Raw genomic sequence first — 72089 nt, forward strand, 5'->3', positions numbered from 1 at the left:
CACTGACCATCACAGAGTTATAGAAGATGCAAAGGATGTCACTAGTCACAATACCTGATTGTAGCCTGCTAAGTGAAAAGGGTCTGCTCTGCCCTTTCTTATATAGTTCATCTGTGTTATGAGTCCAGCCAAACCTGTCATTGATGAAGGAGAGAATTAAGAAACAACTGAATGCCATTAAGAATAATGCTGCACATCCTCTCTCTGACACACTAACACTGACGACTTTCAGCCAAAGAGTCATTCAGTAGAAATTTGCCAGGAAACTCTACTGGGACTCCTTTAGGCCAACAGCAATATGGCTGCATAATGCCTCACTGGGACTGGCACTGCCAAGTCTGAAGTTTTCTTTTCCAGTGCCTTCCTTATTAGTAATTCTGGTGGGTGTTCAGACCATATTGTGTGTGTGTGTGTGTCTGTGTGTGTTTATATTATCTATCTATCTATCTATCTATCTATCTATTAATAGAATTGATGAACTTCTGTAAAAAGCCAAATTTTCCCCTCCAGACAAATAAAGTTCTCTCTGTCTAGATCTGTGTCTGTGTTGCATGTTGATTAGAGCATGAATATGCAAGTAAGAATTTCACTGTAGTCTGTACAAATGATAAAAAAAACCCTATAAAACTACAATTCCTCCTCCTATTGAACCCAAATTCAGCTATTATGGACAGACTGGCAAAGTGGCAATATTTCTCTAAAGATACTATTTTTTGATTAATTAATGCACTAATACAGCACATAAATACACTGTGATTATTGTGCATACAGTAAGTACAGTGTCGTGAACTTTGATTTTACTGTCTTATATTCTGTCTGTTTGCACTGTGTTCTGCGTGGAGGCTGGAATATTTGATTTTTCTCTTGAAGACAGGTAAAGTTCATATACCGTATCTGTGTATCTACCTTAACAATACTTTTCAAATCTATATATATATATATATATATAAATAAAGAACTCTAGGGGGTGTGGAAGCCATCCAATTCAACGCACAGACGCTAGAGGCACACTTATAAAACAAAAGATACTTTGATTTTCTTCACCAGGTGGGAACCGTCTTCCCCGTTTCCCACAGGCACAACTCAGTCCCACAAGCACAAAAGCACACAATACTTACAATTCTTCTTCTCTTTTACTACTCTTTGGCAAGCTTCATCCATCTTCCATTCAACTCTGGCTCACCGTGTACTGTGCACTGGTCCCTTATACAGTATAAGGCACCCGGAAGAACCACCAACATGGGCTCAAGTACATCTGCAGCGCCCCCTGGGGCGCCCCCAGATCCCAACAGGGCTTATTGGACTCCATCTCCCAAGAAGCCCTGCAGGAGTCCGAGGTATATCTGCCACCCTGGGGGCGGCCATCTTGTGTTTCGGGGGTGGTACTGTTCTGTCCACACTGGCTCCCCCAGTCCTTCCATAGCAGAGGTGTCCTGGCCGGGCATCTAAGACAATAAATATAACACTCGCACACAACGATCAACAATAACATTAAAACCACCTGCCTAATTTTTGTAGACCCTCCTAGTGCTGCCAAAACAGGCACAAGACCTCTAAATGTCTCCTGTGGTATCTGGCACCAAGACATTAGCAACAGATCCTTTAAGTCCTGTAACTTGTGAGGTGGGGCCTCCAAATATCAGACTTGTTTTTCCAGCGCAACCCACAAATGCTCGAAGAGATTGAGATCTGTGGAATTTGGAGGCTGGGTCAACACCTTCAACTCTTTTATCATTTTCCTCAAACCATTTCATTTTTGAAGTATGGCAGGGCACATTATCCTGCTGTAAGGTGCCACTGCCATCAGGGAATACAATTTTCATGAAGGAGGGTATGTGCTCTGCAACACTCTTTAAGCAAGTGGTACTGTATAAAAGTAAAACCCACATGAATGCGTGGACCCAAGGTTCGTCAGCAGAACATTATGCAGAGAATCATGGTGCCTCTGCCGGCTTGCCTTCTTCCCATAGTGCATCCTGCTGTCAATTGTTTCCTAGGTTAACAATGTGCATGCACCCAGCCAACCCCATAATCTAAAATGAAATTCATTAGACCAGGCCACCTTCTTCCATTGCTCCACGGTCCAGTTCTGATGATCATGTGCCCACTGTAGGCGCTTTGATGATGGACACTCTGACCAGTATGTGGCTACACAGCAAGCTGCAATGAACTGTGGATTCTGACATCTTTCTCTCATGGCCAGCATTAATTGTGCTACAGTAGCTCTTCTCTGGGATCGGATCAGACGGGCTAGCTTTGCTCCTCACGCACATCGGTGAGCCTTGAGTGCTCATGACCCTGATTCCAGTTCACAGGTTGTCCTTCCATGGACCACTTTTGGTAGGTACTAACCACTACATTACATGAACACCCTACCAGACCTGTCGTTTTGGAGATGCTCTGACACAGTGAACTAGCCATCACAATTTGGCCCTTGGCAAAGTTGCTAGGATCCTTATGCTTGTCCATTTTTCCTGCTTCCAACACATCACCTTCAAGAACTGAATATATGTCACCTCAAGACAGATGGCATTGTAACCAGATAATTCATGTTATTCAACTTTCAATGGTTTTAATGTTGTGGCTGGTCGGTGGATATGGAAAGTGTGGACCCTTATATACTGTATTCTTCACGTGTTCATGAAACACTGGCAGTTTTGCTACGTTCAGATTGTCAGATGCTCTGGCCACATTCCTTGTTGTATTTGTTTTCATGGATATTTTCATATACAGCATGTCCACAGTATCCTCCTTTGGAGCCACACATATATTACAGTGCCTATCTACCATTCCTGCCATAATGCATATTTCCTGTATGATATCATTATATATTTTTTTAGTTTGACAAGTGGCAAGGTGATATAGTCCTCAGACTTGCTGTTCTGCATTCCCCTTGGTTTAAATCCTACTGCGCTTTCTCAGTATGACGTCTGCATATTTTTCACTCCTTATCTGTTTTACTGGCTACTCCAGGTTTGTCTCCCATCACAAACATGTGCAGATTGGATCTGAAGAGTCTGTGTAACTTGGAGCGGGTGTGTCCATGGAGTGTACCCTGTGAAGACGGGCCAGCGCTCATTCTACGAGTCTCTCCTGACATGAGCTGAAACAAAGACAGGAGGTTCAGTAAAGGAATCTGTGAATCGACTTTTCACATGATCCCTTGTTACAGACCACTTAGTGGAAAGCCGATGTCAGACAGACTACTATGTACTGCATGTGTACAGACACGCGTAACTACGACATATTGACTTTAGTAAAAGTCGCTGCTGTCTCCTTGAAGATCTCACCCGGCTACTTTCGCATTTCCTTTGAAACTTCTTAACTGGTCGCACCGGTTTGGTAACAAATGGTGAAGGAAGTTGTGGAGCGAAAGGGTATTCTCTGCGCCGACCTCCGCCCCTTTTAACTGTTTTGGCTCCGCGAAGCTCAGTTGAAATCCTTCACGACGTCGTCTCCACCGGCTCTCCGCATATCGGACGCCGCCGAGAAATGGAAGCATTTTTGAGGCGCTACCTGCCCTGCCTGGTGAAGTTATGGGACTGGTTATGGCCCCCTCCAGTTAACAACCAAAACATTAGCGTTCCTGACCGTCGCCGGTTGGAAATCTCCGTCCTTCACAGTCCACCTGCGGCGGTCCTGCAGGCGCAGCCTAGCCCGATGTACACAGCGCTCTACGACTTCCAAGCGAGAACGGAGGACGAAATGAGCATAACACAAGGAGAAACGCTCGAAGTGATCGACACGATGGGGGACTTTGTACGGGCTAAGAAGTTGTACGGATCCACAGAGTCGGGACTGGTACCCGCCAACTACGTGACTTTGATTATCGACGAGTTCGCCGAAAACCCGTAAGTCCACATTCGTCGCTGTCATTTGATGCTCCCAGGTATGCCAGTTCGCGTAACACCGCTGAGCAGAAACGAAACTTGCACTGGAGACGGAGCACACATGACCTGCTTCTGAGGTGGCAGCTGACGCACAGTTGGCCGCCTGGCTGCACCACCCAGAGCTTCATTCATTTCTTAATTGTGCACATTAGTTTCTATTTTGTAAACACTACAGACTTTAATTTATTGTTATTGATTCTTTTCGTGGTTGACAATTCTGAATTGATTTGCACTTGGCTGGCATCCAGTTCAGATTTGGTTACTTTCTTGATTGAAATAGACATAGATTGTCGATGCGGAATACAATAATGCAGTTTTAGAAAACTCACAGATAAATTAAATTTAACATACATAATTAAAGAGACACAGGTTCAAGCGCTCTGTTTTTTAATTTTCGACCCTCCAGAGTTAATAACTACTATGTGAGTAAAGCTGCTAGGTTAGGTTTCGCTCCCCCTAACTGGGTTAAGTGGGCATGAAAATGGCTGCATTTAATTTGCAGGGTCAACAACGTTGAAGTAGCTGGCAACTCTGAGTGGAACAATGTGTTCCTTTATCTGTATGTGAGCGAGTTTCTCTCCAGGTTCTTGGGATTTTCTCTCATATCACAAAACAAAAGCTCATGTTAGTTTTATTGCCATTACTCTAAACTAGCTTTGGCATTATAGAGCATGTGTGATTGTGGCCAGTATTGGACTGGTGCCCAGTTCAGGGCTGGTTTCTGCCTTGTGCCAAACAGGCGCAGACAGGCCTAAATTGAATTAAGCTCTTCATGAAATGGATGGATTTATTTCAGGGTTTAAAAATAAAAAAATCACCAGTGGTCTCCCCTATACTTTCTCGTATACTCAGATATGGGGATGGATATTTGAGGAGTAAACCACAAGACAATGATTATATTATGTACATTAAAGAACCATCAACAACAAATCAAATTAATAATATATTGACTAATTATTATAAAAGTAAAGTTGAATAAATCAGACTCTGCAGCTCCATGATTAAAAGGTAAAGTACCACTTCCAGTTAGTGGAACTAGCCCAACAGTTGATAGAAATCTGCGTTTTGTACTTAATACTTGTATGCAAAATTTGGTTGACCTAGGAGAAAACGTTCTCAAGTTAACGTGTTTGCGTACACGCATACAGACATAATTCCAAAAATTGTATTTTCGGACTCAGAGAGGTGTAATTGAAATTGAATTTTTAGGAGGATTCCAATACTTTCCCTATACTTTGTATATGAGAAAGTCAGGGAGGTCTAAAACGTCGAGATTCATCAAAATCTCGATATCGAATTTTTGGATGATTACAATACTTTCCCTGTACTTTGTATACGAGAAAGTAAAAATATGAGGTGTAATGCAATTTTTAATAACTCCCAGAGAACAATTGTCAAGAGCGTCAACACATTTTGTGAATTTAGGATTTGTTTTGGATATGTCTAGCTCCACCGACTTTTTGTGACTGCCTGATGTAAGTGGAATATTTTCAGGGTTGGACATCTCATCTGCTGAAACTGAAGCTGCTATGGGAGTCTGGTTCACTTAGTATTCAAACAAATGAGACTCAGTTTCTTGTGTCCATTACTAAAATATGACATCTTGGTAATCATCCATCCATCATCCAACCCGCTATATCCTAACTACAGGGTCGCGGGGGTCTGCTGGAGCCAATCCCAGCCAACACAGGGCACAAGGCAGGAAACAAACCCCGGGCAGAGCGCCAGCCCACCGCAGTCTTAGTAATCAGTAGGTACTTATTTGGCTTTGTAGCTCCTATTCACTGGGCCTTGATGCTTCTGCAAGATTCATTTTGGAATGGGAAATTAAATCCCAGCTCAAACCCTACCTCCTCTTCTTTTGTGTTCTAAACCCGCTATATCTGTACCCGTTAAAGTCCTCCCGTATGTTGCTCACTTACTTTCGCTGGTTTTACTGTGCTGCTTATCATTTTTGCTTAGTAGGGCTGTCTCAGTGGTCTAGGGAGCTGTTTGTCTGGAGTTTGCACATTCTTCAGTTGTCTGTGTGCGTTTTTCTCTTGATTCTCTTGTTTTTTCCTCCCACATCCCAAACATGTTCGTAATGACCTAAGTGGAAGCTTTAAATTGGCCTGGTGTAGGCATGCTATGTATATGAGTTTGCCCTAAGCCGACCCTTGATTGGGATTTATAATGCATCTGAATTATATTGCACCGCACTTTATCATCCAGCTTTGAAGTACTTGTGCACTTTGTAAAGCGTCTTGTGAAATGTGCCTTGTAAAATGATGAATAAATAATTAGCTGCTGTCTGCCATTAGGCAGGTAGTGTCTGTGTAGTGATCTTCTGAATAAAAATGTTTGTGCTTGTGGGTAAAAGCCAATTAATCTGCATATTAGGGTGCCCTTTTTTTGTTCACAGGCCTAGAGGATCAATGTGATCGGACTCATTTAGTAAATCTATCTTTCACACTCCGCTGAGCTGTGCTTGCTGTTGTGCAAAAGGCTGACTTTGGTAGAAACCTATTGCCTGAGTCTATAGTGCTTTTTTTCAAAAAACGCTTTTAGGACATATTTCATGTAGCTATCATTGTGACAGAAATGGATTTCAATAGACACATACTCAGTCCAATTGGTAGAATGAAGGCCAAAGCTACATTTACAGTATCATATTTAATAATTCCTAAAATGAAGCATTTATACAGTTCATGTATTAGTTTAGTTTACACCCCTCCAATGTCTCTGGCAGTACTACATCCCTGTGTCCTGTATGTGACTATAGTGTACTGTTGTTTTATTAATAAACTACTCATATTAATCCTGAAGGTTGTCAATATAGTAATGTCTAAAATTTGGACAGCTAAGTAAAGGACTTACTGTAGACATGTTGTAGTACAATTGGTTTCTGAGGTGATGTTTTACTCGATTTTGTGTTTAAAAACATTGATTGATTTGTGATTGCAGATTTAGCCCTGAGAGGCTACGCCACTGTTTCTCGCTTTTAATTTCTTCCATTTTCATCCAAGGCCAAATCTTCCTTCGATTTTTCTTCATCCTCTTCATCTATTCCTACTTCAATGTGGGTTCAAAGTGCTTGATCAACCTTCTCCATACAGCTCAGGCCTGCACCTCCTCACCAGCCAAGTCCTTTGCCTTCAGATCTTCTTTTCCTTTAGCCGCACACCTCTACTTTGGCCTCTCTCACATTGTCTTCCTCTGTAGTTCCATTACTATTACTCTTTTGCCCACTTATTCATCGTCTCTCCTCATCACATGTCCATACCACCATACCACATACCTTCTTTTCTGTACTTTCTTAGATATCTCTCCTAGTTTTGTCATACCTCTGATTGTCACATTTCTTATTTTGTCCTTTTTTGTAACTCCACATATCCATCTCAACTGTCTCATTTCTGCCACATCCAGCTTCTCAAACCTGTGCGTCCTTAACTGCTTATGTCTCAGCTTCTTAAAAAAGCATTCTTCCACTAGTTTGTGTTTTTGATTAATTACTTGTCCATCCCTCCAGTCATCCATTTTTTTAACCTGTGTTGTTGACACAATATTCTCACTTGGACATGTGGGAACAGAATTTTATTGTATTAATGCAGTACTGTCCTAGTGCATACTACTCACATGGCTTAAAAAAGATGCATAATTTAAATATTTTAGAATTAGACATATATAAACGAAAGACCTGTGTGTGTGTATCGAGCAGTCCGCTCTGCTTAAGTTCAACCACAGCCAACAGATGGCCCATGCACGCAGTTTTAAATTTTGTTGGCACTTGCATGCAAGTCACTACAAAAGACTTGTGTGCAGCAAACACCACCGCCTAACAACAACATTATTGTGCTAATGACACAGATGAAGGACCACAGTGTCGAAAGGAAGCAAATCATGGCAGCACAGGGTAAGGCTTGAAGTTTTTACTGAAAACATTGTCTGTCTGGAGGTATTTTATCGAGACAAAGATTAATATGACTCATATGCCAGCAATAGATATGGTATCGCCAGTGTCTTCTTACAAAAAACAGTGTGGCACATAGCAGTTTGATGCCCTTGTTTCAATTAAGTATTAGTACAGAATGAGTAGGTGAGTACAGTGGAAATATTTTTTTCAGTGTTTGCTGGCACAGTGCTGCCCAATGAACGCCTGGCTGCACAGTGGTCATCGCTGGTACGGGACAGCCCAGAGTTTGGTGTTTGAGTTGTGCATAGTCTGTGTTTACTTTCAGAGTTTGTATGGCTTGTCCTTTTTTACAGATTCAAATTTTGAGGTGCTGCTGTTTCAGTTTAGGCAGTTTATATCCAATGTATATTTTTTCTGGGCAACAATCTATATTGCTGTATTTTGTCAGATGATGATGATGTTAGAGTGTATCACGATGATTTGATGTAAATTGAGACAGACCAGGCACTGGCATTCCATAGTTTGATTGATTATTAATTTATTTTTTTGTGATGCACATGGTGCAGAGACTTGAATATCTTGCATTAGCAAATATAGGAACAGATATTATTAATTAGGCAAATTTATATATGCAGACTCCTCCATCATTAACATTAAGGAGAATTCTGTTTTGGCCCCTTTAAATTTTTAAGCCTGAAATGCCACTGCAGTCATTCAGGTGCTATCGGATTAGGAGTTAGACCATTATCTGTACTACAAATCTGCAGTCCCTGTCTCGCACTCCAAAAACATTCCTGCTGCTAGAACTCTGTTACTTCAGCTCTGTCTACTATTGATGCACCATGTTCACTGCAGACCTACAAAGCAGCAAAACAGATTTTCTTTTCTTAATAAAGGGCATATGTGAATAAATATGTATAGTAGTACTACAACTGATGTGATAAATAATATCATAAGCTGCTCTTTGATCATATCCTTTTATTGCTTCTTCATAGAATTCCAGCATGTTGGTAAAACACGCCGACTGTTCAGTAAAACCTCTGTTTTTGTCATGTGGTGCTCAATCTCTCTTAATAATTCCTTCCATTAATTTACCTGTGACACATGTTAAGCTTATTGGCCTTTTTTTCTTTGGATCTGTTTGATCACCATTTTTATTTAGTGGGATAATATTTGCCATTTTTCAGTCCTTCGGAATTTCCCAGTGTGTAGTGACTTTCTAAAAATATGTGTCAAGGATTTATATATGTACAAAAATTATATCGTCACATAGTATTTTTTACTGAAAAGCTATCCTTAAAATTTTTAAAACCATCTGTAATGTATTCTAGGATTGCACAAGAACATTAGATTAGATAAGATAAACTTTATTAATCCCATTGGGGAAATTCTGATGCATATAACAGCAGAAACATAAAAAACAAGGATACAGACACACAGGACAGATAATACAGCCAGCCCAGAGTTTTGAGTTTTTAATACAGTCAATTAGTAAATATAACGGGTGGCGCAGTGGTAGCGCTGCTGCCTCGCAGTTAGGAGACCCGGGTTCACTTCCCTGGTCCTCCCTGCGTGGAGTTTGCATGTTCTCCCTGTTCGCGGGGTTTCACTCCTGTTTCCTCCCACGATCCACAGACATGAGGTGGATTGGCAATTCTAAATTGGCCTTAGTGTGCTTGGTGTGTGGGTGTGTTTGTGTGTGTCCTGCGGTGGGTTGGCACCCTGCCCAGGATTGGTTCCTGCCTTGTGCCCTGTGTTGGCTGGGATTGGCTCCAGCAGACCCCCGTGACCCTATTCGGTTCAGCGGGTTAGAAAATGGATGGATGGAATTAGTAAATAAATAAATAGATAGACAGACAGATAGATAGATAGAAATAAACTTAACACGTACATTGAGTATATTGGGTGGAAGCACTGAATTGCACAACAGCTGTTCTCACCAAGAAATCTGATATGAAAAACTTTTGTTATTAATTCAGGTAAATTATTAACACAATCATATCATGAACGTCAGTTCTTTTCTTTTGCTAATCTCTGAGTTTTACTTGTTCAAGGTACACATATAGTACTGGGCTATAGCTTAATAACCCCCTGTTAGCAGTCAATTTAATACAAATCTATTTGCCCAAGCACCAGTTTCATCACACTCAACTATTGTTCTTATTGTGGGTTTTGAGAGAACAATTCAAACTAGAATTGGAAACAATTAATACTTTATATTTGAGATTAATTTTTACTTGTCATAAAAGTTAATGGAGAGCATTTCAATTTTGGTAGCTGAGTTGAATGCTCTGACTGTTCCCCTGTACATTTTATCCATTAAATGGTGCATGAAGGTCGAGAAGTGCCCAAAAACTGAAAACATGTTGATTGATTTAGTTGTGAAGATTACATTTCCAATTAAATTATTGGAATGTCCAGTCTTTTCCCTGGGACATAAAATCCATGAAAACTGTTTAGGTTTTAATTGGATTCATTTTTGAGTGATAATGATAGACTGATTTAATATATAAAGGCTTGTTATGAAGCAAATAAGCCTTATCAAAAGCCCCCCACAAAACTATACAGATTGTTCTGGTGGCCTGAAGGGCAAGCTGCAGAAAATTAAGAGAAGTGCTGCACACAAAATAAGAGGTGTTGGTGGTGTTTGTAAAATATGACGGGTACTTATGTGACATGTGCAGAATCATACAGATGGCAGCATTAAGAGGCACTGTGCAAAACTGGAGGGGTGACAACATTAACAGGTGGCACATGCAAAGTCTGAGTTCAGTGTAGAGAAAAGTTAGGTGTTACCGTAATTCAAAACAAAAGAAGAATGCTAATTGGTGGGAAGAACTGTCAGTCAGGTCTGAGTGTACGTTAGACAGTAGTGGTGTACAGACCTGAAATGTTAATTCTTTTTTATTTGAAATGAGTAACACATTGAAAATATCTTGCCTTAATGCTAGAAGTATTAAAAATTAAAGAAGTAAGTTGGAATTGTATGAAGCACAGCATAATTTATTATTATAGCAATAACAGAAACCTGTCTAAATAACAAAGATTTGGGTGAGTATAATATAGAGGGTTGTACATTTTTAGGAAAGACAAACACAACAGAAAAGGAGCTGGGATTTCTGTTTTTGTTAAATAGAATTTAAATGCAAGTCCTCTTCAGTTGAACGATTTGCCCCATCTTAGTGAGGACGTGTGGCTTCATCTGGAAACCATTGGGAAAAGGGGCCTCATTTTAGGAGTGTGTTATAGACCGTTCAATGTAGACAGTTACTTCAATGCACATCTTTTTGGTAATATTAAAAAGGCAAGTTTACAGGGGATATTATAGGCTTGAGGGACTCTAACTACCCGAATATTAACTGAAATATCCTTGCAAATAGCAGAGCAAAAGTTCAGGAGTTTTTAGACGTAATCAGTAACTGTTTTTTAAAACAGTATGTTAAAGCACCAACACAGGGTGAAGCCTGTCTGGATTTAGTATCAAAGTGGAGCATATGATATTATTTATCTAGACTTTCCGAAAGCATTTGGTAAGGTGACACATGAGAGGTTGGGCATCAAACAAAAAAAATTAGGAATTTAGGGTGTTGTGGGTAGATGGGTGCAAAACTGGCAGACACAAGAAGCAGAGAGTTATGGTGCAAAGGACCTTATCAGGATTGGCTGATATTAAGAGTGCTGTTCCACAGGGGCCGGTTCTAAGGCTGATCCTTTTTTTAATAAATATAAATAATTTGGTTAGGAATATAAGTAACAAGCTGGTTAAGTTTGCAGATGATGCCAAGCAAATTGGATTGCCAGATAATCTGGAATCGGTTGAATTCCATTACAAAAGAACTTGGACAGCATACAGGCTTGTGCTGATTTGTGGCAGGCGAAATTTAATGTAAGTAAATGTAAAGTATTACACGTAGGAAGTAAAAATGTTAGGTCTGAATACACAATTGGGGGTCTGAAAATCGAATTTACATCTTATGAGAAGAATTTAGGAGTTACAGTGGACTCAATACGATCAACTGCCAGGCAGTGTTTAGAAGCCATTAAGAACTGTAACAGAAGGTTAGGTTAAATAGCACGATGTATAGAGTACAGGTCCAAAGAGTTTATGTTCAAGCTTTATAACACACTGAAGATGCCTCATCTAGAGTACTACAGTATATACAGTTTAGGTCTCCAGGCTACAAAGAGGACATAGAGGCAGTAGAAAAAGTCCAGAGAAAAGTAACTAGGCTGATTCCAGGGCTACAGGGAATGAGTTATGAGGAAAGATTAAAAGAGCTGAGCCTGTACAGTTTAAGCAAGAGGAGATTAAGAGGAGACATGATTAAAATGTTTAAAATTATGAAGGGAATTAGTACAGTTGATCAAGACTGTTATTTTAAAATGAGTTCATCAGAAACACAGCGGCACAGTTGGAAACTTGTTAAGGATAAATTTCTCACAAATATTATGGAAGGTTTCTTCACACAGAGAACCATAGACACGTGGAATAAGTTACCAAGTAGTGTGGTTGACAGTAAGATTTTAGGGACTTTTTAAACTAGACTTGATTTTATTTTACAAGAGTTAAGTGGATAGTAATGGCAAGCTTTGTTTGCACTGAATAGCCTTTTCTCATCTACATTGCCCTAATGTTCTAATGTAGATACAAATTTTATATTTAATTATACATAGTTATTGGAGCATCCATCAGTATACAAGAATACCACTTTCAAATTTGATTTCAGCTCTGATGCTGATGTTCTAGTTTAATAAAAGTAAATTATAAAATGAATCCAGTTTTTCAATGCATGCAAATACACTGGGGGCTTTGTGTATGTAACAGTTACAATTCCCCTTCCACTGTTGAACTATCAAGATAATTAAATTAATGTAAATGTCGGTATGCGTGTCTGTACACATTCCTCTGTTGTTAGGTTGGGGAGGAGCCAAAGTAAGGCATAAACAAGCCTTGGACTGAATGCCACAACATATACTTAACTTTATTTATTTATTTCTGCTAATTTAAAGTCAATAAACATGTCTTTAAGAACAGTGTGGCTCTCAGGTGTTTTAGGAAATTGGAACACATTTGTGTGAACGTACACATACTGTATTAATAATGCTGCTTGCAAAATGGCAATGTTCCTACTGGTCTTACTTGTTGACAGATTTACTTCTTCAGTCATCTCGCATACAAAGAGTATTTATGTGTTTGTAAAATCTAGCAGAAAATAAATTGAATTTTAGTTGTGGTAGCGTTATAACATTTTCATAACAGGTCTTAACATTTGTCAGAGAGTGGACAGTTCAAAGCAGACAATTCCAGTGTACTTAACACACAAATACTATCTTTTCAAATGAGGGTTATATGTGAGGTGACAGAACAACTAAATCTGTAGATGAAGTAGGACTGGATAAGTGGCAAGGGTGTGGAGGATGGTTGGCTTTTGGGGTTAGTCAACATGGGTACATCTATGTGATAGCATTCGGTCTGTGGATGTTTTTTTGCATCCTGGTTGCTGCTTAGCCTCAGAAAATAAATTAATGAACGGAAAGCTATAACCACGTTAATGTTCATTTACCTTGGTTACTGTACGTCTCTCTTGCTGTACATGTGTGAAAGGTAACAGAAGAATGTGATTTTTAGGTTTTCTCTTGTCAAACTCGAACTATAGCATCAGAGCTGAAATCAGACTTGCAAAAGGTATTCTCCAGTGTTCACATATACTCTGACAACTATATATAATTCAGTTCTAAAATTCATATCTACTTTTTTCATACACTCAACTTTGATTTTGCACACACCACCTGTTAATGCTGCCATCCTTATGATTCTGCACATGCCTCATTTTAGTGTAGACACCCCGCATATTTAGCACAACTCACCTTTTTTTTTGCGTGCCACTTGTTTAAATATTTTCCAACGTAGATTTTACTAGTAAAAACTTCAGAAGACATCATTTGCTCCCTATAAAGTAAAAATTTGTAATCTGCGGTGGGCTGGTGCCCTGCCTGGGGTTTGTTTCCTGCCTTGCGCCCTGTGTAGGCTGGGATTGGCTCCAGCAGACCCCCGTGTCCTTGTAGTTAGGATATAGCGGGTTGGATAATGGATGGATGGAAAAATATGTAATAAATATAAACTAACACAACATAAATGCTGCTGAGCAGCAAATTGACTTCTCTTCTAATCCTCTTGCTCTTTTGCCATTGGACTTTGCAGCTATTTAGTAATAGGAACGCCTAGGCTGTTTTATACTTTTCAAAAATTTATATTAAAAAGTTTTGACTTGGATCAACATCAGGCATCATGTCGTTTTTTAGGGGGATGCACAAACCCTGCTTCTTCGTGCCGGTCCTAAGCTCAGTTAAATGGGGAGGGTTATGTCAGGAAGGGCATCCAGTGTAAAATTTTCCCAAACCAATGTGCAAACAATAATGCAGATTTCTATACCAGTCGAGACCCGGGTTAACAATGGCCGCCACCAGTACTGTTGGCCAACAAGGTGCTGATGGAAATTGGGCTACTGTTGGCTGAAGAAGGCGTGTCCAGCGGCAAGTGGAGAAGAGGAATGTAAAGAGAGTGGAAGTGAGGGTAGGTACTTTGAATGTTGGTAGTATGACTGGTAAATGGCTAGAGAGAAAGAAGGAAGGTTGATATATTATGCATACAAGAGACCAGATGGAATGGGAGTAAGATCAGATGTATCAAAGGCGGGTTCAAATTGTTCTACTATGGTGTGGATGGGAGGAGAAATGGGGTAGAAGTTATCCTGAAGGAGCAGTATGTCAAGAGTGTTTTGGAGGTGAAAAGAGTGTCAGACAGAGTGATGATTATGAAGCTGGAAATTGAAGGTGTGATGATGAATGTTGGTGCAACTAATTTCTCAAATTAGTTGGATAAAGTGGTGGAGAGTGTACGCAAGAGAGAGAGAGTGGTGATTGGAGCAGATTTCAATGCACATATTGGCGACAGGAACGCTGGAAATGAGGAGGTGATGGGTAAATATGGTGTGAAGGAGAGGAACGCAGAAAGTCAAATGGTAGTGGATTTTAAGAAAAAGATAGACATAGCCGTGGTGAATATGTATTTTAAGAAGAGGGAGGAACACAGGGTGATGTACAAGAGTGGAGGAAGATACACACAAGTAGGTTATATCCTATACAGGAGGGTCATTCTGAAGAAGATTGGAGACTGCAAAGTGCTGGCAGGGAAAAGCATAGTTAAGCAGCATAGGATGATGGTCTGTAGTATGACATTTGATATCAAGAAAAGGAGGAGGGTGAGGGCAGAGCCAGAGATCAAATGGTGGACACTGAAAAAGGAAAACTGTAAGGTTGAGTTCAGGGAGGAGGTAAGACAGGCACTGGGTTGCAGTGAAGAGGCAGGCTGCTGAGTAACTACAGCAGAATTAGTAAGGTATTTTAGCTAGAAGGGCGCTTGGTGTGACATCTGGACAAAGGAAGGAGGATAAGGAAACCTGGTTGTGGAATAGGGAAGTACAGCAGAGTATTCAGAGGAAGAGGTTGTTGAAGAATGAATGAGAGAGTCAAGGAGAAGCAGAAAGTAGACAGAAGTATAAGGAGATCAGGCATAAAGTGAAGAGGGAGTGGCGAAGGCTAAAGAAAAGGCGTATGATGAGTTGTATGACAGGTTGGACACTAAGGAGGAAGAAAAGGACAAATACAGATTGGACAGACAGAGGGACCAAGCTTTGAAAGATGTGCAGCAGATTAGGGTAATGAAAGATAAAGATAGAAATGTACTTGCAAGCGAGGAGAGTGTGTTGATCAGTTGGAAAGAGTACTTTGAGAAGCTGATGAATGAAGAGAATGAGAGAGAGAGAAGGTTGGATAATGGGGAGATTGTGAATTGGGAAGTGCAGTGGATTAGCAAGGAGGAAGTAAGGACAGCAATGAAGAGGATGAAGAATGGAAAGGCCGTCGGTCCAAATGATATTCCTGTGGAAGCATAGAGGTGTTTAAGAGAGATGGCAGTGGAATTTTTGACCAGATTGTTTAATGCAATCTTGGAAAGTGTGAGGATGCCTGAGGAGTGGAAAAGAAGTGTACTGGTACTGATTTTTAAGAATAAGGGGGATATGTAGAACTGTAGTAACTACAGAGGACCAAAATTGATGAGCCACAGCATGAAGTTATGATGGGAAAGAGTTGTGGAAGCTAGGATAAGAAGGGATGTGAGGATTAGCGAGCAGCAGTATGGTTTCATACTGGGAAAGAACACTACAGATGCAATGTTTGCTCTGAGGGCATTGATGGAGAAGTATAGAGAAGGCCAGAAGGACCTACAGTAGTGTACATTGTTTCTTTTTGGACTTCAAGAAAGCATATGACAGGGTGCCTAGAGAGGAGTTGTGGTACTGTATGAGGGAGTCGGGAGTGGCAGAGAAGTTTGTAAGATTGGTACAGGATTATGTATGAGAAAGTGTGACTGTATTTCAACATGGCATGCTGACTGTACAGCAGCAGACAGGAAAGCTCTGCAGAGGGACATTCCAGGCAGAGAAAATTTTTGGCTGCTCTCTGCCTTCCCTGAAAGAAGTGCCCAATGTCTCTGCAGATCCATGAAAATCATGAAAGATCCTTCACATCATGGCCACTCACTGTTCACACTGCTGCCCTATGGCAGGCAGTACAAGAGCATTATAAGTAGAACAAAAAGATTTGTGGATAGTTTTTATTCTTTGGCCATCAGAATTTAATATTTTTGAAACTCATTTAAAAAAAATTGATCATTACTTTAACACTAGAATTACCAGAGCCTATGAAAAAACACGTAAATCCGTCCCACCTTAAATCGCTTCTTAAAATCTTTCACAGCTCTCCACCAGCGTCTTTTGTCATCTAAATGTGCTGATAAAATCAGGCTGCAAGCAGCCAGCTATTCCATCCCCCCACCGACTTAGAACGTCCACAAACTTCTCCCAGCTCATGTCTTGATTGATTTTCTGGGAGTGAAGTGGAGTTTTAGAGTGGAAATAATAGATCGTTGTTTGGAACACACGCATTTCATGTCTGTTCCGTTTTTACAGTAATCTGTGTAAACACGTTGTTAAAACAAACGTTTTTTATATTCTAGTAGTAGATGACAAAATGTAGGCATAAACTATATAATGTATGAAGCCTGAAGTCCAAGTATCAAAGAAATACTTTCACAAAAGCTACAACTCTAACACAACAATTGCGCTTTTATTCAAAAATATAACTGCAGAAACAAAAAGCCGCCTTAACATGCGACATTGACACCTGTTTATTATGACTGCCGCTGTGGTGCAATAGAATCAGTTCTCGCCTTGCAACCAAAAGTCAAAGTTAAGGACACAGTGTCCTCTGCTAATAATGGCACAAGAAAATTGAAGTTGTGTTTATTCAGGAATCCAGGATGTTGGCTAAAAATGTGTTCATAGCCACTTCTGTGTTGGCTAGCTCTAGGAAGTGCAGAGTGGTTGTTCTTCTCAAGTACAACTTGCAGTCTAAACACTTGTGACAGGTTCAGACCATGCCAGGAGATTCTGTTATGTGCTAATGGAGATGGGTGGTAGGAAAATAGCTCTCTTCTGCATTTATTCACCAACCACATATCAATCATTGTTTCTTTCATTTACAACTAGCCAAGGTTATTATTGGTATATATGTGTATGTCTTTGAATTCATTATTACATGTAATGCCAGATCCTCTTTCCCAGTGAAGTCCCAGTCCCTCACTCTCCTTGCTTAGTGGGCAGGTTTGTAAAAGATTCAAAACCACATGAGTTTTTTCAGATTTTATTTTTTTATTTATTTTTTTTTTATTTTTTATTAATTTTATTACAATCCATACAAAGCAATCAAGTTTTTACAAAAAGAAAAATTAAGTTAAGAACAGATCGATCCCCACCCTGAGAGAGAGAGCAAGCCAAATAACGTTAAATTTAAGGCTTGTAAACATACCTAATTAAATAAAAATTCTCTGTGCTTTATGAACTTATTTTAAAATATTACTGATTAGATCCTGCCATGTTTTGAAAAAGTCTGTACAGATCCTCTAACTGAGTATTTGATTTTTCCAATTTCAAATAATATAACACATCAGTTTCCCACTGACTTAAAAGAGGAGAGTTTGGGTTCTTCCAGTTTATCAGAATAAGTCTGCGTGCCAACAGTGTAGTGAATGCAATCACAATTTGTTTGTCTTTCTCCACTTTAAACCCCTCTGGAAGAACCCCAAACACAGCTGTTAATGGGTTAGGAGGGATTGTGAGTCCAAGGCTGTCTGAGAGGTAATTAAAATTTTTTGTCCAGAATAATGTTAATTTGGTGCAGGCCCAGAACATGTGACCTAGTGAGGCTGGGACTTGGTTGCAACGTTCGCAGGTTGGATCATGCCCTGGAAACATTTTGGAGAGTTTTAGTCGAGACAGATGTGCTCGATATATAATTTTGAGTTGTATAATTGTATGCTTTGCATATGGAGCTTGAGTGAATTCTCTGCATTGCTACTTTCCACTCCTTTTCTGATATATTAATTGAGAGATCATTTTCCCAGTGTCCTCTTGGATCTTTGAAAGGAAGGGATTGTAAAAGGATTTTATATATTGTAGAGATGGAGTCTAACTCCTTGAAATTGAGCAATATTTTTTCCAGCATGGATGAGGGTGCAAGATGAGGAAAATCTGGAAGGTTCTGTTTAACAAAGTTCCTGATTTGAAGATAGTGAAAGAAATGTGTAGCTGGAATGTTAAATTTGGAATGTAATTGTTCATAGGATGCAAAGACGTTGTCTATATAAAGATCTCTAAGCAAGTTAATTCCAAATTTTTCCAGATATTAAAACTGCATATGTTTGTGAAGGTTGAAAGAGGTGGTTCTCTTGCAGAGGTGCCACAGATAGAAGCTTCTCCGTCTTAAAATGCTTTCTACATTGGTTCCAGATTCTAAGTGAGTGGAGCACAATTGGGTTATTAGTGTATTGCCGATAGCGTGTGTTTATTGGAGCACAGAGCAAGGAATACAAAGAAGTACTGCAGGATTTTACTTCTATTGCGGTCCAAGCCTGTGTATGTTCTTCTATTTGTGTCCAGGTTCTTATCGCCTGTATATTTGCTGCCCAGTAATAAAACTGGAAGTTAGGTAGAGCCATGCCACCTTCTGCCTTTTGTCTTTGTAGGGTCGCTCTTTTGATGCGTGGATGTTTTGAATTCCAAATAAATGAGGTTATTGTTGAATCTAATTGCTTAAAGAATGATTTATTAATGTATATTGGGATGTTTTGAAATAAAAAGGAGCTTAGGAAGAATATTCATCTTAACAGTGTTAATTCTTCCAGCTAGTGTGAGATGAAGGGTTGACCATCTATGCAAGTCTTGTTTAATTTTTTCCATGCAGACGAAATTTTGTTGATAAAGAGCTTTATGTTTACTTGTGATGTTTACCCGAGGTATTTAAACTGTTCTGCAATGATAAAAGGTAGGGTGTCTAATCTAATATTATATGCTTGAGAATTCACTGGAAAGAGTACACTTTTATTCAGATTAATTCTGAGACCAGAGATCTTTTGAAATTCTGTGAGTGCTGCTAAGACTGCAGGCACAGAATTTTCTGGGTCCGATATATACAGTACCATGTCATCTGCATATAATGAGATTTTCTGTTCCAGTCCTTCTCTGCTAATTCCCTTTATCTGATCAGTATTTCGACAATGTATTGCCAGTGGTTCAATGGCAATGCAAACAGCAGTGGTGACAAGGGCATCCTTGTCTAGTGCCACGTTCTAGTTTAAAGTAGTCTGAGCAAATGTTATTGATGCAAACTGAAGCTTCTGGGTTAGTATACAGTAATTTAATCCATGCACAAATGTTCGGGCCAAACCCAAACTTCTCCAATGTAGTAAAAAGGTATTTCCATTCAATCATGTCGAATGCTTTTTCTGCATCCAATGATAATAATATTTCTGGGGTGTTTGATTTAGTTGGTGAGTATATTACATTAAACAGGCGTCGAAGATTTGAAGATAAGTGTCGGCCCCTAATAAATCCAGTTTGGTCTTGTGATATTACAAGGGGAGCACTTTCTCCATCCTTCTAGCTATGATTTTAGAGAGTATTTTAACGTCATTATTCAGAAGTGAAATTGGTCTGTATGATGCACATTGTAATAAGTCCTTATTTTGTTTTGGAAAGACAGTGATTAGTGCTTGGCGAAAGGTTTGTGGAAGAGATTGGTTATCTCTGGCTTCTGTAAATGTTGCTAATAGGAGGGAGCTAGCTGAGCGGAGAATTTCTTGTAAAACTCTGCAGGGTAGCCATCAGGGCCTGCTGCTTTTTCACCTTGGCGTGACTTTATAGCATCTAGTAATTCTGATAATGCCAGAGGTTTATCAAGTTCCTCCACACTAAAGCGTCTATTTGTGGTATCTGTAATGTATCCAGAAATGCATTAGATTGTATTGTCTTCTTTAAACTCAGTAGTATATAGGGATTTATAGTAGTCTCTGAAAGTGTGCATTATATTTTTGTGTTCGATGATTTTATCTCCATTCGTGTTAGTAATTACGAGATTGCATTGCACTTCTTGCTTGTGAATTTGTTGAGCTAAAAGCTTATTAGCTTTCTCTCCATGTTCATAGTAATGATGTCTGGATTTGTAAATTAGTTGTTCAGTTTCTTTAGTTGTCAAGAGGTTTAATTCTGAATGTAGAGCCTGCCTCCTCCTATGTAGAGTCTCGCTTGGTAGTCTGGCATGTTCTTCATCTATTTTAGTAATTTCGCTTTTTATCTCTGCTACTTTCTTGGCTTGGATTTATTTCTGTGGGAAAGATATGAGATAATCTGTCCTCTTAAGAAGGCCTTAAGAGTTTCCCAGAGTATTCCTGCAGAGATCTCAGGGATGTATTTGTCTCTAGAAAGAATTTGATTTGTTTGGATATAAATTCAGTACAATTCTCGTCAGCTAATAGAAGCGGGTTGAGGCCATCTGCGGGTGAGTGTATGGGGCTTAGTAATTTTAGCTCCAAGATCATAGGTGCATGGTCAGAAATAACAATAGCATCGTATTTACAAGATTTAATCTTAGGCAAGAAGTTATTGTCTATAAAGAAGTAATCAATCCTTGAGTAGCAATGATGTACTGGTGAGTAGAAAGAATATGTTCTTGAATTTGGGTTTAAAAACCTCCAGGGATCTGATAAGTTGTGATCAGTTATAAACTTTGTAATTATCTTTGCAGTGTTAGATCTGTTCCCCTGTGGAGGAAGTCCTATCTAAAGGTGGATTTAAAACACAATTAAAGTCCCCAGCCATTATAACTTTATGAGTGTTCAGATTGGGAATGGATGCAAATAAATTTTGTATAAATTCCTTATCATCAACATTAGGTGCATAAACATTTATCAAAATCATTTTACAGTTAGATAAGTCTCCCATGACCATTACATATCTCCCTTCAGGATCCAATACTACATCTGATGCTACAAATGGTACTGTTCTATGTATGAGAATTCCCACACCTCTAGTTTTCTTTGTAAAACTAGAATGGAACATTTGGCCAGTCCAGTCTTTTTGCAGCCGGAACTGATCCTTGCTTAGTAAGTGGGTTTCCTGTAAAAATACTATTTTAGCATTTAGACCTGTTAGGTGAGAGTACTTTCTTTCTCTTTAATTCGTGATTCAGGCCTTTAACATTCCAGCTTACGAAGTTAACTGTCCCATCATGGAGACACTGATTCTGAGTTTTTGATGTCATTTTATAGTCTTAACTGGAAGTGAGACATAGTTGGTCTTAATTTCCTATTTCCCCAAGAGTTGTTGCCATGCAGCTTATTATTACGTTGATAGTTATAATTATAAAGATTGAGAGGATAGATTAGGTATAGATCAAGCCTGCTCTCTTTCTCTCCCCCCCTTAACCCCCCACCCTCCCTTTTTGCCTCCCCAAGTGAGGCTAAAACCCACTTCACATAGTCCCAGTCCTCTGACATACCCAGAGACAGAGCACGTCCAAAGCAAAACAAGCCCCATGCAGCGCTTTAGGGTTAAAAGATAGAGATATCTGTTACCAATATAGTCTTTAAAAGAGAAAAAAGAATTTTGCACTTAAAATATATATATAGTCTTCAGCAATTTTAGTGCATTAAGATGATACACCCAGATAATAAACCCGGGATGGTGTTAAAATGTGTCCAGAATAAGCATAACAAGTCTTAATGCAGTAATAGCAATAACAATAAACCAAGGGTATGATATTGAACAGTCTCGTTTAGGGTAAGATAAAATAATTAGAAAAGAAAAAAAAAAAGATAATTAAGCACAATAAAACATAAACAGATAGCCCCTAGTAATACTAAGTAATAATGAGAATATATGCTGATAAAACCCGTATTTTAAAACAAATAGATCAGACAGTAGATTATTAATCCTTGCTATATCATTAACGCCATGACTCACTATTATGTATCAGAATAGTCCGGATCAGCTTTCTTAATTCATTTTCTGCTTCTTCCTTGCTAGCGAAGACATAGAATTGACCCTGCCATTCCACTTTCAGTTTTGCCGGATACAAGAGGCTGTATTTGACGCTGGCTTGCCGTAACCTGTTTAATGTTATAGAAGGCTGCGCGTTTAGTAGCTGTTGCTGGAGAGAAGTCAGGGAAGATACGAATGTGGTTATTTTCATATGTAATATCTTCCTTTTTTCTGAGGAGTGCCATCACCTCTAGCTTAAATGCTAATCGTTCAAATGCTAATCGTTCAAAACGAACTATAAAAGATCTTGGTCGGGGTCTAACGGTGTTTGATCCGCGTACACGGTAAGCCGCTGCTATCTTAGATTCTGCTTTAAAGTCCTCCCGATTATTTTAGAAAAAGTTCAGCTGCGAATTTCACAGGGTTTGAACTTTCTCGATTCTCAGGCAGACCTTCAATTCTGACATTATACCTTCTACTCCCATCTTCCAAAGCAGCCAGTCTGTCTCCGAGTTTTTTGCATTCGGAGCTGACATTAACTGCTTTTTCCTCGGCACTGGCAGCTGCCTTTTCGCCATTTCAATCCGATACGTGAATGTCTCCTTGAGATCCTCCAATTGATCAGTAAGCGTGCTCAGTCTAACCGAGTTTTCCTGAATGCGCTCTTCAATTTTACCCAGCACCTGTCGCTCAAGTTGCACCTCTTGACGCAGCCTTTCCATCTCCTGTTTCAAATCCTGTTTCAGTCTCTCAAGTGCCTTTGCCGTTGCTTTCTCATTAGCCTTCTCGCTTTTCTTTATATCTTGCGTGAGCTCAGCGAGCAGCACCTTCAGTTCAGATAGTTCAATTGTGCTTTTTTGTACCGAAGATGAAGCAGCAGGCTCTGCTGAAGCCGGTGTCCCTGCTGCTCCCGGCTTGCGTAGTTGCGTAATTGAAGCCGCGGACTTCAAGGCCCTTTCCAGCTTCAGGTGATCTTCTCCGATCGGCGAGCTATCCAGATCTGCACTCACGATTGTACCCTCGCTCCCCTTTTCGCTCTCAGCCGGCGCGATGTAGCGGACCGTGGTCCCGAGGAGTCTGTACTTTCGCCCATCTGATCCAGGTCAGACTCTGAGAGGCCATATCTCGAGCTAGGGCTTGCTGATCGTAGCTTGGATGTAGCTTTAGTCTTCGATTCTTTCGGACCCCCCTTCTTGTTGGCCATGTTTATATGTGCTTACATATACTGTAGCAGTCCCTCTCAGGTTGAATAAATACAAGATATCTCAGGATAATAAGCAAATAATATGAAAAATAACACCGCTGCTAGCGGAGCTCCACTTCAGACGTCCATCTCTCGCATCGGATGAGACCAAATCTTTTTTAGAGTTTTTTCAGATTTTAAATCCGTCCACTAAAACGTTTTAGTTTTTCTCCACTTGGCACCAGTCTCAGTGGATTATACTATACTATTTTTCACTGTTGCTTTAAAGAGTGAACCTCTATTACTATACATGTACAGTACAATGATAAAGCTTGATCTCCTGATACTTTTGTCTCACTCTGCTTGTTTGAAGTTTAACTCCTCTTTTCTTTACCATGAACAGTTTTCTGATAAGCTTGACTCTAAGCATTAAGATTTCATTAATATTATTTCTGGTCATGTACAAGGCCTAATGTACAGGTGCTGGTCATAAAATTAGAATATCATGAAAAAGTTGATTTATTTCAGTAATTCCATTCAAAAAGTGAAACTTGTATATTAGATTCATTCATTACACACAGACTGATGTATTTCAAATGTTTATTTCTTTTAATTTTGATGATTATAACTGACAACTAATGAAAGTCCCAAATTCAGTATCTCGGAAAATTAGAATATCAATTAAGACCAATGCAACAAAAGGATTTTTAGAAATGTTGGCCAACTGAAAGGTATGAACATGAAAAGTATGAGCATGTACAGCACTCAATATTTAGTTGGGGCTCCTTTGGCCTGGATTACTGCAGCAATGTGGCGTGGCATGGAGTCGATCAGTCTGTGGCACTGCTCAGGTATTATGAGAGCCCATGTTGCTCTGATAGTGGCCTTCAGGTGTTCTGAATTGTTGGGTCTGGTAGATTTTCTATGAGGTTAAGGTCAGGTGAGTTTGCTGGCCAATCAAGAACAGGGATACCATGGTCCTTAAACCAGGTACTGGTAGCTTTGGCACTGTGTACAGGTGCCAGGTCCTGTTGGAAAATGAAATCTGCATCTCCATAAAGTTCGTCAGCAGCAGGAAGCATGAAGGTGCTCTAAAACTTCCTGGTAGACGGCTGCTTGGACCTCAGAAAACACAATGGACCAACACCAGCAGATGACGTGGCACCCCAAACCATCACTGACTGTGGAAACTTTACACTGGACCTCAAGCAACGTGGATTCTGTGCCTCTCCTCTCTTCCTCCAGACTCTGGGACCTTGATTTCCAAAGGAAATGCAAAATTTACTTTTATCAGAGAATATAACTTTGGACCACTCAGCAGCAGTCCAGTCCTTTTTGTCTTTAGCCCAGGTGAGACGCTTCTGACGCTGTCTCTTGTTCAAGAGTGGCTTGACACAAGGAATGCGACAGCTGAAGCCCATGTCTTGCATATGTCTGTGCGTGGTGGTTCTTGAAGCACTGACTCCAGCTGCAGTTCACTCTTTGTGAATCTCCCCCACAGTTTTGAATGGGTTTTGTTTCACAATCCTCTCAGGGTGCGGTTATCCCTATTGCTTGTACACTTTTTTCTACCACATCTTGTTCTTCCCTTCGCCTCTCTATTAATGTGCTTGGACACAGAGCTCTGTGAACAGCCAGCCTCTTTTGTGTCTTGCCCTCCTTGTGCAAGGTGTCAATGGACAACTTTTGGACAACTGTAAAGTCAGCAGTCTTCCCATGATTGTGTAGCCTACAGAACTAGACTGAGAGACCATTTAAAGGCTTTTGCAGGTGTTTTGAGTTAATTAGCTGATTAGATTGTGGCACCAGGTGTCTTCAATATTGAACCTTTTCACAATATTCTAATTTTACGAGATACTGAATTTAGTTGTCAGTTATAATCATCAGGATTAAAAGAAATAAACATTTGAAATACATCAGTCAGTGTGTAATGAATGAATCTAATATACAAGTTTCACTTTTTGAATGGAATTACTGAAATAAATCAACTTTGTCATGATATTCTAATTTTATGACCAGCACCTGTATATGTGGTTGCATGTAAAAGATTTTATTTGTGATTTCACAGTGGGGTGTGCTAGTTTCTTAAAAAAGCTGATGAAAAATGCTGCCTCCTAATAAAAATGACAAGTAAAACCACAGCAACAAGGTGACAATCAAAGAGAAAGCAGAATGTGTCATGGTTCATAGTTTACACCGAGTGTTTGTACTGTAACTGTAATGTCTGTCTAAAAACAACAGAATCACTGGTAATTGTGCTGACATGATAAATTCAGTCATTAATGGAGTCCTGTTTTTTCTAGCAGTTTAAAAATAAAACAGAACACTACAAAGTATGCACAACACAAGTTGAGTGCTGTGAGCAGAAGCAGATGGTCAAGTAAAAACATGTGGGACTAAATGGAATTCCCCCTTACAGTCACATCAAAATATAATGTTGGTGACTTTATTTTTTTTTTTTCATTACACCTTATGGTTTATTGCATTAGTTTCTCAAGCCAGCAGCCAATGAAGATGCAGATTACAGTAAATGTGAAACTGCATGTTGACTGACATAACTAAAACAAGCATTGCTGACACTGAAAAGGCTCTTTAATATTTTTTGTACGGCTATTATAACAAAAAGGAAAATCAGAAACTTGGTTGTTATTTTCATTTGTCTTCAATGAGAGAATTCTAGCTTTTTCTTGTTATAGCCGATAATAAAGCAGTTGTAGCATACCAGAATGGGATCGGGACATGAACAATACTTTATGGTGCCAAAGAAACCAGAAAATCCCACTTCTTGGTAAACCTTCAGATCCAAGATCAGAGAGTGGAGTAGAAAAGTCTGTTGTGTAATAAGTAGAATCCTACCCATTTTGTTCCCAATATCTATGCAAAAGGACGAAGGTCCAAGTCCAGGTGCTTCCTGAATTGCTATATGGTTGAGAGACATGGATGCTATCCAGTGACCTTCGATGAAGACTAAAGTCCTTTGGTACTGAGTCTCTTTGGAGAATCCTTGCGTTTGTGTAAAATGAGTGGTTGCTTACAGAGTTCTGAATGAGACACATTACCTGCATTGTGAGGGAGCGTCAGTTACAGCACTACGGTCATGTGTTGCGATTCCACAAAGGTGATCCAGCTTGCAGGATCCTCATTGCTGAGGACCCAAGAAGCTGGACCAGGCCAAGGTGATGCCCACCTGGCTGTGGCAGATGGATGGTCATTTCCGGAATGGTGGAACTGGACCGGGTGTTTGCCTGGGGGATTGCCAAACGTGTGGTGGGTGCGGCAACGCATTGTAGCAGTGCATGCTCCCCAACCTGACCTGAACTGACCTGTTGGAAGCTAACTGTTCAAAATAAAGGTTTTGCTGTAAACTGCAAAGTTTTAGTTATGTGGTGCCATGTATACTCTTTACCAAAAGTTCAACAATATTTCAGAGTGATAGAAAAAAATGTGGTTATAGCTAAATTTGTTGCGAGGAAATTATGATAAAGATAAAAAAAAATGCATTGTTTTTTTTTCTGTATTTCCCTTCTAGGATCTAGCTACATATGTACATACACGTTTAATATTTTGCAATGTAAAGTATGGTTTTGAATTACTTGGGTGGGGGGGGCTTTGGGGGAGTTGCCATTGAAAAACTTTGGACACAGGTTCAGCGAGTGCTTGAGCTCTGGGAAACCTCTGAGATCAGATGGGTTGCCTTCTGAGCTCTTTTGGAAACAAATAGCACCTCTATACTGTATATGCAGATTCTGAACTCTGCTGTCTCTTCTTTCTCTTTTTTATAAATTGATTCACCTGGATCTTGCTGGTTTTATCCATAGTTTCCGACCAACACATAATATTTGTTATCTTCTGCATATTATACAGTAGATGGGGCTTCTTCCCTGCTCCAACCTGCAATTCTTCTGGCACTTGATGCAGAGCAGGTTTTTGACTGCTTGAATTGGGATTTTCTTTGACGGTCTTCTGGTGAGATATATTATAAACTGATCAAGATGGTTATACTTCTCCCCATTTGCATTCATTCTTACCAACTTACTGTTTCTCAAACCTTTCAGATTAGGGCTGTCAAATCAGCCAAATAATAAGGTTTAAATATTCAAATTTAAAAACAAGTAAATAGTCAAAATATATTCCAACTAAGGTTAATGATTCCGGACATTACATGTGCATGTGTATGTGCTTTTTTTATACTTCATTATGGTAACGGCCACTTTGGCAGCCGTAGCAACTAGCAAGATCAAAAACAAAGAGTAAAAAAAGAAGCCCAACGGTACTTTTCTCAAATATTTTTTAAGTATATGAGCCATCAAAATTCTCTGCATCTGCACAACTGTCTTTTATATAGTCTAACTAGCAAAATACTTCCGCTTCGCAGCGGCTAATTACTGCCTTAAAATTTTTTTTAAGAAGGAAAGTAAACCTTTTTAAACTGAGGGAAAATATACCAATAATTATTTGTTAAGGATCTCTTTGTATGCCACGTTGTCAGTTCGGCCCTCCGGTTGTAATATGACCAAGCTGTGCACTGAGCTTACTCTTGAGCATGCAACGTACAGTTGGCCATGTGAAAAGCAATCTTGCCTCAAATCTCACAGCTTGGATTGCTGCTGTCATAATCGGTTTGAGTTTCATGGTTTGTTTCAATTACGTTAGTATTTGCAGGACTTGTTGTGTTGAAGTGACATTCGGCATCTGTCAAGTGTTGTAAGCATACGACAGGTTTCATCGATAACCTCGCATCCAGCTTTTGAGAGTTTAAACATAAACATCAAAGTGTCCACTACTCAAATCGTCACCAGTGAATCTAAGATGTTTAAGAGTCATTGGCGGTTGTCCAAAGGTGTAAAATATTTGGCCATTTCGGTACACTTGAAAGCGACAACCAAACAATTCAGCGGCAGCTATCAACTCACATGCAGCACCATAGTTGAAGGGCTTAAGCATTTCACTCCTATAGTGCTCCTGTGTAGTATAATTATCTCCTGTACCGTCCTCAGTCCACACCTTGAACCTGTCCCAGTCATTCAATGCATAAGACACAATGTGTCCGGATATCAAGAGTGAGCCTGATATGGCCGTGCAATATGCAACACAGAGAATGGAAAAGGCAGGCGCCATCTCCGGGCATGGAAACCACTCGGTAAGTGACAGTTCTTTGATCGAAAGTCTAAAATACCTATACAATAACTATAATCGTAATAAACGAACAATAAAACAGCAGAGAAGCCGTGGATTAAATAAAAAGACTGCAGTTATCAGCAGGGAGATGTGAATACCGTGGCGAAGCAAGGAAGGGAATGAAGAGACCGGAGCGGCGGGCGGCCTTATATAGGCAGGCAGCCAACAACGTGGGAGGCATGGGGATGGGGGACCCAACTCCGCCTCACACGGCGACCGAGCTGCAGGCTATGGACGTATATATGTACAGTGCATCCGGAAAGTATTCACAGCACATCACTTTTTCCACATTTTGTCATGTTACAGCCTTATTCCAAAATGGATTAAATTCATTTTTTTCCTTAGAATTCTACACACAACACCCCATAATGACAACGTGAAAAAAGTTTACTTGAGGTTTTTGCAAATTTATTAAAAATAAAAAAACTGAGAAAGCACATGTACATAAGTATTCACAGCCTTTGCCATGAAGCTCAAAATTGATCTCAGGTGCATCCTGTTTCCCCTGATCATCCTTGAGATGTTTCTGCAGCTTAATTGGAGTTCACCTGTGGTAAATTCAGTTGATTGGACATGATTTGGAAAGGCACACACCTTTCTATATAAGGTCCCACAGTTGACAGTTCATGTCAAAGCACAAGCAAAGCATGAAGTCAAAGGAATTGTCTTTAGACCTCCGAGACAGGATTGTCTTGAGGAAGAAATCTGGGGAAGGTTACAGAAAAATTTCTGCTGCTTTGAAGGTCCCAATGAGCACAGTGGCCTCCATCACCCGTAAGTGGAAGAAGTTCGAAACCACCAGGACTCTTCCTAGAGCTGGCCGGCCATTTTAACTGAGCGATCAGGGGAGAACGGCCTTTGTCAGGGAGGTGACCAAGAACCCGATGGTCACTCTGTCAGAGCTCCAGAGGTCCTCTGTGGAGAGAAGAGAACCTTCCAGAAGAACAACCATCTCTGCAGCAATCCACCAATCAGGCCTGTATAGTAGAGTGGCCAGACTGAAGCCACTCCTTAGTAAATGGCACATGGCAGCCCGTCTGGCGTTTGCCAAAAGGCACCTGAAGGACTCTCAGACCATGAGAAACAAAATTTTCTGGTCTGATGAGACAAAGATTGAACTCTTTGGCGTGAATGCCAGGCGTCACGTTTGGAGGAAACCAGGCTCATCACCAGGCCAATACCATCCCTACAGTGAAGCATGGTGGTGGCAGCATCATGTTGTGGGGATGTTTTTCAGCGGCAGGAACTGGGAGACTAGTCAGGATAAAGGGAAAGATGACTGCAGCAATGTACAGAGACATCCTGGATAAAAACCTGCTCCAGAGCGCTGTTAACCTCAGACTGGGGCGACGGTTCATCTTTCAGCAGGAATGACAATAGGAACGACCGTAAGCACACAGCCAAGATATCAAAGGAGTGGCTTCAGGACAACTCTGTGAATGTCCTTGAGTGGCCCAGCCAGAGCCCAGACTTGAATCCGATTGAACATCTCTGGAGAGACCTTAAAATGGCTGTGCACCGACGCTTCCCATCCAACCTGATGGAGCTTGAGAGGTGCTGCATAGAGGAACGGGCAAAACTGGCCAAGGATAGGTGTGCCAAGCTTGTGGCATCATATTCAAAAAGACTTGAGGCTGTAATTGCTGCCAAAGGTGCATCAACAAAGTATTGAGCAAAGGCTGTGAATACTTATGTACATGTGATTTCTTAGTTTTTTTTTATTTTTGCAAAAACCTCAAGTAAACTTTTTTCACGTTGTCATTATGGGGTGTTGTGTGTAGAATTCTAAGGAAAAAAATTAATTTAATCCATTTTGGAATAAGGCTGTAACATAACAAAATGTGGAAAAAGCGATGCGCTGTGAATACTTCCCGGATGCACTGTATGTAAGTAGGATTCAGTTAATGTTGGGAACCCGCGTACCAAATTTCTTGAAGATGGGTCCATAGGTAACAAAGACGATTGGAAAGTTCAATGTGGCGGCCGACAGTGACGTCATACCACCGAAATAAGTACGTACATCGGTTTCGGTTAGCGCAGGGAAGCTGCCTACCAAATTTCGTGAAGTTGGGGCCATAAATAAGAAAGTTTAACATGGCGGTCATTGTCAACCGTTATGACCATTACACGTAGAATTTCGAAATGAAACCTGCTTAACTTTTGTAAGTAACCTGTAAGGAATGAGCCTGCCAAATGTCAGCCTTCTACCTACACAGGAAGTTGGAGAATTAGTGATGAGTGAGTCAGTCAGTGAGGGCTTTCCTTTTTATTAGTATAGATACTGATGGCTGTGTGCAGTAGTTCTGCCTCGAACAGTGAGGCACAAAAATGAGCTGAAATCCATACGAGCCACACATACTGGCACCACTTTTCACCACATTAGTATTTATTTATTTATTTTTTTATTTTTTTGCTTGAGCATCAGTAAATCCTGAACCAGTTATGAAAATGTTGCATGGGTCTCACTTTCCATATTTTGTTGAAGTTCTGTGGTGCAAACATGATGTGTCTTGCTGCAAAAAAGTGACAGGCAGAGTGGTTTAAGATCAGGAGGAATACGGGTCAGTTAGTAAGACAGTAGCAGGCAAGAACAGTGAGTAAAGTAAAAAAGAAGGCAAAGGCTGGCAGGGTGAAGTCAGACTTGTTTTGTTTTGGAAGTGTCCAAAGGACAACGGCAGGGTACCCTTTATGGCACAGCATTTAGAATAAAAATCGAATTTGCACCTGGTGGACTCACCCAGAAAAACGCAACTGTTACAGTATGAAGTCACAATCTGTCTGTTATCATCTCCTTTACTGATGCAGCAATATTTGAATAAATGTGGTCTGAATATTTTTAATTACACCTCAGTGTTTTATGCATTACATGTCAACCCAGTAGCTTCGTAAAACAGATACTAATTATGGGCCAGGCGTATTGAATGATGAGGCTCTTTAAAGTTGGGTTTTTAAAGCGCAATAAAAGAAAAAAATCAGAATTATGACAGTTATTCACCATTTGCTTTAATGAGACGGTTTTAGCATTGAACAGTGTCATTCATTCTCCAACCCGCTTTATCCTAACACAGGGTCACGGTGTCTGCTGGAGCCAATCCAAGCCAACACAGGGCGCAAAGCAGGAACAAACCCCGGGCAGGGCGCCAGCCCACCGCAGGGCACACACACACCCACACACCAAGCACACAGTAGGGACAATTTAGGATCACCAGTGCACCTAACCTGCATGTCTTTGGACTGCGGAAAGAAACTGGAGCACCCAGAGGAAACCCATGCAGACACATGCAAACTCCACGCAGGGAGCATCTGGGATGCGAACAACAATAATCAGGAATATTAGGTTTAAGAGTGAATGGGATAGAACCAGTTGTAAACGTTACTTTTAGGGCACAGGAGTAGTGTTTAAAAGAACTGCTATGAGTACATTTGTAGATAGATCAAAGTACAGAAAAATGTGTTTAAAAAAAACAAAACTGTGCATTGTGAAGGGGTCCGACTGTAAATTTTACTAATGAAAATAACAAGCTAACCTTTCAAAATTACAAAAGGCTGGTCGTGGAAGTGAAGACAGATCAGTAAAACACTACAGCTTTGTATAGATTAGATTAGATAGAACTTTATTTGTCCCCAGGGGGAAATTTGGCTTTTTGCAAGAGCTCTTTAAATAAATAAATACCTAAATAGATGAATAAATAAATATACACAAACACTTTGTTCTGAACACACACCAGAATGACTACAAAGCAAGAAAATTGAAAAGAAAGAAAAGTTCTGATTTGGCTGTCACAGCCACACTCAAAGTGAGGCATTATACAGATGTATTGCTGTTGGTATAAAGGAGCCTCCAGTAGCATTTCTTGGCACACTTCTACTGAATAATTCATTGGCTGAAAGTCCTCAGTGTTAGTGTGTCAGAGAGAGGATGTGTTGCATTGTTCATAATGGCATTCAGTTTTGTTTTAAGTCTCTCGTTTGCTACAACCTCCAGGGGGTCCAGAGTGTATCCCATAACTAATCCTGCCCTTTAAATTAGCTTGTTGAATCGATGGGTGTCACTTGAAGTGATGTTACCAGACCAGCACACCACAGAGTAGAAAATCGCACTGGCCATCACAGAGTTATAGAAGATGTGAAGGATGTCCCTTCCCACATTAAACAAATGCAGTCTCCTAAGAAAAAAGAGCTTGTTCTGTTCCTCCTTATCTAATTTCTCTGTGTTCCAAGACTAGTCCAATCTGTCATTAATGTGAACCCCCAAGTGCTTGTAGGAGTGGACCACACCTATATCCAGTCCTTGAATAGTGACCAGACGCAGAGGCTGTTTGGTGTGGTGACAGTCAATAACCAGTTCATTGGTTTTGCTGATGATAAGTTGCAGACAATTCTTTTGCACCAAGAAACAAAGTCTTCCACCTGACTACCAAACTGTGTCTCACCCGCCTTAACAATAGACCCCATAAGTACAGAATGACCTGGGAAATTTCTACAAGTGACATGACCTGTTATTATATTTATAATCTGAGTTATACAGGGTGAACAGAAAAGGAGACAGGACTGTTCCTTGTGTTTTTCCAGTGTTGCTCACATCCATATCAGAAACACTGTCCTTGAGTCTCACAAACTGTTGTCTACCCCAACAGTCCGTTATCCAGGACACCGTAGGCTCAGCCACCTGCATATCTCTGAGGTTACTCCTTAACAGAGATGGCTGGATGGTATTGAAGGCACTGGAGAAATCAAAAAACATAATCCTCACAGTTATGCCAGTTTTGTCCAGGTGAGAATAAGTCTTGTGGAGCAGATAGATAATTACATTCTCCACTCTAATCTTTGTCCAATAGGCAAAATTGCAGTGGATCCAGGCGGTCTACCACAAGAGGACTTGTATAGTCCAGGACCAGTCTCTCAAAGGTCTTCATGATGTCAGACTTAAGTGCCACTGGTCTGTAGTCATTAGGTGAAGAGGTGCCTGCCTTCTTTGGAATAGGAACAATGCAGGATGTTTTCCACAGCAGTGGCACTTTCTGCACAGATGACAGAGGACACCATAAAGTTGGTCAGCACAGGCCTTAAGAATTCAAGGACTCCATCTAGTCCTGCAGCTTTTCCTGTGTGTAGCTTCCATCAGTCGTCCTTTTATTTGGTCTTTAGTTATGGACAGTCCACACTGATCGTCAGAGGTCAACTTGTGACTAGCAATTCAAGTTGACGTGGTTGGAGTTGTTGATGTAGTAGTGATGGTGTGGGAAGACTGATCATTGGACGAAAGTGTCAGTGGGAGGGAAAATCTCTTACAAGAATTGTATTAGGGTGTTCGCTTTGTCCACATGCTATTCTAGCAACTGAGTCCCAGATTGCTTGAATCCCGTAATTATAACCAGTCCATTCCAGACATCATTCCAGTTATTTTGAATGAGTTTTTTTTCTATTTTAGCCTTGTAAGTATCCCTTCCTTCACTCAGCTTTTTCTATAGCACATCTGGAGTAACACTATATCATAATTATTGTGGGCATAACAAACAACTGTTCTTAACAAATATCAACTTTTGCCTTCGAACAAGACCTTTTTAAAACAAATTTGAACTATATACCAATAACGATGTTCAATCTGACCACCTGATTTCATAATCAGAAAGCTACCGAAAATGACTGTCTGCTATGATCCCCTAAATTTTAATTCCTCACTTTAGCCTCTGGCTTTCATTGTTCACAAACCTGACTTCATTGCCTCTGTTGCAGGTTATGGCCCATATCATTAAACTTCTGTTTTTGTTCATGATATTTTGCTTTTTCTAGGTAATTTATATTATCATTCAACCAGCACACGGTGAGTTAAGCCTTCTCAATAACCCACCATCTTTTTTTCCTGTTGAATTCCACATGGTGGATCCCTGTCAGTTCTTCCCATCACTTCTTTGAACTTAAAGGCTTGCTTCATATGCTCTCCAGATTTGACCAAAATTTGAAAGACATCTCGGCACTTCTCTAGCTTTGTACAATAATACCCCGATCTTTGTATTGGTGGTAAACCCATCTTTGATTTCCACCTGGGGCAGGTCAAAATATTTCAACATTTGGTGACATTTATGATAACCAGATTTGTTTCAATTACTGGGGTCCAGGTTTTTTGTTTCTCCTTCCTTCTTTTTTTCCTAATTCCAACTCCTATCAGTTATTAAAGCTGATGGTGTCCCAACCTCCTCTTAACTCTCTTACCACCTCATGTTATAACATTTTTCTTTATCTTTAAACTTAAGGCCAGTAGTGACTGTTAGGTCTCTACCTTTTTTAATCTAACTATACAAACTCCCTTCTTTTCCTCCCCATCTCATGGAAATCTATATTTAATAATCTCTCTGCTTTCTCTATTAACCTCAATTATCAGCATGTTCACTTTAAATACTTTACCCCTTGCAAACATTACATTCTGCATTTAGCAGATGATCCCATTTGACAGTTGCATCCTTTAAATGTCCCTGGCACATTTCTTTATATGTTTTGCCCTGCAGTCTCTACTTTTTGGTCTGTTCTTACTGCCTATCTTCTATTCTGTCTGTTAGCATTCCTTTTTTTCTCAAGCATTTCTTCTCCTGGACATCTCAATTCTTAACCCTCATGTTTGTCTAATAAAGTGTAATTTTTCTTAGTAAGATTGCTGTCAATTTCTAGAAACCTCTTTCTTTAACTTAGTCTTATTTGAACCTTCAGGGACAGGAATAGAATAATATTGAGAAGTGGGAGTTCTCTGTACGTTTGATTGTGGGCTTGTGGATTGGTGGTCTGTCGTACGTCTCTCCCTGGTCTGAGTGGGAGTCAATAACTATGGACCCTTCAGGGACCTCTTTTACAGAGAAGTTCTGGGTGGGCTGGATGGGGTTGGGTGGTGCAGAGGGAGTTTTTACTTCTTACTGTACCTTGATTGTTAATAACTGCTAATAATTGCCATGACTGTTGCTTTCTTGTTCAACTGCAATAATAATAAATGTGATTGTTTTAGAATATATAATGTGACTGACACCATAGACACTGATTAAATTGGAAGTGGTATAATACTGAAGATCCATGGAAAAAGCTTTGTAATAATGTATTAACCTCTTTGGTTTCTTTGACTGATGAGCAAATTTAGTGAATGCAATTCCAATACAACATTAAATAATGTTTTTTTTTTTTTGTTTTTTTTTTACAGCTGGTATTTTGGAGCAATAAGCCGCAAGGATGCAGAGAGTCTGTTAATGTCTTCTGCAAATGCATATGGTGCATTTTTAGTCCGAATCAGTGAAAGCAATACTGACGAATATTCCCTATCAGGTAAAAGGTTCCTTTTGTATGCAGTATTTTTTTAAAATGTAAAGACAAAACATCTACAGTCTTAAAAGTATGTTGCTGTACATGATCACTAGTGGGGGACATTTTCATATGATCAGAATGTGATCATCTTGTAAAATTATTTTAATGGTGTGATTGCTTTGGCATACATTTCTTTTACCCTTAGGCTTCTTTTCTGTATTTCTGAAGGTTAGAGAAGTTGTTATAAAAGTTATTGTGTGATGTTGACAAAATTTTAAATTAAGCTTGAGCACATATATAAGTGAAGATATCAATTTATCTCAAAAAGTCAGTTTATTGTCATCAATTGAGCCGTATGTTCAAAATAGGTTGAACAGATGTGCGTGATGTAAAGTTCAGGTGTGCTTAGGGACTTAGTTTTCAAAGTTGTAACATTATTGTTTAGCTAATCAAAGAGACAGATATTACATTTTCTTATTAAAAATATTTGCAACAATGAGTTGTATCCAAAAATAAGTAGTAATAGATTGTAATAAAATATATTGTTACAGTAAATAAAATACACGTTTCTTAATAGCAATTTAAAATATCATTAAAAAACTGATCCTAAAAAGACTTGTGGTGGCTGAAATAGCCTTCGTAGACAGCTGTTTTAATTTCAACTGATATAAAAAAAATTTAATTTTTGAACTACTATTAGTTGTTTCCTAATTGTAGCTCATATTCCCTAAATATAGAGAAGTAGAGTTAACATCTATGTTGAGAAGTCTCAAGCTAAAATTGTTGAGTGCAACAGACTGTGATGAATGGCAGGTCAGAGAAATATTTAACTATTATTGTCTGCAGATAGTGTAGCCATGAGGTTGTTTTCAGTGTAACATGAACACTTTGTTCTTGCGTAATTACTGTATACATAATGGGTTAGAGAGCCACACTTCGAGAGCTGCTTTCTTCATACATTCATTTCTGGCTAAGTTATGTGACCTTTTGGGTTCCTTGCTTGCATTTTTTAGTTCTGTGGAGACAAAGATTATTTGACTGACCTGGTACGACTACAGGCCTGAGGACACATGAGTTGATATTGCAGAGGTCTGTGTAAGCCATTTTCACTCATGCATGTGTGCACCAATGCCGTTCCCTAATTCAATACCTTGCTTCAAGCTTCTGTTTTGCTGTTAAGAGAAGCTACAGGATGAGTAAGGGCAAAAAAAATTAAACTCTTTTATGGTAAATCTGAAATTATTTATTAGTTGAATTAACACAGGCTGCGATGGACAATTTTGAAAGTCTGCCAATGCTTTAAATATGATTTTTTGAAATTATTAAAAAAATCTACAGTACACTGTTTTTAAGATATCTCATTGAAGATTTTCTTTAAAAAAAATTTTGAATAATAAGGGTATTTTCAAAAAAAATTGGTTTGCTGTGATCTGAGTTGTTTTATGCAGACCAACACACAGACACAATTTTGATAGCCTGTGCTTTTTGCCTCAGATGCAAATACAGTACACCTAATAATGACTGAAGTCTCACAATACCACTTTTGCTTTTTAGACCTGTTTAATCTTTTGATTATATTTTTTGTGTGTTTATCTCATTGATACTGTCCTTCCTGTGCTGACTTATTAAGTTCTTAATTTCAAGCAACACCTTTGTATACACCCATGTTCTAATCCAGTTTTAGACATCAAAAAGAAGCTTATTTTAAAGCTGAAAACACTTTTGAATGCATGGCTTTGATAAATGGTTCAGGTTTCCAATTAGTTTTATAAAGTGATAAGCTTTACAATGTGTATGTGCAAGTTTTTAAAATTTAATAAAAAGGTTTTCAATAATGGATTTTTTTTTCCTTGTAGCTCGTAATCACACCAAAGTAAATCATTATAGAATATCACGGACAGACAATGGTGGTTACTTTATTGCCAACCACAAGACCTTCGTTTCTCTGGAGGATCTGATAGCATTTCATAAAATCCAGTGGCAAGCATTAGGTGTGGAATTATTGAGACCTTGTGCACAACAGGTACGTAAATCAAAGGCTACACCATCTCTTTTATATGCACCATGGAGACCATTACAAGAGAATTAGACCTTTTTCTTTTTACTTGAAAAGCTGAAATTTCTCTTAATTCTGTGATAATTTAATTATCTACATGCATACAATAATAATGGAATTTTAAAGTGTATATATATTAATATATATTGTTCTTTCATAAGAAAATATTAATCAGATTTAATGTGTGCCTAGTGCCAGAATTTTGTATTTGCCTTACAGAGCCCAGGAAGGAATATAGCAGTTCTTCTGAAAAGATGGACACATAAAAGCCTTACTTGTCCTAACACCACCTTACCTGGTGCTGCTCTGTGGCACATCAGCTGTCTGAGAATGTGCTGCTCTTTTGTAAATTCATTGTACATGTGATTGATGAATATGTTGGGGGAGTAAAAAAGTTTGTTGTAAAAATGTATGTTAGAGGGTCCATGGCTGATCAAGCCATTCATGTGAAGATGCGTTCAGTTCCACCAGTTCCTCATTAGTGTTCTGGGGAGCATAATTGAGGTACCTACACCCACAAGGTATCAAAGGAGCCTGGGATAAGTGGTTTATAGAGAAATCCTTCAGACAGTAATGGGATCACAGTAGGGCTGGTGGAGCAGACAGAAGGCATGGAGTTCCAGAAGAGGCCTCATGTGGGGCAGTGATGTTCCTGCTATTAAACAGTATTTGGATATATTTATGGATTTGGATTTTAACCCCCACATGCATTCTGGTTTTTATTGGATTATTTACTGTATTTATTGAAGGAGCATTGAACTTTTATTTATTTATTTAGACCCTTTTGTTAAAAAAAATTGTACAATGCATTTTACACCAACTCTTGTTTGTTTGTGTGACCTTATTGCTGAGTCCGTCCTCAGTTGTGACTATAGCTGTCCTGAGTTCAAGGACAGTAATGCCAGCTGTTGGCAACCTAGTCATAATATTTGTGGGTTCTTCAGATCCTGTATTTTCATTTTTTTATCGTTCAATATGCTTTGAGATAGAAAGTGATTTTTAAGCTCAAAACAACAATTATTTTTAGAATTAATAGAATAGAATAACTATATTCTAACTATATCTAATTACAACTTTTAGCTTGTAATCAGTGTGCTTTTTCAACCAGTAGCAACATTTTCTAGTGTTTCGGATAATTGCTCATGGTACTTTGTCACACTAAAATCACAGCAAGCTATAGCATTTCCATTGCTGTTATACATATCCACAGCTAAAGCTGAAGCATCCATAAACGTGAAAAGAAATGTTTGGTGTGTTGGGTTGGATGCCATTACCAGAAACCCACATTCATATTAGAAATGCAGATTGGCTATTTTGTAGTTTGAAAGAAGCAATACAGAGTTTTTTGAGGTGAATTCTTCATCATTCTTTATATAACAGTGTGTACTATTCCTTTGCTAAATCTACAGTCGATATAATCATTTATATGACCTTCATTTTAAAAAAAAATGTGTTACTATCTTGCAGGGTGCTGTTATTATAGTTTTATTACTAAGAATTTTAAAGCACAAGATTTCTTTTTCAGTTTTCAAAATGTCACCCTGAACTAGTCACTTACCCTGCGTTCCAACTGCACAAAGTATATATAAAGAATTGTGCTATATCAGAATCCTGTACAGTACATTGCCTTGGGTAAAGACATCACGCTAATGTACTATGATAAGTGAAATGTGTCATCTTTCGTCTTTAATTGAACTGGTTTATTATTTTATTGTCTTAAAGTCTAAATAAAAAAAATATTTTTTTTCAGTGCTTAACATTGATAGAACAGAAAATAAATGACAATTTATAATCTTACATGGGTGATCTTTTTCTGATTGAGACACCTGAATATGGTGTCTCCAAGTGAACAAAGGAATGTGCCTGCCTGCTTCAAATTAACTGAATTAACTTCTGGCCAAGATATAACCAGTCCGCAATATTGGACTCTTCTTATTTGCACATATTTTTCCATTGTTACAGCTACATTTACATTTAAAAACCGTATACTTTTTAGCAAATTTTGTTGTTTAAACCTCACTTTCTGGTTCATTGTCTGATTTGATAAAGCAGGCAGGAAATTAATGTCTCTTTTGAGGGTAAAATTATTTCTTTCTTTTTAATATTTAAAATGAAGAATTAGTGAAGAAACATAATCTACTTGAATTTGTGGAACTTTTGCTCCACACATGCCAGGAATATATCCCTTTATAGGCAAAAATCTGATGAGATATTAGTTTGAATGTGGCAGTTACAAGTAATAACAGTAGTTTTTCTTAGACCCTATTAGCAGATTTGTTATTAGTTGGAAAGAAATGTATTTTTAGAATCACTGTGTTTGTGTGTGTGTGTTTTTCAAATTAAAAGAGACTAGCTGAATTGGATTTGTAGTAAGGATGGCCCCTTTTGTAGTACCTGTCCATCAGGAAAAATGCAAGATAGTCCAGAAGCATCTCTACTCTTGTATGACCTAGGGTTGTCACAATACCAAAATTTCAAACTTTAATGCAATATCATGAAAAATAATGATATTGGATTCCCCTTTCAGTTCCCAATACAGTATATAATGTAACTCATTAAAAATGATATTTAAATACATTGAAGTTCTGTATGCAGTTAAGGTAACACCTTAGTTTAGGTCATGCAAAAATTCATGTATCACTCGTTTACTATTACTATTATGTAGTAAGACCATAACAAACACTTCTATGGGTCTTCGTGACACTTAAAAAAAAAAAAAAATCAGTAAAGTGATTTATTCATTTCTACAATGTGACCTGCTAACAAAACGTCACTTTGGAGTCATCTGAGCCAACTTAACTGAGATACATTTCTCTTGATAGTGCATATTTAGTATAAGATTTGTGAATCCTTCATATTAATAAGGAGGTTTACCATCATGCCACTATGTCACACCACACAGAGATGAATATGAGCTTATATTTTATAACTGCTATGAAGACCAAAAGAAGCCTTTGATGAGGTCTTGTTTCATAATAGTAAATGAGTAACAGATGTATTTTTGGAGTACCTAAACTAAAGTGTTACCACATCAGAATCTTAACATGGATGGAAACGAATAATAGAAAGTTTAGTCATTAAATTCAAATACTTCAAGTAGCGCAATCTTTTGTACAAGATGAGTAAAGTTCTATCAACAATGAAAAATAAAAAAAATGTATAAATCCTGTCCACAGGTTTACATTGAAAACAAATGCTCTTACTGTGGTAGTACAGTGAAATGTTATGAATGTCATTAAATGTTAATTGCAAGCATTTGGCAAGCAGTATACATAAAAATACACATTAACATAAAATAAACATTCAAGTAAAAAGAATTTTAATATGCACTTTTGTACACAAGTGTGCAGAAAATTAACACACTTAAAGGCTTTGCATAAATGCAATTAGTGTACATTGCATTTTTCTGTAAATAAAATACAATATCTTTGGAAGATAGATTTCCAGATTTTTTGCAAGAAAGACTAGCATGTTAACGTGCTCCTCCATGAGGCCAGGGTATGTTGTTGTTGTTGGGCCGCAAATGTACTAAATACATGCTCTGAAACACAGGTATGATTACACGGTAGAGTAACTCCAAGCACTATGTAAATATGTGATGAAATATAATTTTAAAATCACAATTAATAAAAGCAAGTAATGCACTATGGCAGCAGACTTCATAGAGAGGGTTTAAAAATTGAGGGAGTGATGGAGCCTGATAGTACTAAAGTCTGTTGCTCTGAATGAATGGTACAGGATAAAAGTGAGCTGCAGACACCTGTCTTGAAGTGTTCAGTTTTTAACTGACTACAAAAAAATTTTAACCTGTAGAAAAAAATAAAAGTCGCATCCCTACTTTAAACACAAGTTTACAGGTTTATACTTCATTAATGTTTCCATAAATTAGAAATAACATACCTCTCAAATTAGTTTGCATTGACTTGCTTGGAAGTCTTGAATACAGGTCTGCATAAATCTTGTGGTTTTCCATTCCCATTTTGTACAAACCCAGAGTATTTCCAGATGCCAGACATGCAGCCTTCTTTGTCAGTTAAGTATGCTGATGAAAAGTTCAACCCTGCTGAAAATTACATCTTATTAACACCTACTGTATAAGTGGAAGGAAATGGGGCTGCAGCTTGAGCCATGGTAAGCTGGACATACATTTATGATATAGGCTGTAGAACTGATACCATGAAAAATCAGTACGGTAGTAATTTTAAAATGTTAAAATCAATATTTATTATTGTTTCAATACAACCTTACTGCCTTAAAGTATCAGTGAATACTCCAGAGGCACCTAAAAGATCTTACTACAAAAAGTTTCATCTGGTCACTCCAGTCAGTCATGTTACCTCCTAAGAACCTCACCAGGTCAAGAAGAAGAAAAGTGAAGCCAGTCCATATGACCGCTACTGTGCTGTCTAACTTGCTGTCAGAAATACATTTTTTGTTTATTTTTAATTTTGAGATTAACTTCTGCTTCTAGTGTTGTGGTTTACTTTTGAAGTGGTTTTGACTTTTTATTCTGTAATTAGTATGATTTATTTACATATTGACAGTTTTTATGCTGAGTGAATTAGTGAATAAAACCACATATTCTTGTTCATTCAACAGCACCTTTCTTATTTCCTAGACAGTATTGACTGACTTAAACAGTTAGTTCAACTTTTTTTAATACATAAGATGATGGGTGTAGTTACAGTATCTTATATTTTAATAATTATATATGATGGTTGTGTACATGCTATTCTTGCTTTACCAGTTGGACAAGATATGCTTTTTTGACCAGTGTTGGTAATTTTACCAGAGCCGTATATGTAAATCATTTGGACATAATTGAACTGCAGTGAATTTTGAACATGTCACTTCTAATTTTCCACAGATATAGTCTATAAGCAGAAAACAGCTGTCAAATGATTAATTCTGTGTAAGAAAGACTTGTTCTGTGGTATGTAAGTTTTTTTTTTTCCCCAGAGGCAGTACTTTCCAGATTCCTGGGAGAAACCTCATGAAGAGTTTGTTCTTAAAAAAAAACTAGGCGAAGGGCAGTTTGGTGAAGTCTGGGAGGGTCTTTGGAAGAAAGAAAAGAAAAATGTAGCAATCAAAATGTTAAAACAAGGTGTGAATTCTTTTATTTAGTTATTTTTTTGTTGAGTGGTAACAATTTGTGGACATTTTTTGTATTAATAATAGTTGTGAAAATACCAACAAAGGACTCAACATAAAGAAATTGACATTTAAACTTTAATGTTTGAATTTGAGTTTTCAAATTTGAATTTGGATTTATGCTTTGATAAACAATTCATAGCTACTGCTATTTGTTATTACCTTATAGCTCTACAACGTTTATGTACATAACGTTTTATTTACACAATCCAAAGGTCTACCTTAAGTATGAATAAGTGCAGTAAATAATGCTCTATAAAGTAGTAAGTTGATAGATGGAAGCAATCAAAATGTTTGACAAAACAATAACCATTTACTTTACATAAGTAAGTGTATGATTCTTATTTTAGATGTTATACACGGATTAAGGACCACCTTAGTGCCAGTAGTGGATGAAATGCTATTGATCTTGAGTACATCACCTTTGCTGTGAATGACAATATTGACAGCATCATTAGCATCATTTTTCTGCCTGGGAGATTTATGAAAACAGAATGCAAAACAGATGTAGTAATGAAAATCCACTTAAAACATTTTCATCAAAGATCTGTAATGTTTCCATAAACATTTTATATAAGGATAAAATGAAAAAGAAAAAAATACTTCTACTTACCTCTCTGTAAAGTATCAGCTTCCCAGTTTTTGTCCTTAGTTTTCATATTATGACATCAGACTGAAACACACCTGGCTGCCTATGCAAGCTGGCCAAGTCATATTCATGCATTTCTCAGTGAGGCACTAGCAATTGAACTCTTAATTTCCTTTCAGCCCAGGATTCAGCTTTGTAAATATTTTTAAAGATTCTGAAATTTAGGTATTTCAGCTGCTAAAGTACAGGCTTCTTATTCTTTGCTTTTGTCACAAGCTTTTTAAGATATACCATAAGGAGTTCTGTTATCCTCTTCCATCCCACTGTATATTTTTTTGACCACATGCCCCACCACCTGTCCCCCATAAAAGTAAAACAATTTGAAAGGCTTTACCGTAATGGTTAATGTAGCAACAAGACCTCACATCCCTCATTGTTCTGTCCTTAATAATATTTTTAAAAAAAATTATTTTCTTCTCCAGTTTCGGTTTGATTTGCTCTTTATATCATCATTATATATTATGATTAGTATATATTTTACAGTGGATCTGACCAATGACCCATATTGCCATCAAAGTTCTTAAAATTAATCTAGTGCCTCAGTCCCTTAGATGTTTCATAAATATCTGATTACAATTACCTATACTAATAAAAGGCAAAGCCCTGACTGACTCACTCACTCACTCACTCACTCACTCATCACTAATTCTCCAACTTCCTGTGTAGGTGGAAGGCTGAAATTTGGCAGGCTCATTCCTTACAGCTTACTTACAAACGTTAGGCAGGTTTCATTTCAAAATTCTACACGTAACGGTCATAATTGGAACCTACGTTCGTCCATATACTGTAATGGCCTGCAGCTCGGTCGCCGTGTGAGGCGGAGTTGCGTCTCGCATCATCACGCTTCCCACGTAATTGAGTGCCTGCCCATATAAGGTAAATATTCGCGGGTGAAGGACTGTGCTTCGCATATTCATAAGGGCAGCTACTGCGGAAACCCTCCCTCAGCGAAAGTGCGAGAGAAACTTTTAAGTGCCGGGTCTGAGCTAAAATTAAATAAAGTCGTGGACATTGCAAGATCGCGCAAGATATTCGTGAGATACAAGTTTAATGAGAAGACGCAGGGTATAAAGCCTCAATGCTAAAGGCCTGGCGAAGTCATGCCTTCTCTGCTGGCCTAAAAAATATCTGAATCACAAACTGATGTTAATTATATTTTGTCCATGAATACTTATTAAATAATTCCAAATGGTCTGTCCGCTTCCTTTCATAGCTTTTCTGATGGTTGTGCTGCTTCCAGACATGTATTTTCATATTAAAGCATTTAACCAATCACATTTCAGCCATCATTTGTTGCCAGGCAGAGAGGCCTTCACAATCCGTTGTGCAGGCCCTCTATCACAGAATAAATGCAGATTAAACTGTTGCTTCAACCAGTCAGATTTTGAGTTGGTGTCAGTAGGGCCTCTAGCAGGCGTACAGCAACGTCACCGTATTCAGACCCATTGATTGGATAGAAGCCGATATGAGGAACTCTACGAGGCCACTGAACGCACCGCAGGTGCTCCGAGCGCAAGATCCTTGCACGCACTACCGCCAACTCCATGGCAGGATTCTGGACAATATTATTTGCCAGACACAGACCAGATTTCAAGACCACGAAAAACGGATGTTTGTCAAGCTTCTCGACCCCTAGAAGTTTCGGGAATACAAGAAAAATTTCCTGCATGCAGCCTTCTCCAGTTTAATACAAGAGCCATGGAGCAGTTTTTGATCTGTCTCGGCTAAAAACAGAACTGACTGTAATGTATGCCATGGATGATTTTGCAGGAAAATCTCCCACTGATCTCCTTGACTTCCTTCATCAGAAAAATCTGAATGAGAGCATGGGGCAGCTGTTCACATTGGTATATTTGGCGGTGACCATTCCCATGTACACTGCTTCTGTCGAGCGGACATTTTCACTCCTAAAGTGAATTAAAACTTATGCCAGAAATACGACAGGGCAGGTTTGACTTTCAGCATTAGCTTCGATGGCGATAGAAAGGGACTTTTTGATGGAACTGAAGCGCACGGATAATCTGTACGACAGAGTAATTGAACGGTTTTTGAGGAAAGAGAGGAGGATGGATTTTGTTTACAAATAATCCGAATTTTTGGTGAATAAAATGTTGCGATTTTCCTAAATAATATTGCAGGTTTATGAGTTATTATTGATGTTTTTTATGTGTGTCGCGGCTGTAGCTGCAGTGGAAAGGAACTTGTTCACCCCTGGTTTGTCTATTCAATAAAGGCATTTATTGTGGCTACAGGAGTTATCTATCTGCGATGCAGCGGCTCTTTATACTGTATTTCTGCATATTAAGATGGTTTTTATAACCATAAATTAGTTTTTGAGGGGCAGGTTAATTCAGATGGAGCACTACTGAAGGCCTAGGTGTAAGATGCACGGTCCACCACTGGACCAGATGATACGTAAATTTGATGAACATTACAACCTGAAAATAAACGAAACTGTAGAGAGGTTCAGATTATACTTCTCCCAGTGCGTCTCTCTAAATCCTCCATGCGGGAACATTATCACAAGGCTTAACAATCTTATTGTTACACCTTCTATGTGCACCAAACCGTCCTTATTACAAAGTCTTCCTTGCTTTACCGCTGGCTGCTTCTTTCCATTCACCTTCCTAGCTCTTTATTTAAACAGTTTTCCTTCTCACTTTTCCGCTCCTTCACTGTCTTCTCCCCTTTCGTTCAAAATACGCGCCTCCTTGCCTTTTTACAGTCAACTTCCCTTATGTCACACCATGGTACATTTAGATAGATAGATAGATAGATAGATAGATACTTTATTAATCCCAAGAAGAAATTCACTAAAAAAATTGAATAGGCGATTCTCGGAGTGTAAAAATGTCAAATAGTAAAATAGTAAAAAGTGTCCAGGGAGCAATTCCACATAAAAAAAGTGGTAGAAGTGATCAGTGAAATAGAGATAAAAAGGTAAAAAGATAAAGTCATATACGGAGCTGCTGGAAAGGCTGCCACTCGGATGCGGCGCCGGAAATAATTTAGCACAAGTTAATACCGGGAATGCCTGTTAAACATCTTACATTCACGAGTAGCGATTTGCGTAGTTAACACTTCGATGAATGAAACCTGTTATCTTTACAACGGGTGACAAACACGGAATGTAACTTCATAACAACACGTCCTCCAAATACGAACCTGATTGAAAATAAATAATGATGATCAAATCCTTGATGACAGCAACACTCATAACAGTCACAAAACAATTACATTGACAATCAGGTTATGTTATTTTTAAAATGTTTCCTTTTCTTTTTCATAACTTCTTTAACACACTACTTCTCCGCTGCAAAGCGTGGGTATTTTGCTAGTATACTTATACTAGGGGATTTGCCCCTTGCTTGCTTCGCACGCCAACCCCCTCGGCCTGCACTACACGCCAGCTACTTCGCGTCACTGCTGCTCTGCTGTTTTTTTTTGTATTTTTTTTACCTCCTCTTTGCTCATTCAGCTGCTGCTGTGCTGCGCTATCTGCATCTCGCACGGCCCTTTGACAATTTAAGAGCCTGTACAGCAGCTACCCTACTCTTTGTCTTTTATTTCCGGCCTCAGGCATTTTTAAATCTCTTGGCACAAAGTCTTGCCTCGCGGGAAATGGGTTCTTGATATTTTTAGTATATAATTTAAAAACGGAATACGAATCTGAAAATTTAGCAACATCACATTAAAGTTCAATAAATTCTGAAAAGAATGATACCAAACATTTATCTGTAGGTTTTTAAATAAGCCCGATTTAAAGAGTGACAAAAAAGTGACATAAAAAGTCACATAAAATCGTTGCACTTTTAGGCTTATATATATATATAAGATTGTGACTACTAGGGGGCACTGCAACACCTCAAACCCCAGACCAGACACAACTGCATGGGCACAAGTCAAGGGCAAGGTTTATTACAATATGGAGAAAGGCACATGTGTGAGGCATATGTAAGGGTTGCAGTGACATTTGTTACAAACCTGAACCTACCAGTTGTAGGAATTGAAAAAGAAGACAACACTGTAGTGAAGTCATGATTATAAACTCAAAGCAATTTTTAAGAGGTTTAACTTGAAACAAATGTGAATATTTAAAAATATGCTGTAAAACTGGTTATAGTTTCTTGTAACCATGCCTGAACAAGGAAGTTCATTAAGGCTTCCAGTATAATCTAAAATCGGCCAAATAAAAGTAACTCTTTACAGTTTAGCATTTCTTTTGGAGTGTGCTAAGAAGCACCTCTGGGAGTCTTTTGTGCCCACTGCTATCAGGCAATTCAGTGCTTCCACATGATGTACTCATTAAGTTTATTTATTTAATAATTTGTTGAGTGATTGGATGATCTGTCCTGTGAGACTGTATTCCTGTTTTTTCATTTTTCTGCTGCAGTATGCATTTGAATTTCCCAAAGGAATTAATATTTGAAGTTTTTTCTAATTGAATTTAATCTAATTTTGCTAAAGATAATTAAATACTAAGCATTTTAAGCATCTTCAATTTCTGCTTTTTGTTAGCATGGTATGTTGTGTAATCCTGTCCTGGGCAGGATAGGGATTCTTTTATAGTTATTATTTTTTTTACATTTTTCTGTACATTAATTGCTTTGTTTTCTCTTGTGTGGTTATAGAACACATGAGTAATGATGAATTTGGAAAAGAAATACAGGCACTAAAGAATCTTCATCATCCCAAGCTGATTAAGTTGTATGCAATTTGTGCTGGCAAGGAGCCCATTTACATTGTTACAGAGCTAATGTCTAAAGGCAGCCTCCTGTCATTTCTTCAATGTGAGTAAATGTACAATTTGTCTAGAATAATAATAATAGAATGCTACTGCATTGCTTACGTCTGATTTCCTTTAAGTGCACCACTCTTGTCAGTAAATAGTACTTTCTTTCCTATTGTTCCCTTCTGTGACTTAGGTATGATAATGTTACAGAAACACTTCAGGTGTTCACTAGGAACTCTCTGACCATAAACACCTACTGGTTCACATTCTTATTTGAGCCATTCCGTTTTTAGATTGAGCTTTATGTGCCCGCTTTCTATATAGCATTTTGTTAATGATAACACTGTCTGAAGCCAAAAACTGCTAAAGTTCACATGGGCACATAATTCATCATCCAAGCTTTGGTGTTGTCACATCTAGACTACTGAAAATCTATGTGTCATGTATCTTCTTGCTGCTGCAGGTGATTCAAAATGCAGCCTCACAGCCTTTCAGATTACTATATTGGCTCAGTGTAGTGACATATATGAAGCTCATGTCCTTGATTCTTGCCTACAGAGTAGACAATAAGTCAGAACCTATACATTTGTAGACACTTGTGAGGTCCTTTTCAATCACTTAAGTGTGTGTCTGGTGATGCCACCTCTGGGTGGCATGAAATCTCAATCCTGATGAGTTTCATGTGTAGCTTCTAGCTGGTGGAATGAGCTGCCCACCTCCATTCAAACTTCTTACTTCCGCAATGTGTTTAAGAAGCATTTTAAGACTTGTGTTTGATTAATTTCTGTCTAGCTGATATTAGCTGTTTGGTTCTGGTAACTTAGGAATTGTCTCTAGCTTGTATTTTGTTCCGAGTGCTTCATTTTTGATGATCAGTTTATAAACTTCTCCTGAAAAAGTTGTTCCAAAAAAGTCCCCCAGACTGATGTTTACTTATTTTGCAAATCGCTTTAGATAAAAGCATATGCTAAGCAAATAAATATAAATGTAACTTGTCTTCATCATGGTGGCACAGTAGTAGAAGCTGTGAGATAGCAGTAGTGGGATGCTGACATAAAAGCCCAGCTAGGGCACTACCTGTTTGGAGTTTAAATGGTTTTCTTCCATTGTTCCAGAGAGGTGCATGTTGGCTTAGTTGACAACAGTAAATTCTGGTGGCTTCATGTGTTTGTTGATGTGTTCAGTATTGGACTTTGTGAGGAACGTAGCCAAACGAGGGTTGGTTCCTATATTAGAAAATAGAAGGATGGATGAATATTTATAACAAAATGCTTAATGCAAATTCCCTTCTGGTAGATTTACTTGTTAAAAGGGATTTTCTAAGTAAAAATCATTTTAAGTGAAAAATAAGTGGGAGTTTCAAAGGTTGTCTTTCAGATGAAATGAAATATTTTTTGAGTTTTGTTGTACTTGGTCATAATTAAAATATAGTGGAGACTACACATCTTTATGGACTTATGGTTCTAGCTTTAACCTGTATTTCCATATGTTAGGAAATTCAGCTTTTCTGTTTTCATTGTTTTTCAAATTGTGTAGCAACACACATATAGTTCCTCTGTTATTACATATTTTTAAGTAAATACTTTCTGGTCTTCAACCACAATGAGATATTGGATCAAATATACCTGATTGAAAAATAAAACTTTTTTTTCTTATATAAAACATTTATTGAATGAACAGAGTTATGCAACACCAGGTAGCACTGCATGGAAAAAGTCATCTGAGAGGCTGTTTATGACAGATTGTGAATTTTATTAACACAGATAAACTCTACTAGTATGTATGCTGACTTAAAATGAATAACTTTAGCATTAAATATGACAAACGTTAATAATCAGCAGTGTATCTTGGATACATTAGAGAAGAGGATACACAGCAATTAGAAATGTACCCTTGAATATATTGATAGGTTTTTTTCCTTTTTTTGTATCATATACAGTGAGCTTAACATTGCAAATTCTGGTTTTAATAATTGCATGTTTTGTATTTTTTCCCCTTTGTTAGCTGCAGAGGGCAAAGCATTAGCCACACCTAAACTGATGTACATGGCTGCTCAGGTGGCTGAAGGAATGGCATATCTGGAAGATCGAAAAATAGTTCATAGAGACCTAGCTGCTCGCAATATTCTTGTTGGGGATGAGCTTATTTGTAAAGTAGCAGATTTTGGTCTTGCCCGTATCATTAAGGTAATCCAAAATTTCAATGTAACTCATTTCCTGTTACTTGACATGATGGTAAAATTCTGCCTTGCAAAATATTGGATTCACTGAAACTACTTCTATTCTTGTTATAATATTTAAGCAATAGATAAACAGCTGTTTCAAATTGACAAAAAAATGGAACAAAGTATCTAATTTACATATTTTTATTGCACCATTTGAAAAAGCTTATGTATTTTTTCTTAAATACTGTCTGTAAGTTTTATTTTAACAAAAAAAGTTACTTGCAAGAAATCTTTTCTTTTGTAGGATGACATATATTCAGTAAGTGGTACAACCAAAATCCCAATGAAATGGACAGCTCCAGAAGCTATCCTGTTCCAGAAGTATTCTATAAAATCTGATATTTGGTCATTTGGAATTCTTTTGTATGAAATTGTGACATATGGGGAAATGCCTTATGAAGGTAAGCAAAGCTGTATATAAAGGAGTGTCAGTCAGTTAGTCATTTTCCAACCCACTATATCCTAACATAGGGTAATGGGGGTCTGCTGGAGCCAATCCCAGCCAGCACAGGGCGCAAGGCAGGAACAAACCCCGGGCAGGGCGCCAGCCCACCGCAAGGCACACACACACCCACACACCAAGCACACACTAGGGACAATTTAGGATCGCCAGTTCACCTAACCTGCATGTCTTTGGACTGTGGGAGGAAACCCATGCAGACACTGGGAAAACATGCAAAGTTCACGCAGGGAGGACCCAGGAAGCAAACCCAGGTCTCCTTACTGCGAGGTAGCAGCGCCAGCACTGCACCACCGTGCCACCCTAAAAAGGAATGTTTCAGCAGTGAATTGATTTGTCCTAGTATTAATGTTAAAAAAAAAAAAATATTCAGAATCGTTCATTCTATGGTTCCATGTTAGAGATGGTTTGACTAAATACATTTTTAGTTTGCCGTTCCTGACAAAGAGTGAAATCATAAATAAATGTTAAATTGCTAAACGCCCTTCATTGGAATGAATGTAATCCAAAAATAATTGATTGCATGAATGAAACATCAATGCATTTATACAATATCCTGAAATGCTTGGCAACTTAAAGGAAAATGTCTTAAGTGATTCTTTATGATTTCTTGTTTTGTTTTTATCCTTATTTGCATTTTAAGATACATTTTAGATCTGGCAGCAATGATTGGCTATTTAAGATGAAATGAGGAATTTACATTTTTATTATGTATTGTAGCTCTTGAGTACCTGCTTGTCATAACTGGCAGCACCTCAAGAACTCATCTGATTGTCTGTAGTGGTTACACCCTAATACCATTTAGTAAAAGTGAAGAATATGAAAAAAAATATTAACATGTTAATGTCTGTACAGTCTACGGTAAGTAACATTTATGATATTGGTAGACTCAAAACATAAGAACAAAGAAAGGCAAACTCAATAAAAGATCATTCAGGAATTAATTCATTTCTTACTCAAGAAAGGATTTTTCAGCCTATTATTTATTGTACTTTACAGGAAAGAATAATAAAGAAGTGGTTGAAATGCTAAATCAGGGTTATAGAATGCCTTGCCCAGGAAACTGTCTCAATGAGGTTTATACAATAATGTCAAACTGCTGGAAAGAAAATCCTGATGACAGACCATCTTTTCATCATCTTCAGAGCCAGCTTCAAGCCTTCATTTCAGGAAAGCGCAAATAAATGAAGGACAGCATGAACTACTTGTCCATGTAAACTGCTTCCCTTTATCGCTTATTTATCACTCTTTAAAGACTTAGCTCTCGAGTTCTTGGAGATTGTTCTTTCACTCTGGATTAAAGATGAACATGCAGCCTCTAAACCTCAGAAGTGAACCTCTGTGTTCTTATAAGGAATATTTGAATAACTTTGTATGCCTACCTCTCTGCATCTTGTCCTTTTTAATTATGAAATATTCTTCCCTCGGAGCTGTCAACAGTATAAACGACTTCTCAAACTGTTCTGAAAGATTTATAATTTTAATATTCATTTGTCCAATGGCACAGCAGAAATTGCTTTTTTAACATTAGTGTTTTAATTTTAAGTTTACATCTAGATTAAATTATGATTTTAATTCCAACCCAACTGGTAAAAGTGATCAACTTCAAATAAGGACTTATTGATGAGTATTCCAAATCTGTAATCCCTCACTCAGCTTCTCAGGGTATGTGTTAATTCCTTACAGTCATTTTTGCGGCTGTTTTTAATTACTTTTGGCCTATTCTTACAGGATATAGTAAATAATCTAAAATATCTATCTCTAAAATTATTTTTGCATTTGCATTGAATGAATGTAAAAAATGTAAATGTATGTTTAACTCTTTTACATTATCAGAAATTCTTCTGGAATATGAATTTCACATATTTTTATGATTTCTTTTTTAAAAAAATTTCTTTTATACCCATTTTATGTGTACTTTTTTGTAGATAAATGAATAAAACAGGTCAGCAACCACAATTTTGATAATGAAAAATGTATTTTGTTAAGTTTCCGAATACTTTGCAGCAGATAAATAAAATAAATGAATATTTTTTTAAATATTTTATTGCATACTGGAAAAAAGAATTTCTTTAATAATCAAGGAATACACTTACAACAAAATGACTTGTTTTTGAGTATTGAAGTTTAAAGAAAAATAAATTGCTGCTACTGTAAATTGCGCTTTTTCTGTAGAGATGTAATTTCTAAAGTGAATATTGAAAGTCATGTATTTTTGTATAAGATTTTTTCATTGATAATCTTGTCATCTTTGTTTTGTGTATCTTTGTCTTGTTTGGTAATAAACTCTGAGGAATGTCATGTATTTTATATTTTTGCTGTGTGGTTCATTTTCATAGTGAACCAAGAACTAAGCTGGAGATAAAAAAAAAAAAAAAAAGTACAAGTCACAATTGTGGGAAGGAAATAGATAAGAAATATCTTTATTTGTATGCAAGTATGGCTGCAGTATTTCAAAAACCAACAGCCTGGTTTCAATTTTTTCAGATAGTATGTTCGTATTTTTTGTTTAAAAATTTTTTTTGTCAAGATGCACAAATAAAGGGTGTCCCAAAATTCACGCAAGAAGTAATTTTGATAGAGAACACAGGTTTTTAATTAAAAATTGTACATTTTTAATTGATTCATAAAGTTTACAGTATAGGGTAATGTATGGAATAGCATATCGGGTAATTGGCCTCCACGGCTTTGCTGCACATACACACTCTTTTCTCAAAATTTTCCATGACCGTTTTGCATAAATGAGGCTGAATTTCGTTGATTCAGCGCTCAATTTCCTCCTTCAAGGTGTGGGTGGTCATGGGCTTGATGGCATAAACCTTAGACTTCAGAAAACCCCAAAGAAAAATGTCCAAAGGCATTAAATTGCATGATCTGGGCGGCCAATTCTGATCACCAAAACAGGAAATTACACGACCAGGAAAATTGCGAACTGTAGCTGGCAAACCTTCATTATTTTTAAAATATTGCTCAGCAATGAAAGCATGTTATTCTTTTGTGTTGCGCTCCATTTTTAATAACCCTGAACTGTGAGCTGTCACACTGTCTTTTTTTTTCGTTGGCAACACTTTACCGCACAAATGGAGCCAAATTCAAATCTTGCGTGAATTTTGGGACACTCTATACTTTGGCACGCCTACAGAAAAGTCCAGTAAAGAAAAAGTATGAAAGAACGCAGAGGGTGGGCAAAATACCGAAGGAGTTACTAAATCGCACTTTCAAATGAGGCTATAAGATGAGGCTCATTAGGTTCTTTGCCTTTTACCAGTATGTGTCAGCTACAGAACAAAAGAAGTCTGACAATTCGCATTTTGATATGTGGGTTTTCAAAACAAGATGGGGTGAAACATTGTTTCATAAAGGCCAAATATTCTGTTCATGAATTGCATGTGCATTGGTCACAAAAACTGCAAAATTTTTCTATGTGTCTCTGGTAATGGTTTCAAAAATAATGACATTATATACCATACATTGACAAATTGTATAAACAAAAAAGGACAGTTGTGCAAGTCAAAGCTCAACAGGGATAGATAGACACTTCACAGGATAGTTGTTAAATGCCAACAAAATACAACCTCAAAAATTGCTACAGTAAGAACAATATTATAGTGTGCACAGAGGACTTGTGTTCAGTTCTGCAGCATCTATGGCACAGGAGAAGTGCAAACATAGGCAGAACCCAGAGGACAACTAAATTAGTAGATAATTAACCAATAGTGAGCCGTCACCAACTTGAGAGAAGGTAAAGTATACCTTCCCAGAGTAGAGGGCATTGAATCAGGTACAGTGTCAACAGTGACAATGAGCAGAGAGAAATAAAGCAGTGAATAGTCACCAAGGGAAACAAACATGAAAGCAAGTATGTGAAAGTATTTTAATAGCAAATACTGTTGTTTAAAGGAGATTAGTAGGTATTAAACAACATCTGTGTCTTCTTTTAAACATTTTATTTTTAGTAGCTTAGTCACTCAAGAAAATCATATAAATATAGTGAATACAATTCCATTCCTATTCTTTTATGGACTTTTTTGAAGCTTACTTCTATGAGCACTGTTTCCAGGAGGTCTCAGTCCAGGGGAGACACCAACTAATATAATACCTCAGTCTCAGAATTGCTGAACTTGAGGAGGAACTTCTTAGCCTGCATTGTAGTATAGAATTCAGTTAATTTTCCTGGTGTCCTTTGTACAGATAATTTGCCCACAAAAAATGAAGTATGAGGAGATGACAGACCAGTGGGTCATGGTTAGGTATAATTTCAAGGCAAGTTCTGCACACTGTCCAGGGGCATGAACCCCACAGCTGGAAGTGTCCAGCAATTTTCAGGACTTTAGTAGAGCTCGACCTTGACTCTGATGTGTTGGCAAGGAGTATGAGGAGGTTAGTGGAGGATTGTATAAAGAAATGGAGTGAGCAACGAGTTTAGGGACAGGCCAGGGTAATAATTTCACATAAAAGAAGAGAACTTTGAAAATACTAGGCTAAGGAAAATAGACCAAAACAAAAGCTATAATACTTAAAAAAAATTGCTTGTGTTAATGAATTTAGATTGTATGCAAGAATGATGAGAGGGGGAGAAAAGGAAATGGTGGTGGGTTTGTTATTTATGTAAAACAGAAACTGGGTGATTATCTGCTGCAAATGGGTGATAATCCATGTTTTACTGCAAATATTTGTATTGGATTAGAAAGCATTAAGAATACATACCTGAATTGGAGTGTGCTATAGGCCTCCCCAACACAGATAATACTGTGAATCTGCATGATTTTAATAATATTAGAAGTGCTACTTTAGGGGGAGATATTATGGTAATGGAGAACTTAAATTACCTTAGTATTAACAGAGAAAACTGTCAAATGGTAGAGCACAAGAAAAGGAATTCATAGACATTATCTGTGATTTATTTTAACATAGTTTTTTAATATACCAATGAGTGGAGATGCCTTGTTTGTAATAATCAATCTAGAACTCAAGTCAGAGTCTTCTTTTAATTTATTTCCTATAACCAGATTAACTTAATTTGAAAAAGCCAAAGAATACCTTCAACAGTAGGTCTGGCAATTGCTCTGCATCAATGTATAATAATCTAGATATTTACAGCCATTTCACAGGACCAAGTGCACCCCATGTTGTGAATGCTGATTTGTCATGATTTTTCCCTTACAGGTGCTGGTCATAAAATTAGAATATCATGACAAAGTTGATTTATTTCAGTAATTCCATTCAAAAAGTGAAACTTGTATATTAGATTCATTCATTACACACAGACTGATGTATTTCAAATGTTTATTTCGTTTAATTTTGATGATTATAACTGACAACTAATGAAAGTCCCAAATTCAGTATCTCGGAAAATTAAAATATTGTGAAAAGGTTCAATATTGAAGACACCTGGTGCCACAATCTAATCAGCTAAGTAACTCAAAACACCTGCAAAAGCCTTTAAATGGTCTCTCAGTCTAGTTCTGTAGGCTACACAATCATGGGGAAGACTGCTGACTTGACAGTTGTCCAAAAGTTGTCCATTGACACCTTGCACAAGGAGGGCAAGACACAAAAGGTCATTGCTAAAGAGACTGGCTGTTCACAGAGCTCTGTGTCCAAGCACATTAATAGAGAGGCGAAGGGAAGGACAAGATGTGGTAGAAAAAAGTGTACAAGCAATAGGGATAACCGCACCCTGGAGTGGATTGTGAAACAAAACCCATTTAAAACTGAGGGGGAGATTCACAAAGAGTGAACTGCAGCTGGAGTCAGTGCTTCAAGAAACACCACGCACAGACGTATGCAAGACATGGGTTTCAGCTGTCGCGTTCCTTGTGTCAAGCCACTCTTGAACAAGAGACCGCGTCAGAAGCTTCTTGCCTGGGCTAAAGACAAAACTGCTGCTGAGTGGTCCAAAGTTATGTTCTCTGATGAAAGTAAATTTTGCATTTCCTTTGGAAATCAAGGTCCCAGAGTCTGGAGGAAGAGAGGAGAGGCACAGAATCCACGTTGCTTGAGGTCCAGTGTAAAGTTTCCACAGTCAGTGATGGTTTGGGGTGCCACGTCATCTGCTGGTGTTGGTCCATTGTGTTTTCTGAGGTCCAAGCAGCCGTCTACCAGGACGTTTTAGAGCACTTCATGCTTCCTGCTGCTGACGAACTTTATGGAGATGCAGATTTCATTTTCCAACAGGACCTGGCACCTGCACACAGTGCCAAAGCTACCAGTACCTGGTTTAAGGACCATGGTATCCCTGTCCTTGATTGGCCAGCAAACTCGTCTGACCTTAACCCCATAGAAAATCTATGGAGTATTGTGAAGAGGAAGATGCAATACGCCAGACCCAACAATTCAGAAGAGCTGAAGTCCACTATCAGAGTAACATGGGCTCCCATAACACCTGAGCAGTGCCACAGACTGATCGACTCCATGCCATGCCGCATTGCTGCAGTAATCCAGGCCAAAGGAGCCCCAACTAAATATTGAGTGCTGTACATGCTCATATTTTTCATGTTCATACCTTTCAGTTGGCCAACATTTTTAAAAGTCTTTTTTTTGCATTGGCCATAATTGATATTCTAATTTTCCGAGATACTGCATTTGGGATTTCATTAGTTGTCAGTTATAATCATCGAAATTAAAAGAAATAAACATTTGAAATACATCAGTCTGTGTGTAATGAATGAATCTAATATACAAGTTTCACTTTTTGAATGGAATTACTGAAATAAATCAACTTTGTCATGATATTCTAATTTTATGACCGGCACCTGTATTTTGGGAATTAAATGACCCCATACACACTCCTAAACTAATTCAAGAGTGGTTTCATGAACAGCAATATGATGTTGAATGCCTTACACAGTCTCCACAGTCACCAGATCATAACAGATCATTGAATCATCATGTAACATTTGGGAGTATTGAGTAAGATGTAGATATACATCTCCTTCCACTTTCAAGGTGATTCACATGAAAACGGTTATTCACGTGAAAACAGTCATCCCTCATATTTAAGAAATCATCTCATGTTATACTTTTGTCCCCTTATATTTCCTCCTATGGAACTTGCCCATGTTTATTCACTAATGACCCTGATTTCCCTCAAAAATGGGGGATTTCCCCTGACCTGTCAACCCTACACTGCATTAGAATGGAGGAGAAAATTAAGGACAATGTCAGCTGGTGTCACATTCTCCCTGTCTCAAGCTCATTCCCTGCCTGTAAAAACTGATAGTGATTATCAACCTTGGGTAGAAAACCAAAGAAACACAACAATGGCATAGACCATGTGTTCTTCCTATTATTTATTTAATTGTTTCCATCTTCCTTGCTAAACAGCAATACATGGGGTTTTCTCAAGCCCTAATTCTTTGCATGTCTAACTGTCCTTCTTTTTTTTTTCCAGTGTAAAGACTTGGTCAGTATCTGAAAACGGGGTTGAACATATCTAAACACTGAAACTGCATTTCACTATTATGCTGATGATATTGTACTTTACGCCTTAGCACCGTCTATGACCATAGACAATCCACAGAAGGACTTTGGCGTGAGTCAGACGTCTCCACTTCAGATAAAATCAGTGTTAAATACTATATTTTTGACATTGTTTATGTCTCACTGAGTCTATTGATGATGTTAGTCATTCCATAAATGCAGTTGAACTTGTTTTATCATATACAGTTATCTGTTTGGGCAAATGGGTTGATGCATAGTCTTTTAATGCACATGTTTCAAGAATTCTTCAGTAACTTAAATTGTTCTTTCTCTAGTGAAATAAATCCTGTTTTTCTTTTGACAACAAGAAGAAAATTGGTAGCTGTGCTATCCGTAGTTTATTATGGTGTTGTCATTTAACTGAACACTCATCTCCTGATGCTGTACATTATATCACTGGGTCCTTCATTTCATTAAAGCTGACAAATGATTTACTTAGGTAGACTATGTTCTGTACCTTAGAGTGAGCCAGCCATCTCTCACTCCAGAAAGAAGGCAGCATTTGTGATATTGAAGGATTTACTACACAATTTACCTTATTGCTGTTTGTCACTTCTTATTGGATAATAGCACAAAGTCTCTCGACTGAACAGTGTTGAATGCACTGTTTCTTAAAAATGAATTTGATACAATCTGATTTTGATCTCGTCGTGGGTATTATTCCTTGAAATTGGTTACGCTGTTGCAAGACAGTCAGCACAGTAAAAACTGCTCTTGTTTTGTCCAGTTTTGGTCAAGACTTTACATTGATACGGTACATCCACCCATTATTAATCTTGATCATCCAGTTTAGTGTTAGTGGAGGCAAGAGCCTATCCCACCAGCATCGGATGCAAAGAAGGCTTTCAACCTTCATAGGGATGTATACACACAGGGGTTCATTGACATGGGACAAGGTTAGACTCACAAAATAATGTAACACTGGAAAACCATTGTGTCAAGACAAGAGACATTTGCTGTCAAAACAGAAAATTACTACTAGAACATTAGAACACTCTAGACGAGAACAGGCCATTCAGCCCAACAGAGCTTGCCAGTCCTATCCACTTATTTCCTCCAAGAAAACATCAAGTCGAGTTTTGAAAGTCCCTAACGTCTTACTGTCTACCACACTACTTGGTAACTTATTCCAAGTGTCTATCGTTCTTTGTGTAAAGAAAAACTTCCTAATGTTTGTGCGAAATTTACCCTTAACAAGTTTCCAACTGTGTCCCCGTGTTCTTGATGAGCTCATTTTAAAATACAAGTCTCGATCCACTGTACTAATTCCCTTCATAATTTTAAACACTTCAATCATGTCACCTCTTAATCTTCTTTTGCTTAAACTGTAAAGGCTCAGCTCTTTTAATCTTTCCTCATAATTCAACCCCTGTAGACCTGGAATCAGCCTAGTCGCTCTTCTCTGGACCTTTTCTAGTGCTGCTATGTCCTTTTGTAGCCTGGAGACCAAAACTGCACACAGTAATCAAGATGAGGCCTCACCAGTGCATCATAAAGGTTGAGCATAACCTCCTTGGACTTGTACTCCACAGATCGTGCTATATAACCTAACATTCTGTTAGCCTTCTTAATGGCTTCTGAACACTGTTTGGAAGTTGATAGCTTTGCACTATGACTCCTAAATCCTTCTCATAAGGTGTACTCTCGATTTTCGACCCATTGTGTATTCAAACCTAATATTTTTACTTCCTATGTGTAATACTTTACATTTACTGACATTAAATTTCATCTGCCACAAATCTGCCCAAGCCTGTATGCTATCCAAGTCCTTCTGTAATGATATAACGGATTCCAAATTATCTGCTAATCCACCTATCTTGGTATCATCTGCAAACTTAACCAGCTTGTTACTTATATTCCTATCTAAATCATTTATATATATTAAAAATAGCAGCGCCCTAGCACTGACCCCTGTGGAACACCACTCTTAACATCGCCAGTTCTGATGAGGTTCCTCGCACCATCACCCTCTGCTTCCTGTGTCTGAGCCAATTCTGCACCCATCTAAAAACATCACCCTGAATTCCCACTTCTTTTAACTTGATGCCCAACCTCTCATGTGGCACCTTATCAAATGCTTTCTGAAAGTCCAGATAAATAATATCATAAGCTCCACTTTGATCGTATCCTTTTGTTGCCTCCTCATAGAATTCCAACATGTTAGTAAAACACGACCTCCCTCTTCTGAACCCATGCTGACTGTTCAGAATAACTCCTGTCCTTGTCATGTGTTGCTCAATCTTATCCTTAATAATTCCTTCCATTAATTTTCCTGTGATGCTTGTTAAGCTTACTGGCCTATAGTTGCTTGGATCTGCCCTGTCACCCTTTTTATATAATGGGATGATATTTGCCATTTTCCAGTCCTTTGGAATCTCTCCAGTGCACAGTGACTTCCTAAAAATATGTGTCAAGGGTTTATATATGTACTCACTAGCCTCCTTAAGAACACGAGGATAAATATTATCTGGGCCTGGTGATTTGTTTGATTTCATCTTATTTAATCTGAGCAGCACTTCTCCCTCTACAATTTCCAAATCCCTCAGTACCTCCTTAGTAGTTGTGTTTACCTCTGGCAGGTTATCCACTTGCTCACTTGTAAACACCTCAGAAAAATGTAAGTTTAGGGCATCTGCTATTTCATTGTCTGTATCTTTTAATTCCCTTTACTATTCCTGATGAACTTGACCTCCTCCTTAACTGTTCTTTTACTACTAAAATACTGAAAGAATCTCTTGGGGTCTTTTTCGCCTTATCTGCTATATTCCTCTCCAACTGTCTTTTAGCCTCTCTGATATCCTTCTTAATGGTTGCCCTCATGTTCTCATACGCTCTCGGTTCTCTTTGCAGTCATTAGTCTTATATGCCTTATACAGCAGTTTTTCCTTTGCAACTTCTTTTTAAATCTTTATTAATCCATGTGGATTTTTTAGTTTCCTATTACTTCCAAATTTAGGTATGTATCTGTCCTGCATTACATGTAAAACATTTTAAACCTGTTCCACTGCTCCTCGACTGTCTCCACATTTAAAAGCTTATCCCAGTCTATCCTACTTAGACTTTGTGCATCTGCTCAAAATTAGCCCTACTAAAGTTCAACTTAACAATTTTAGTCTTTGCATCTGTACTCTTACAAAATACTGAGAATTGTATTACATTATGGTCACTTGACCCTAGTGGTTCAATCACCTCTACACCCTCAATTCTATCCTGATTATTACAGAATACTAAATCCAGATAGGCTTCACCCCTTGTTGGTGCTTTAACATGCTGTGTTAAAAAATAGTCGCTGATTACTTCTAAAAACTCCTGCTCTTGTGCTCCTCCATCTGTAAGGTTATCCCAGTTAATATTTGGATAATTAAAGTCCCCCATGACTATAATATCCCCTGTAAACTTGCCTTTTGATATTACTAAAAGATGTGTGTTGAAATTACTGTCTGAATTGGGTGGTCTATAACACACTCCTAAAATGAGACCTTTTCCCTAATATTTTCCAGGCGAAGCCACATGTCCTCACTAAGATGGGGCTCATCATCCAACTGAAGATGACTTACATTTAATTCCTGTTTGGCATAAACAGCAACCCCACCTCCTTTTCTGTTCTGTCTATCCTTCCTAAAAATGTGTATCCCTCTATGTTACACTCATCCCCATCTTTGTTATTTAGCCAGGTTTCCGTTATTGCTATAATATCATAATTGTGCTCTGCTACATACAACTCCAACTCACTTACCTTATTTTTGATACTTCTAGCATTAAGGCAAGCTATTTTTAATGTGTTAATCCTTCTATCTTTACGTGTTTGCTTAAAATTTACATTACTATGCATTTTTATTTCTACACCATTGTTTGTTCTTCCATGTATAGATCTAAATCTGGCCTGTCCTAAACTCCCTGCCCCCCCATTCCCTAGTTTAAAACAATCCTTGACTAGCCTACACATACGCCTCCCCAATACATTGGTGCCCCTCCGGTTCAGATGTAACCCGTCACGCGAACAGGTCCCATCTGTTCCAAAAGGAGTCCCAATGCCCCATAAACCTATACCCTTCTACCCTGCACCAAGATTTGAGCCACGCGTTAAGCCTTCTAATCTCCTCAATCTTACCTGGACTGGCGCGTGGCACAGGCAGAACTTCGGAGAAGACTACCTTGTCAGTTCTGCTCCTCAGCTTGGTACCTAACTCTTTGAATTTGGATCGCAGAACTGACAGACTACCCTTATGTATGTCATTTGTTCCAACAATGACAACTGGATCCACCCCCGCTCTGGCCAAGAGCCTATCCACCCTTCCAGGAGGTCTCCCACCTGTGCTCCCGGAAGGCAACACACCGTGAGACTCTCTCTCTCTGGAGCACACCTGCGCTTCAATCCCCTAATGATTGAGTCCCCAACTATCACTACCTCTCTCTTTTTGGGAACTGGTTTTGAGGTGGCCCGTTGGGGCTCCTCAACCCTGCCTACCACCTCAGAATTATCAGAGTCACCGTCCAGCTCCGCAAGGACATGATAATGGTTTGACACTTCTAGTTCTGGGGTTGATGCCCCCGGACAGTGTGCACCCTTTACCTTACGCCTTGTGACCGTGACCCACCTATTCCTACCTGTCTGGTCTGGAATCTCCTCCCGCCACCTTAGGGGTGCACACTATCTCTAAAGGACACCTGGGCCAAGTCCGCCAATTCTCTATTACAACGCAGGTCAGCCAACTCCTCCTCCAGTTCAGCGACCCTGAGCTCGAGGTGCTGGATCAGCTGGCATCTCTTGCAGATGTAGCCCTCATAGACAACTGGCTCTTCCAAACCATCATCTAAAAAGTCCAACATCCAACAGGACTTGCATTGCACTGGCCTCATTATTAAAATTTGATTTGGGATTACTAAGCTGCCTTAACCTTTTTTTTTTCTTTTCTTCTTTCAGCTGCTCCTTAACTTAAATGGTAACACTAAGATCTGCTACAGATATTTTACACCTTTTCCCCTTAAGCTCCTGTACTGTTCTCCCTCTCAGCTGCCTGCTTTTGCCTTTCTATGAGGTTAACTTTACTTTTCTCTGTCTCTTCTAACTTTGCGCTCTTCTTACTTATAAGCTCTCCACTAGCACTGTTTGTATCCCCCCGTATTAATGAACCCTTAAACTGTCACCCACTTGACTGTTCTACCTCTGGACCGCTAAGGACTGTTTAATCTAAAATAAACAAATAAATAAAACTTTACTACCTTATTTGCTCCTACTGCTCCTTGTGCCTGATCGGTGTCTTAACGCAGGCCGCTTACCTGCGCACTACTGAGTTTCCACCTTTTACTGCTTTGAAGTCAGGCGCGGCCTTTTTTTTTCCTTTTCCTTTAAACTAAGGAATCGCTGTTACTACAACGTGGTTATTTACTCACAAATGCCGATATCAGTTACTGCTGCTTTCTACCCTTACTCCTCGATGCTAATTCAAATACAGATAACAAGAATAGGTACAAGTATAAGGAACTTTTCCAAGCGCACCTCCAAACACCCAGCTACTTTTGCTCTTGTGTTCTTGTCATGCATGCACGCCAGATGATCTCCTCACAGGCATGATTGAGTCATGCAGCTAACCCTCCAGGGTGCTGTTGCTAAAGTTATCTTCTCCTTCTCTCCCAGCAGCACAGAGAAATCGCCCAGTGAGTGCACTTAGCTCCGGTTGATCTAGTATAAGTAGCTTGTCTGCCTGGAGGGAGGCATCATTTACAACTAGAGCAACCCACCGGATGGCTCATATGAACGACCCCCTAATATGGCGGCTGAGAGCCAAACCTATTTTGTGTATCCTTTGCCTAAAGGGTTAAACATGATGCCAAGAGGCATTTCCTTTGTTGGACTTTTTTTGTTGAGCAAACAGGACAACCCCACTTTTACCTTTGCACGGCCTGTCATTCCTGTGAACGCGCTCCCCCAGCTTTTCAATTACATGCCTCAATGCATTTTGACCTACAAGGGGGAGCATCATATACCCCTGAGCCAGCACTTGTATTAAAAGGATGAGTATCTTTAACATAATACTGTGCGGTGGCAGAAACCTATCGGTGTTTAACCCGTCCGTCAGGTGCAATGCAATTTGTCACACGTACGGGCACAAAGTGTCTGTCAGGCACATGTCAGAAATACTACTATACAGTAAAATAGGAACTCAAAATGTGAGTACTTACATATATCAACAGTTTGGTGTAATGCATTAAAAATACAACCTGTACATACTGAACATGACTTCATTTGCAATAATTGTATCTGTTTACTGCGGTGGGTTGGCACCCTGCCCAGGATTGGTTCCTGCCTTGTGCCCTGTGTTGGCTGGGATTGGCTCCAGCAGACCCCCGTGACCCTATTCGGATTCAGCGGGTTGGAAAATGGATGGATGGATGTATCTGTTTATTCCACTTTTAACAAAAGACAAAATATCTGAGTACATTGTGCAAAATACTATGTATGTGACACAGAGGTTATGTTCTTTGAAACAAATGTTTGTGTAAGAAGTACGTTATCTTCATGTAACTGAACAAAACTCCCTTTGTTTACTCTGTAGGTTTGTTTTCAAAGCATGACTTACAGACCAAAATGGCACGGTCCAAACAAAGTGCAGTGTGCCATTTTTTGCCTTCGTATCTTGAAAGCCTTCTGCCATCACTGTCTCTGGTACATGGAGAGCACCTTATTCTTTTTGCTGATGGTCCTAGATTGTTTCCTTCATCTTCACTTTCTGCCTCTTTTCTGGCCAGGCGATATTTTTACAATTTACCTTGAAGATGCCTTGGCATTCCCACTCTTTTTACACTCTGTCTGGCTAGTTCTCCTGCAACAAGTTTTTTGGAGAACATCTTCAGAAATATCTTTCTTCTTGCTGTTCCTAAACCATTACCCAGATAAATTACTTGACTGTTAATGCCAGCTATATTGAGCATGGTGAAAAATACTACCACAGGCCATCGCTTGATGTTTCGAGCTACATTGTATGTAGCACACATTTGGTCTGCAGTGTTCACACCACCTGTTGTTGCATATGGAGTACATATGGAGTGAAATTGCACTATCAGGCGCAATGTGCCTAATAGGAACAGTAACAAAATATAAAGTAATACTGTATATGACAATGCATTATTGCGACATATGGTAATAGAAAATCTCAGACAAGTAAAGCAAAAGTAAAAAAATAAAAAAAACTACTTTGTCACGTATTTGGGCACAATGTGGCTGCGGGATCTCTGACACCGTATCTGCCTTCCACGATGTCGAATCTGCAATTACTCATCACATTGTTTACAGGCCCGTGATGTGTGAGGTTGGTTCAGGGGCAGGTCCAGCTCCACCAATCAGAACATGAGATATCCGAAATTGCGTTATTTGTGTACCTGTCAGATCAGTTGCGCCCAACGGAGGGTTAACTAGAAGCTACATCCCCTTGCTAGAACTCTCAGGAAATCAAGAACCTTCTCTGAAATGCAAACCAAGAAACACTTTCTCACAAATAGGCAGCTAAAAAACATGAATGTAAAACATATGACATATAAAAAAGCATATGCAATGTAGCATAATAATAATAATCTATACTAATAAAAGGCAAAGCCCTCACTGACTCACTGACTCACTCACTTACTCACCTGCTGACTCATCACTAATTCTCCAACTTCCTGTGTAGGAAGAAGGATGAAATTTGGCAGGCTTATTCCTTACAGCTTACTTACAAAAGTTGGGCAGGTTTCATTTCGAAATTCTACGCATAAGGGTCATAACTGGAAGCTATTTTTCCCCATATAATGTAATGGAGTCTTGAGTTGGAGATGGCCGCGGGGGGCGGAGTTTCGTGTGACATCATCACGCCTCCTACATAAGTACGTAGAGCACAAGGAAGAAATTCAAACAGCGATCAGCACAAAACGCCATTTCACAATTGAGAAGGCAGAAAAACATTATGAAGCAAATGATGCATACAAGCATATTCATAAGTACAGCTACTGGAAACAAAGCACGCGTGAACCGTAAGTTTATATTAAATTAAGTTCATAGACAGGCTGCCACTAGCGCTTGTAATTTAGTGCCTGCCCATATAAGGCCGCCCATCAGCGCAATCCAATACAAACACTGCCGGTAAATATTCATGTGAAGGACTGTGCTTATGCAGTGGAAGATGAGATGGTCAGGGTGGTGTTTGGCACAAACTCATTGAAACTGCGAGAGAAACTTTTAAGTGCCGGGTCTTAGCTGACATTACACGAGATGGCACCAGTACACCTGGGAACCTTCGATGCAAGTACACCAAGCGGCTCACGTGAACTGACGCAGTGTACAGATAAAAAGCAACAGTCCCAAAGAGTGCTGAACAAAAACCGAATTACACAATTGAGAAGGCAGCAAAAAAATATGAAGCGTCTTATACATACAATCATATTCATAAGTGCAGCTACTGCGGAAACAAAGCACACGGTGGAAAAAGTGAATGTCCTGCTAAAGGAAGACAGTGTAAAAAAAAAAACCCGTGCATGCAGTTTGTCACATCACAGATAAAAGGAAGACGAGCTGTTTATTGATGCAGTAAGGAACTAATCGATGAATGAAACCTCTTATCTTTACAACGATTGACAAACACGAATGTAACTTGAACACATCCTACAAATACGAGCCTGATTGAAAGAAATAATGATAATCAAATCCTTGATGACAGCAACATTCAATAACACTCACAAAACAATTACTGTATATTGACAATCATGTTACGCTATTTTTAAAATGTTCCCTTTTCTTTTCATAACTTCTACTTCTCCACTGCGATACACGGGTATATATATAAATGTATATATATACCCCGATCTACAATACATACTTTAGCATAGACAAGCCACACGCTGTGGCGCAATTGTAGAGTCTTCGCCTAACGCCGAGGTTCGATTCCCGAGAGGGGATGTACTGACTATGTATGCTACCAGATTCATTTTACCTTCGATCTCCTTGGTTTGGGACGTATGAAAAATATTAGGTTAACGCAGAATCATGTTACGTTATTTTTAAAATTTTCCCTTTCTTAGCACAAGCACAGCTGAGAAGCTTCGATGCATGTACTCCATAACGCTAAAAATAACGATTTAATCACACTTTCAATTCCAAGCAAACGGAACTTTTGTCAATGCCATGATTTCCTGGTACATCCATTACACTGATGCACACATCACAGCTAGAAAAATGTTAGAGTCGGATCATTTAAAGCGCATTCTTACGACTGATCATTTCGACTTCCCGAGCGAAGCCTTGATAAAAGCATGGTTTTGTGCACACTGAAAAGCAAGCAAAATTAGATGCATTACAGAAAGCGGACTTTGTGGCTCTTACTGGGGATCATTGGACTCCGTGACCGCTAGTAATTCTAAATACATCTAATTACAAAATGTTCAATGATCACACTGTTTTAGCCTAATGTACAAAATAATTTTGGCTAATGTTACTCAGAGTTTAAAGAGTAAGCTGGTCAAATTACCTTTTATGTTTCTGACTTATTTTTTTAAGAAGAAAAACTGCACTTTATGGTGAAATTTTGGTTATTATTATTTAAAGACAATACTATTCTGAAAATCTACTTAAAGTACTTAAACTACCACTTTATTTTTAAGTCTGCCCAATTTTAACCAGGGATGATATTTTTGTTTCTGTTTTGAATTCAAATGCAGTTTAAAGGCTTTTTTTTTTTTTCAGAAATTAAAACAGCTTCAGTTTACAATATTCATGTCCATGTCTATTATTTGATTCTGTCGCCACTAAAACCGCTTTTAAATAAAAAAAAAACATTTGTGATTTGGGGCAAATTTACGTGTGATTACATACGATTAATCAAGATTAATTCTTACACAGCCTCTAATTAATTGGATTAATTTTTTTAATCGAGTCCCACCCCTAATATATATATATATGTAGATATATATATGTACATTTGTATATATATGTGTATATACAGTATATATGTAGATATGTATATGTTGTATATACAGTATGTATATATATGTGTGTGTATATATACAGTATGTGTATATATATGTATATGTATATATATATGTATGTGTGTGTGTGTGTATATATATATATATATATATATATATATATATATATATATATGCCAGCAACACTCATATCAATGACAAAACAATTACATTAACAATCATCTTACGTTATTTTTAAAATGTTTGCTTTTCTTTTTCATAACTTCTTTAACACACTACTTCTCTGCTGCGAAGCGCGGGTATTCTGCTAGTAATAATAATAATAGGCAGAAATCTATACTAATAAAAGCCCTCACTGACTCACTCACTCACTCATCACTAATTCTCCAACTTCCCGTGTAGGTAGAAGGCTGAAATTTGTCAGGCTCATTCCTTACAGCTTACTTACAAAAGTTAAGCAGGTTTCATTTAGAAATTCTACACGTAACGGTTATAACGGTCGATAACAGTCGACAATGTCCGCCATGTTGAACTTTCTTATTTATGGCCCCATCTTCACGAAATTTGGTAGGTGGCTTCCCTGCGCTAACCAAAACCGATGTACATACTTATTTCAGTGGCATGATGCTACTGTCGGCTGCCATATTGAAGTTTCCAATGTCACTAATTCTCCAACTTCCCGTGTAGGTAGATGGCTGAAATTTGGCAGGCTCATTCCCTACAGCTTACTTACAAAAGTTAATCAGGTTTCATTTCAAAATTCTACGCGTAACGGTCATAACGGTCAACAACGTCCGCCACGTTGAACTTTCTTATTCGCGGCCCCATTTTCACGAAATTTGGTAGGCGGCTTCCCTGCGCAAACCGAAACCAATGTACATACATTTCGGTGGTAGGACACCACTGTCAGCCGCCATATTGAACTTTCCAATGTCACTAATTCTCCAACTTCCCGTGTAGGTAGAAGGCTGAAATTTGGTACTAATTTCGGTGATATGATGCCACTGTCGGCCGCCATATTGAACTTTTCAACAGTCTTTGTTACTTATGGGCCCATCTTCAAGAAATTTGGTATGCGGGTTCCCAACGCTAACTGAATCCTACTTACGCATATATATATATCGCCCATAGCCTGCAGCTCGGTCACCGTGTGAGCTGGCGTTGGGTCCCCCATCCCAATGCCTCCCACGTTGTTGGCTGCCTGCCTATATAAAGTTGTCCATCGCTCCAGTCTCTACATACCCTTCCTTGCTTCGTCACGGGATTCACGTCTCCCAGCTGAAAACTACAGACTTTTTATTTAACCCACGGCTTCTCCGCTGTTTTATTGTTCGTTTATTATGATTATAGTTATTGTGTAGGTATTTTAGACTTACTTTACATTGTTCAGGTACCCATTTCCTTTATCATTCCAACCGTACCCCCATTAACATGTCTATCGAGGTGATCACCATTGATCAAAGAACTCTCACTTATCGAGTGGTTTCCATGCTCGGAGATGGCACCTACCTTTTCCATTCTCTTTGTTACATATTGCATGGCCATATCAGGCTCACTCTTGATATCTGGAGGAACATTGTGTCTTATGTATTGAATGAATGGGACAGGTTCAAGGTGTGGACTGATGACGGTACAGGAGATAATTATACTACACAGGAGCACTAGAAGAGTGAAATGTTTAAGCCCTTCACCTATGGTTCTTCCAGTGCCTCTTAAACATCTTAGATTGACATGTGACGATTTCAGTAGTGGACACTTTGATGTTTATGAATGTTTAAACTCTCAAAAGCTGGATGTAAAGTTATCGATGAAACCGGTTGTATGCTTACAACGCTTGACAGATGCCGAATGTCACTTCAACACAAGTCCTGCAAATACTGTCGTAATTGAAGCAAACCATGAAACTCAAACCGATTATGACAGCAGCAATCCAAGCTGTGAGATTTGAAACAAGATTACTGTTCACATGGCCAACTGTACGTTGCATGCTCAAGAGTAAGCTCAGCGCACAGCTTGGTCATATTACAACTGGAGGGCCGAACTCACAATGTGGTATACAAAGAGATCTTTAACAAACAATTATTGGTATATTTTCCCATAGTTTAAAAAGGTTTAATTTTCTTCTTAATAAAAATTTTAAGGCAGTACTTCGCCACTCATAAGCTGGTATTTTGCTAATATATATATATATACGTATATGTGTGTGTGTGTGTGTATATATATATATGTGTATATATATATATATATATATATAGAGAGAGAGAGTGATCCCTCTCTATATCGCGCTTTGACTTTCACTCTATCGCGGATTTTAAATGTAAGCATATCTAAATATATATCACGGATTTTTCGCTGGTTCGCGGATTTCTGCGGACAATGGGTCTTTTAATTTATGGTACATGCTTCTTCAGTTTGTTTGCCCAGTTGATTTCATACAAGGGACGCTATTGGCGGATGGCTTAGAAGCTACCCAATCAGAGCATGAACCCTAACTAAAACTCCTCAATGATATAAGATATGCTTCCCGTGCAGTGCTTAATTGTTTGCTTTTCTCTGTCTCTCTCACTCTCTCTGACATTCTCTGTGCCTGACGGAGGGGGTGTGAGTAGAGGGGCTGTTTGCACAGAGGCTGTTTGCCTAGAGGATATGGACGCTCCTCTACAAAATGCCGCTTTATCGCGGTGCTTCGGCATACTTAAAAGCACAAAAGCACGATTATTTTTTGATTGTTTGCTTTACTCTTGCGCTCTCTCTCTCGCGCTCTCTCTCTGACATTCTCTGCCCCTGATGTTTACTTCTTTGAAGAGAAGATATGTTTGCATTCTTTTAATTGTGAGAAAGAAATGTCATCTCTGTCTTGTCATGGAGCACAGTTTAAACTTTTGACTAAAGGGTGTTATTTCATGTCTAGAGGGCTCTAATAATGTTAACAGTGTGGGAGAGTTTCTAAGGGCTTGAAATATATAAAAATAACCATACAAACTTATGGTTTCTACTTCGCGGATTTTCATCTATCGCGGGGGGTTCTGGAACGCAACCCCACGATCGAGGAGGGATTACTGTATATGTTTATATGTGTGTGTGTGTGTGTGTATATATATATATATATATATATATATAAATATATATATGACAGCAACACTCATAACAGTGACAAAACAATTACATTGACAAACATGTTACGTTATTTTCAAAATGTTTCCTTTTCTTTTTCATTACTTCTTTAACACACTACTTCTCCGCTGCGAAGCGCGGGTATTTTGCTAGTAAATTATATTTTGCATATGAAGGAATAATATCTCATAAGCATGCTAGGTATATAGGTGAAAAGCTTATTAAATATACAGATCACAGTGATATATTGAATACTAATTGAGCTTCATTCCTTCCTACACTCAGAAAAAGTCTTAAACTATGTGCTTTATTTTTTAGTCGTGAACTGTTAGCTTGCAAATGTTGCACACACAATGGTTTCTTTGTATTACATACTTATAGTAGAATTCTTTTTTTTAAACA

At 38.5% G+C, this 72089-nt stretch overlaps 1 protein-coding gene across 1 annotated transcript; it reads left to right on the plus strand.

The window, feature by feature from the left end:
- The first annotated feature begins 2970 nt into the window (after positions 1 to 2970).
- LOC120514724 (tyrosine-protein kinase Srms-like) lies at positions 2971 to 53442 on the plus strand. Its single transcript, XM_039735235.1, has 8 exons — positions 2971 to 3851; positions 35765 to 35886; positions 37722 to 37888; positions 42881 to 43025; positions 48353 to 48511; positions 50458 to 50639; positions 50922 to 51078; positions 52137 to 53442. Exons 1-8 carry the CDS (start codon positions 3493 to 3495, stop codon positions 52319 to 52321), a joined length of 1476 nt encoding a protein of 491 aa, XP_039591169.1. The 5' UTR covers positions 2971 to 3492; the 3' UTR covers positions 52322 to 53442.
- Positions 53443 to 72089: the final 18647 nt, after the last annotated feature.

The sequence above is a fragment of the Polypterus senegalus genome, chromosome 14 (genome assembly GCF_016835505.1).
Source record: "Polypterus senegalus isolate Bchr_013 chromosome 14, ASM1683550v1, whole genome shotgun sequence".
NCBI classification, from domain to species: domain Eukaryota; kingdom Metazoa; phylum Chordata; class Cladistia; order Polypteriformes; family Polypteridae; genus Polypterus; species Polypterus senegalus.

Excerpts from the sequence above, each read along its gene's own strand:
- LOC120514724 (XM_039735235.1), top strand. The coding sequence starts at position 3,493 with ATGGAAGCATTTTTGAGGCGCTACCTGCCCTGCCTGGTGAAGTTATGG. Across the intron at positions 3,852-35,764 it reads GACGAGTTCGCCGAAAACCC|CTGGTATTTTGGAGCAATAA; the intron begins GTAAGTCCACAT and ends TTTTTTTTACAG. Across the intron at positions 43,026-48,352 it reads AATCAAAATGTTAAAACAAG|AACACATGAGTAATGATGAA; the intron begins GTGTGAATTCTT and ends GTGTGGTTATAG.